General features: G+C 33.3%; 5 protein-coding genes and 1 long non-coding RNA gene across 9 annotated transcripts; 4 read left to right on the top strand and 2 right to left on the bottom strand.

Moving 5' to 3' along the window:
* The first annotated feature begins 368 nt into the window (after positions 1–368).
* On the top strand, positions 369–1,645 carry LOC107926709 (chlorophyll a-b binding protein 4, chloroplastic). Its single transcript, XM_016857612.2, has 3 exons — positions 369–782; positions 872–1,287; positions 1,370–1,645. Exons 1-3 carry the CDS (start codon positions 577–579, stop codon positions 1,504–1,506), a joined length of 759 nt encoding a protein of 252 aa, XP_016713101.1. The 5' UTR covers positions 369–576; the 3' UTR covers positions 1,507–1,645.
* A 71-nt stretch (positions 1,646–1,716) lies between these two features.
* Positions 1,717–7,707, bottom strand: LOC107926708 (agamous-like MADS-box protein AGL65). Of its 3 annotated transcripts, none has more exons than XM_016857608.2 (12): positions 7,474–7,707; positions 6,697–6,882; positions 5,933–5,992; positions 5,822–5,840; positions 5,661–5,725; positions 5,542–5,557; positions 5,383–5,444; positions 4,388–4,484; positions 4,051–4,098; positions 3,848–3,975; positions 3,282–3,666; positions 1,717–2,077 (listed from the first exon to the last, which is right to left on the bottom strand). In XM_016857608.2, the coding sequence occupies exons 2-12, from the start codon at positions 6,879–6,881 to the stop codon at positions 2,045–2,047; spliced, it is 1,098 nt and encodes a 365-aa protein (XP_016713097.1). In that variant the 5' UTR covers position 6,882; positions 7,474–7,707; the 3' UTR covers positions 1,717–2,044. The 3 variants fall into 3 exon arrangements, with proteins under 3 accessions (XP_016713097.1, XP_016713100.1, XP_016713099.1); XM_016857611.2 differs by having other exon boundaries at positions 1,717–2,104; positions 7,474–7,651; XM_016857610.2 differs by having other exon boundaries at positions 1,717–3,666; positions 7,474–7,652.
* An 8,652-nt stretch (positions 7,708–16,359) lies between these two features.
* LOC107926692 (protein EARLY FLOWERING 5) lies at positions 16,360–21,257 on the bottom strand. The gene is made up of 9 exons (XM_016857583.2): positions 20,995–21,257; positions 20,456–20,549; positions 19,481–19,566; positions 19,348–19,397; positions 19,179–19,248; positions 18,981–19,062; positions 18,493–18,863; positions 17,465–17,980; positions 16,360–16,871 (listed from the first exon to the last, which is right to left on the bottom strand). The coding sequence occupies exons 1-9, from the start codon at positions 21,073–21,075 to the stop codon at positions 16,653–16,655; spliced, it is 1,569 nt and encodes a 522-aa protein (XP_016713072.1). The 5' UTR covers positions 21,076–21,257; the 3' UTR covers positions 16,360–16,652.
* A 2,040-nt stretch (positions 21,258–23,297) lies between these two features.
* On the top strand, positions 23,298–24,885 carry LOC121232080 (uncharacterized). Its single transcript, XR_005930297.1, has 4 exons — positions 23,298–23,805; positions 23,992–24,082; positions 24,181–24,430; positions 24,509–24,885. It is a non-coding gene; the product is annotated as an uncharacterized lncRNA (long non-coding RNA).
* Positions 24,886–39,664: 14,779 nt separating this feature from the next.
* On the top strand, positions 39,665–43,733 carry LOC107926727 (LRR receptor-like serine/threonine-protein kinase FEI 1). 2 transcript variants are annotated; one of them, XM_041117502.1, is made up of 13 exons: positions 39,665–40,165; positions 40,355–40,490; positions 40,576–40,647; positions 40,749–40,820; positions 40,908–40,979; positions 41,078–41,149; positions 41,275–41,346; positions 41,656–41,762; positions 41,857–42,030; positions 42,103–42,435; positions 42,527–42,781; positions 43,017–43,150; positions 43,254–43,733. In XM_041117502.1, the coding sequence occupies exons 1-13, from the start codon at positions 40,081–40,083 to the stop codon at positions 43,473–43,475; spliced, it is 1,806 nt and encodes a 601-aa protein (XP_040973436.1). In that variant the 5' UTR covers positions 39,665–40,080; the 3' UTR covers positions 43,476–43,733. The 2 variants fall into 2 exon arrangements, with proteins under 2 accessions (XP_040973436.1, XP_040973435.1); XM_041117501.1 differs by having other exon boundaries at positions 39,691–40,165; positions 41,857–42,435.
* Positions 43,734–47,213: 3,480 nt separating this feature from the next.
* On the top strand, positions 47,214–48,722 carry LOC107926728 ((-)-isopiperitenol/(-)-carveol dehydrogenase, mitochondrial). The gene is made up of 2 exons (XM_041117503.1): positions 47,214–48,124; positions 48,418–48,722. Exons 1-2 carry the CDS (start codon positions 47,346–47,348, stop codon positions 48,419–48,421), a joined length of 783 nt encoding a protein of 260 aa, XP_040973437.1. The 5' UTR covers positions 47,214–47,345; the 3' UTR covers positions 48,422–48,722.
* The last annotated feature ends 1,766 nt before the right edge of the window (positions 48,723–50,488 follow it).

The raw sequence follows: 50,488 nt of genomic DNA, 5'->3' as shown, positions 1-50,488 counted from the left end.
TTCTGATAATTGATATCCAATTGAAAACATCCACAACTAGTTGTAATCTATTTTCTACATTAAGTAAAATAATAAAATCAAAATATTATAAAAATTTCCAAAATTTTAGTACGAAAAAAGAAATTCTAAAATTTGAATCCACAAAATTAGATATCTAAAAAAAAAAAATCTGGATACGCGAGTTCAATTGAATTTTCGTCCTGAAACATGACGTTGCTAAGATGTGATCTGAAAGCCACATGTCATGCAGCTATTGATCAAAAAGGTCCCACGTGGCAGAAAAAATCTTGCTATCTAAAACAAGAATGGGTCCCATGTGATCTTTTCTCAGCCAACAACAATAAAGAAAGAGATTTGTGGATATGGCGTCTAGATAATGTGATAAGCCTTAAATTCACATCAACCGTTGGATCAACAGCATCAAACAAACCAACCATCAGTATTCACCGTCTAATGACAACCACTTGAATCCCCCTCATGAAATTGAAATACAAAGCTTAATTTAAGCCATGCATTAAAAACATCCCACATTCACTTTAACCTTGTACACTACTATTACACTGCCGGAAAAAAATCATGGCCACCGTCACGACGCAAGCCTCTGCCGCTGTTTTCCGGCCATGTGCATCGAAAACACGGTTCCTTACTGGTTCTTCCGGTAAGTTAAACCGAGACGTTTCATTTAAACCAGTGGCTGCTACATCGACTAGCTCATTCAAAGTTGAAGCAAAGAAAGGGGAGTGGTTACCTGGTCTTCCTTCACCAGCTTACCTGAATGGCAGGTATTGATATTTCAAACCTGAACCGAATCCGGAAATTTTTGAATTGTAACATATGATTTTATGAACTAAAGGTGTAAAGAATTTTTCAGTCTTCCAGGTGATAATGGCTTTGATCCTCTTGGATTGGCTGAGGACCCTGAGAACTTAAGATGGTATGTACAAGCTGAGCTCGTGAATGGACGTTGGGCTATGTTGGGTGTTGCAGGGATGCTTCTGCCCGAAGTTTTCACTAAGATTGGGATAATTAACGCTCCTCAATGGTATGATGCCGGTAAAGCCGAATACTTCGCATCGTCCTCGACCTTGTTTGTTATCGAGTTCATTTTGTTCCACTATGTGGAGATCAGAAGGTGGCAAGACATCAAGAACCCTGGTTGTGTGAACCAGGACCCTATCTTCAAGCAATACAGCTTGCCCCCTCATGAGTGTGGTTACCCTGGTAGCATTTTCAACCCCCTCAACTTTGCCCCGACACTTGAAGCCAAGGAAAAGGAGCTTGCCAATGGTATGCATGCACACACACACGCACACACACATGATGTTCATGTAAAGAACGTGGCTTAATTTTTTGGCGTTTGAATGTGCAGGGAGATTGGCAATGTTGGCATTCTTGGGGTTTGTAGTTCAACACAATGTGACTGGGAAGGGGCCATTTGAGAACCTGTTGCAGCATCTATCAGATCCATGGCACAACACCATCATCAACACAATCAGAGGTTACTAATAAATGGGTTTGAAGTTTGGAGGAGATGTAGCTTAATGTTCCTAAATTTTGTAAAGCTTTGAGTGAATGCTTTTTCGAAAGCATATTCAATGTAAAACAAGGAACTTCTAATGTACAGTGGAACTTCAGATTGCATCTATATATATAACTATATTATCATTATTGCTTATAAACAACAAAATAAGCATCTCAGAAGATCATAGATTTGGATTGAAACTAATGACAGTAGAAGTCATGTTTTCATTTTCTATATATAATTTATATACATCTTGAGGGGCAGGGAAGTACTCTCAAAAACCCCATGAAAACTATGTTTAGACAACTAAAAAAGAGGAAAAAAAGAAAAAGAGTTGATATACAGAAGATGTAATCATGTATGAGTTACAAAGTTACACTAAATATACAAGAAACATGTCCAGCAGCAAAAACTGGCTGGGTGAGGGCTTCATGTGCTGTATGTTTCACCTATTCTATCACAAGAAATGACCATGATCCATGAAAACAGTCAGATTTCGACGCATGTCTGTCAGTCCTTCAGCTATAAATCGTGACATTGGCCGGATGAATGTGTCTGATTCATGAAATTAGATCAAGTTTGCTGCGGTAAAGGATGATCATAATAATCAATGACTGTGCAGGCAGATTCAATTCCTTAAGACATGATAAACTAAAACTAGCCTTTGAGAGAACAAAAACTAGAAAGAGTAAACAAAACAAATCGAGCATATGTTGCTTGATGCCATAGAAGCATTATATGAGCATAATCTACTTAAGCAACTGGTTTCATATTCACTATCATGGCATGGATATGTTAATTTTTGTCAAAGAGATTCAACATGTGAATGTCATACAGCAGGATTCAACTCATGTGACAGGAGAACCTAATTGGGACTCAATACAGCTCTTCACTAAAGGGATCAATCTCAGTAACCAAAAGTTTGATAGATTAGTCATCTCATCTGTTATTTAGACATAACAATGAAATTTAGTTCCACAATTACTGTTGCCTTATCAATACATTAGCTTGTAACTTATACACATTTCAGAAGCTAGAGGCTGCATAAACAAGTTTGGCATCTCTACAGGTAGTTGAACTCAAGTGTACAATTACAGCAGTGTAAACGATGAGGACCTGAATTTCGGTCCTCCAACATACAAGTTAATCTCATGGTGTTTGTTTAAGCGGTCGCAAGGGCAAATAATCAGAATGTCAAATCTCGGGCCAATGACACTGTTGGCAGGTATGAAGATTACAATCGAGCCAAAATCTTTTACCATACAAAGTAAAGCCAATAAAAGATAATTGTTGGACACAGATTTAATTGCTTCCAAAGGGTATTCATCATCTAAAACTTTGACATGACTGAACAGTTCAATCAGGTGCTACCAATGTTGCTCCGACTCTACTTTTCTTGAACAATCGAGAAAAAATCTTTTACCATACGAAGTAAAGCCAACAAAAAATAATTGTTGGACACAGATTTAATTGCTTTCAACGGCTATTCATCATCTAAAACTTTGACATGATTGAACAGTTCAATCAGCTGCTACCTATGTTGCTCTGACTCTACTTTTCGTGAAGTATCCGTGTCCAACAGCTATATTCACCATTAAGTATGGTTATATGAATCTCAAAGGATCCTCCAAATACATGGGAAAACTTAGAAAAAAATCAAACATATCGCTGTTAGAAACATACCCATGTCGGACACTCAAACTCAAGTCCAAGTAACCTAGGGCACTACTACATGCATAGAATATTAAATTATCCTCACCTGATGGTAAGAATTCCCATCAAACATTGCAATGCCACAAGGGCCAGAAGACAATACCCAAGCTTGATGCCCATTGTTATACATAGGTCTAGGGATTTCGAAGTTGCTAATAACTTGGTTAACCACAGGATTCCCTTGAAGGTTTACCTCCATCTCAGTCTTCAACTTCTCATCATCCTGGTAATTTGAAGCACTATATGGCTGGTAGAAATATTGCTCACCGGGTTCTAAATTTAAGCAAGCATTACTACCTAACTCATTAAGGGCATTACATTCCTGTACCACATTATCAACTTGTCCTGAACTGCTGATCTCTGTTTGTTTACCGGAGCCAAAGAAACCAGAATAGCCAGCAAGGGAGCAATCCGTAGAGCATTCTGCATCTCTGGAGCAAAAGAAACTAGTCAACCAATGGTAATGAGAAACATGATGAACAGTTAAGCTAAAAACAATCATGTCTACGCAGATAGGCACGAGAGTCTAGGTTATTTCAAAGTATAAACTTATATTGATAAAACTGAATATCTGAAGACTAAAATGAATTGTATTTGAAATATCTCTCTTACCGATGAGGTAGAAAGTTCAGTTCATTATGCAATAACATATGATGATTTTCATTGTTGGGAAGCCACATAACGGGTTGGGCTTCTTGCACCGCACCAATCATTACAGACAAAGGTATCCTATTCTGAAACTGTAAGCCATCATAAGTCGTAAGATATCTCTCCCAAAAACACACACACACAGGGGGAGAGAATATTTTTGCTACCTGGTTACAGCATTCTAGTGACATAAGATGGTGCTTTCCAAAATTTTCCTGCAAAGAAAGTAGAAGGCATAAGTCATTTATTGTTGACATGGATCATATTTTATTGAACTGATAAATCAATTAGCATTCTCTATCAGTATCTATCAAGAGGCTAATGAATCAAAGAAGTTTCAAACAATACTATTTTCCACACCAAGAAAAAATATGCAATATCTTGATTATATATTATATATCAATGCAAGAGGCTAAGCATGTTTATTTATGTGTCATTGACTTTGAAAGATAACGTATAAAAGCAGTGCATAGAGGTCATTATTACTAGAACAAAACAACATACCTTGTGTATACGAACACGCTCAATGGATTCTCTTAGTGAATCTTCCATCTGCCTAAGATGCTCAATGTTGTCAATTTTATCTGGATTACTCCAGTAGCTGAAATCATTGCACAATATTTTACCAGAGTTACACCATGAAAGCAAATAAATCATATTGTTGCTATTAGTTATATGTATTTCTGTTAATGCATGTGTGAATGTCCAAACTATGGAGGTAACCGAGCCAAAATAAAGATTTACAAATGCGGATAAAGTTACAAGCAAATACACATTGATCACCATCATCCACATGATAAGAGGCCAGCTATCATTTGACAACAGTTACAGAAATTGAATTGAGATTGAGGTAAAAACATAAGACTGAATGAGGTTTCCAGAACCAGATGCACAACTATTTTCAGGAAATTTTCAGATAATAAAAAATTTGAAATCATTTTGGGGTGACCTAGCCTTAACCAACAAGAAAAATCCGTTGGACTATAATTTTCCAATTATAATACCCCAATGATAATATATAGCAACATTAAACATATGAATCTAGTTCATACCAGCTCTATCTTAATTCTATTTGTAAGCAAGCCACTAATAATCTTAATTTAGCATTGGTGTTGAATTTTCATGATGGTTTGTGATGCATCTTGTATGTTCTGTCCTTGAGGAACCATTAACCTAAAACACCCAACTATGAGACAAACTTCATTAGGGTCTAAAGTTTTGTTAAACGATGTTATAATGGACAGAGGTTGAAATTATTGCACTGCATTTGTGTTATTATGAGTTGTAAGTATCTAACCATCATATTTCAGGTCCAAAGGCTGGGGAATTAAAATATAGGGAGAAGCTACTTAAGAAATGAAATACAAATATAATTTTCTATAATGGGATAAAAAGAAGAAGAAGAAGTAAGATGTGACTGTCATCTCATGCTGGCATTTTACAAACAAGACCAAAAAGAAAAATCAATACTTTAACAACCAAAAGCTCCAAAGGTGCACCTCAGTCTCTTATGTACTTCAGCAAGCTGAGCTCGAAACCTTGATACTTCTTTTGTCATTTCCTGAAAAATAGCAATGCCCCAGACACATAACAGAATTAACAATAACTTGAAAATCGAAGATAGAAAAGGACACATGTAATGTCAGAAAACTTCTTACCTCAATAGATTGACGGCTGCAAGGGGCCCAAAATAAAATAAATAAAAATTAGATTCTTCTCAAGATCCCTCATAAACAGAAATAATTATCTGGAAGAAATTGAGATAAAGGCGACATACTTTGCACCTAGAAAGTCATGTATGTTTAGATCATGATCCAATTTCATGAAGGTTTTCTTCAGTGCCTATATTCTCAATCACAAGACCCAAAAATTAAAATCTTCACTTGGCAAGGAAGGAAGAAGAACATATTGAAGAATATGAGTTGCAAGTAGTCTTACTTCGAGGCTCTCCAGCTTCCTGTTGCAGACCAACGAAAATCAGTTAGCTATAATGTCATTTCAATATGAACAGACTATTCACTGAAAGACATTAAAATTCAGATTCGACACCTCTTTGCCCTTTCTTGCGGCGTTAATTGTGCAAACTTCACAATAACCTCTTCAATATTGCTGGTAAAAGCAAACAAGCAAAGTGAGCCACATTTGTTACCTTTCAAACAAGTTATCCCTCTAACGGCATCTACTGTATACATAAATAACTAAAGGCATAAATATAACATTATTTAGACAGTTATACCCAGGACTATTTTGAAGTGATTGATATGAAACTGAAACTGTGCGTAACTAAGTAAACAAAGAATCACTGTAACATAGACTCTGATACATATTTGTATACTGTTAAATAAAGAAAACCAAATAAAGCACAAATCCAGAGATCAAAATGGTAACCAATACATCATTAAAATCAGAGTCCACCAAGCTTAGGCTGTGTAATTATCAAAGTTGCTAAGAATAAAAATGTGAGATGACACCTGAAAAAAATTGAATTTTTATCTGCAGTAGGTATAAATCATTCTCGAATTACTATAGCTTCTACTTACGCTATTGTTATACATGATACAGATATAAAATTATTTCACCATCGATACAGAAAGCCAATAGATACCAAAAGGTTTAATATAGCTAGAATCTGCAAACAAAAATGATATTAAATGATTCAAAAGGTGTAACAGGAGGTGCAGTAGAAACAACAATGATGGGAATAAACATCATAAAAAAGTATAATCTATGGCAAAATGAAGAATAAATATATTGAGGAAAGTATGAATTAGACCCTCCAAGAAAATAAAATAACATTCTCATTCTTATGATACCTGCGCTCTCCATGGAATAAGGTAGGCTTTCCTGTTGGAGAAAACATTAGAAGGATAATGTGAATGTCACATAATATTGATAATTCCTTAGCTTTCTTCAAGATTCCAGTTCTGCGTTTCGAATATGTAACTTGTCTGTTGCTATAGCTCTCTAACCTTTTTATTTTTAGTTTAACCCTTCCCATCCTGCAAATTCAAAAGAAAATCCAAATGTTTATTCTAAGGTCACAACTCTCTACATCTACTCAAGTTAATCAAGGAAAAAATATAGTAAAGTTATGCAATATATAGCCATATGAGCTTCGACAGAATTTGAATTTCAATTACAAATTCTCAAAATAGAAAATTTAAGTGAAACTTAATATATAAAAAAGAAATGGCATTTATTGCACCCATGATCATGTTCCCACGTCTAATCAAACAACAAATAAGCTTTTAAGGAAAATATGATAAAACTTCAAAAAACCCAGAAAGAAAATAACCATAGAGTTACAAACAAAGGGAAAGAGAAGAAAATTGGTAGACAAGCAATTAATGGAAAACAAAAGGAAAAGCCTTCGAACAGGCCAAGACATAATTTATTAATTAAAACAAAACCCAATTACAAATATGAAGTAAAACCAGATAAGAAAACCATTAATGAATAAAAAGGAATAAAATGAGTGGTGAAATCAATAAGAGAGAGGGAGAGAGAGAACAAATTCTTACAGTGAAGTTAAAAGGAAAAAAGGAAGAAAAAGTAGAAAAGGAAAGGAAATAGAAATAGAAAAAGCTTACAAAGAAGAAGGAGAAGGGGCCAAGCTGTGATTTCGGTGTATAAAAAGAGCGGGACCAACCAGAAACTATTTCGTTTCTTGAGCGAGAGGTAGACGGTGGAGAGAGCCAAGCAAATCAATGGTGAAATCTTCAAAACACATTTACAAAAAGAATGTGTAGTGTACTATGGGTTAATGTTATTCGGCCTAGTAGCGTTAATGGTTCACAGGTCGGTGGCTTAGAAACGGTATCCATAGTCAAATCGGTTACATCATCATTTTTAATCCATTGTTTGGTGAATTTGTCTGCTTTAATTAAATAAATTATTTAAATATTAAAAATTTAATTCAATTAATTTTTAATTTAATTTAATCGATTCAATCGAAGACGGATGTCTTAATCAATTCTTAATTCTTTTGATTGGTCCAATTTAGTTTTGAAAACAGCATTTATCCCAAGCTATTTCAGCTAATTTGAATTATTCACTTGAGGAGAAAATATATTCTAACTTGATATATTTTTTGTACATTGATAATTTAATCTCTCTAATTTTATTTTAAAAAATTGAGTCTCTACTTATCAAGTTTAAAAACATAAATTTAATTGTTAACACCATTAAAATTTTGGACGAGCAATCAACTGAATTAAGTTGAATCAAGTGAAAAAAATTTCAAGTTGACAAGTATTATTTTATCATCCTAACTCAATTTAAAATTTTTTTCGATTGAGTAAAGTGAAATGAAATTTGAATTAAACAGAACAAATTTGTTCGAGTTAAGTTAAAAAATTAAATCCGTTATATTGAAATCTTGTTGACAATATGACAAAATTTCAAGTTAAGGTAAATGTCATATATATATATTTGAAAACTTTTTTAAAATAAAATAAGAAAAAAATAATTAGTATTATGATTTTATAATTTACTTGTTTAATGCCTCAAATTTATCATTTTGGATTAGTCTTTTTAATTATAAGTTAGCATTTTTTATATATTCTTTAGATTTCTTAAATATTTTTAATTTTTGAAAATTATTTTGAATTATTTTGTAATTTTTTTAGAGGAACCAATTTGCACATTTTCGAAACTATCAAGGACTCAATGGATATTTACATCAATTTTTTTCAAGTTATTCAAATTATTCTAGTTATAAAATTCAAATCAACTCCAACTCAAAAAACTGAATTACTTATTCGAATTGATTAAAAAATTGAAAAACTCAATTCCATTAACCCAAAATTTAAAAAAAATAATTTTTTAATCAAATCTAAATTTATTCACCCATGCTCATTACAAAATCATTATTTTTGTTATATAACTACCAATTGAATTTTTTTTCAAATATCACACTAACAAATTTAATAAAAGAAATTTTGAAACTTGAAAACATGTATTAAATTCCTAAAAATAAAAATAAAGAGATTAAATTTTAAATATACGAAAAGTATAAAAACATAAAACATATATTAACCTTCATTTTTCTATTTAAATAATAAAATATATTTATATATTCATAATTTTGTTATTAAAATTTTAATTGGAGTCCAATTCACCTAAATTGAAAGAAGTAATTTATTCAAAACTGATTTAAATCATGATATCCTTATGTCTAAGCTAACTCATATATTTAAATATATTTTTAATTTGATACTTTTATTTTCGAAAAATTGTAATGTGATTTAAAGGTTAAATTGTTCATTCAATCCCATTTATTTGGTCTACTAAGTAAATTTCAATTTAAACCACAATTTGAATTATTATTTTAAGGTTTAAGGTGGTTTTGACATGTTATTTATTATGATAAGTTAGGGGAAATTATTGTTCCAAATACCTTTTTTCTTTTTAGGATTACTTCAATATTAAAGGATATCAATTTTCATACAAAATTTGCATCACAGAGTAATGATTAAGGTTTTATTGAGTTCACGAGTTTTATTTGAGTAAATGAATTTTTTTTATTGATGTAATTGACCAAGTCAAATACAACAAATATGTCGAACTCAACATCAACTATTGTTGATTTTGCATGTATTCGTGGTTTCGTACTTCATTTTAAATCCTAACCCTATTAAATGTAAGGAACTAAGCTTAACATTAGTTGATGTCGAATTATTCGTAAATTTCACAATTTAAGATAAACCTAACATAATAAATGCTATACTATACTTGACAACACTAGGTGTTGACTTTAGAGGTTTTATGCATTTTAACCGCTTAACTACAACTACCTTGATTGACAATAACATATACCTAAAATTTTAGATTTTCACCTCAAAATCGATCTTTTAAATTATATATTGAGTTTATTTAGGGAAGTGAACCATATAGTTTAAGTAACTATCAATTTTGTAATTTGGTCTTTATTTTTGGTATTTATATTAAAATTTTCAAATTGTTAGTAATAAATATCTTTGTCTGTGTGCTAGGTTAAGAAAAAGAACCTTCGAATTCAAAGGAACTTAGGGTATCTGATGTCAAAAGAAGGGATGCTTAGCTTAGGGCCTGTCTAGTAACAGCGAAGTTTTTAAAAGTCACTGAAATACATCTCATTCCGTTGTGAACACCATTGATCACGACCTTAGTAGAAAGGTGGAGACCAGAGACAGTGACTTTCCACTTCCTATGTGGTGAAATGGCAATCATATTGGAAGATGTACTTTTGATTATGAGCATTTCAATTGAAAGGTTTGTTGTTATCAAGTTCACCGAGTTAGATCTAGAGCCAAAAATAAGAAAATCACTTGACAATTATTCAGACGACAAAAAAGATGTAACAGCCTAATTTTCAGTAGTATCGGGAATAGAGATTTAAGATCACTAAATCCAACGGGTGAGTTGAAAATTTAATAAATTAATACCTATGAGTCAAATATGAATATAAAAGCATTTTTGAATTAGTGAATTTGGTAATTTAAAAGAATTAAATAGGTAAATTGGGTCGAGAATGAGGTATTGAGACCTAGACTTCATAAATCGAGCCATAAATATTTTTAGAAATATTTATGGAGTGTTGGTGAGGTAGTAATAAAATTTAGTCAGAAAATTTTGATGTTTGGGTGGTTAATTAAATAAAAAGGACTAAATTGAAAAGGGTGTAAAAGTTGCTAAAAGGATTAAATAGCTCAATTGTCAAATAAGGAAGGACCTAAAGTGAAAATAAGCCCAAAGGAGATATTTTGGGCGGCAATAGCTGAGAAAAATCAGGAAATGGGTGAAATAAGGGCAAAATTGGAAAATTGCCAAAATTGGCTAAATAAAAATGGGACTAAATTGGAATATCTAGAATTCTCTTCATTTCTCTTCATATTCATCAGCTGAAAAACAGCCATGGATGAGGGTTCAAGCTGGTTTTCATACTCTAGCTTCATGTAAGTTTAATTCTTGCTTTCTCCTTGAAAGTTTTGTGTTTTTGTGACTTTTACAAATAGGTCCACTTGTCGAATTCATTAGTTTTGGATTCTATGAAAGAAATTGAAAGTTTCTATGAATATGTGCTGGAATTATATGATGATTTGGCATGGAATTAGAGCTTTAAATTGTTTATATGCTGATTTTATTGAAAAAATTGAATAGAAAGTGAATGTTTGGGACCTAATTGTAAAAGAGTTTGAAGTTAGAGTTTTATGTGAAAATTATGAATTTCAATAGTTATGAAATAACTTATAATGTCTAGAAAAAATATTAATTGAGAAAATTATCTTAATTGAGTGGTTAATTGAGTAAGGACTGAATTGTATGAATTGAGAAATTTGGGGTAAAATGGAAATCAACATTTTGCACTAAAACTGTTTTGGGCAGCAGCAGTAGTTTAACTTTGAAAAATCACCAAAAATTTTATAAATTGAATTAGAGTATGAATAAAATATGAAATTAAAGCTTATTGAGTCTAGTTTCTTATAAAAGAAATTATGTAAGCAATGGAATTGTAAATCATGAGATACAATAACTTTTGTGAGATAAGGTCAGAATGATTTCGGGTTCCCCTGTTCTGACTTTGTTAAATCATAAAAAATTGGATAAAAATAATTAGGGGATTAAATTTATATGTTTAGAATCCTGAATGAGTATATTTTCAAGAGAAACAAACGAGGATATCATTTGAATTCTGTACGAGAAGATAATTAATTTTTAGTGAAGAAGGGTCGGGATTGTCAGACAGCAGAACAGGGGAGACTTCAATGAATAAACTGTATTAATTGGACCAATAAAAAAGTATGAAAATTTTATGGTAAGAAGACATATGAGTCTAGTTTCTGGGAAAATTTATTTATCTTAATTTGGAGTTCTGTAGCTCAAGATAAAAATAATTTAGTGACTATGACACAGATGGACAGCTTGAATATTCACATAAGTAGATGGTGAAAATTATGGATAATGTTACCTACAAGTGTGTTGTTTATACTAAGGATGTGGATGGAGAGGAGGAGGAGGAAAAATATACATATATATATGAATGACTCGTGTATAAATTGATCACATGCCCGATTATAATCGACAAGTGTTGAATTAGAAATGATATAATGATTTATTTGGAATATTTATTATGAAATTATGATTATCGTTATGATACAAAAATTGAACTTATGAGTTTATATGGCTAAAATTTTAGTGATTATTTGTTAATTTTATAAATTTCATGATGTGTTACTTCATATGTATTGATGATAAAATCGTGAATAATGTAAAAGCATGAAAATTGAATAAATGATCAAATTGAGCATTTCAGTTCAGTGACAAGATGAATTGAAGGAAAAGACCATGGTTGGATCATGGCAACAAGTGATAAGTGATAGCTTCGGCTACACTTATCTGATCAAGGAAAAGTGGAAGTGATAAGTGATAGCTTCGGCTACACTTATCTGATCAATGACAAATGACAAGTGAAAAGTGGTAGCTTCAGCTACCTGATCAGTGAAAAGTGGTAGCTCTGGCTACCTGATCAGTGAAAAGTGGTAGCTTCGGCTACAAGAGACAAGTGACAAGTGATTTCCGTATAAGATCATATCTGGGATATGGCATCGGTGTGATATATGCTACTGTATAAGACCATATCTGGGATATGGCATCAGTGAGATATGTGATTCGTGTAAGACCATAGCTGGGCTATGGCATCGATATATGAATATGTGTAAGACCATAGCTGGGCTATGGCATCATTATGTGAAGATATGTAAGAGCAAAATTGAACTATGGCATCGAGAAAACGAAGTACTCAATTCCGTAAGATGTTCACTAATTTGAAGAAGTTTGGTAAGTATTACATGGAATTATGTGACATAAGGAAATACGAGTTGATGAGACATGAGCATAAAACTTGGTTGATGAATGAGTTCATTTGTGATTATATATTTCTACGCCTTGAGTGTATTATCCGTATGAATTGGTATTCCAAATGAGTTAATGAGAAAACTTCTAGTATGAAATAATCTGAGTTCGAAATGAAATATAATGAAAGCGTACTTGAAATACATTGGTATGTCTTGTATATGCTATTTGAATTCATAAATATGGAAAGTAAATGTATGTGGAAATATAAGATAATGATATCTGTACATGGAATTTATTGATGAATACGTACATCTAAATTTATATGATAGATTTTAGTGAACATTGAAATTGGGCTCAATAAGTGATTTGGCAATTTGAATTGTGATTGGTAGGAATAGTTAATGAATTGCATATTTATGAATTGTTACACGTATTTTTCTGAACTACGAGGAAGTGATGGTAATTGATACATGAAAATATGAACTATGATATATATAAAAACATGGAATATGTTTGATAAATGTGTTCATTCATAATTATGGAATTATGTACCTCATGTGTGCTATTTGCATAAAGATGATATTTCAAATACTTTGGTAAATAAAACTTAAATATGCAATAGTATGAAATCAAGATAAGTTGTTATGAAAATATATTTAGATTACAGAGATATGGCTGATATATGTTGTATGATTACATAACGTGAAATTGTGTATATATATGAGAAATTTAATGAGAATTAAGTCCATACACGTTTCTTGTTATTTATATGAAGTATACGACTGACAAGGGTGATGAAGTTATAAACAGAGAGTTACACGGGTTGAAAACACGAGTGTGTGACTTTCCAAAGTGTGAAAATTTTCTAAGTGTTGCAAAAGTTTCATATGTTTACGGTTTGGTCCCGAACCACCCTGAATGTATGTTTTGGGCCCCGTAGGCCCATATAAGAGACGTTAAACATATGTATGAAAGTTTTTAATTTAGAAGAAATTTTATGGCTGTTTTTTTTACATGATTGATCATATTAAGTTCAGTAATGCCTCGTACCCTATTCTAGGCTCGGAATACGGGCAGGGAGTGTTACAAAAGATCTTAAGGCAATCGAGTGAAATTCACATTGGTGCATTCATTGATCAAGAATCAATTGGATAACAGTGTGAGCAATGAAGATATTTTTCAATAATACTATGCAACATTGACAGTCTACTGATGGCAGATAAGTCAAGGGGTCTTTGCTAGTTGATGTATCTGCAGGACCTTAGTCGTGTACGTAGTTATAGCCGGGGGTTTGTGGTTTTAGCATTCATGTACTGAGCTCTTAATAGTTCAACTAATCAGAAAACAAAGCAATTAAATGGTTTCTACACCTTCTTTCAAATATGGGCATGGATGTGCATGTTGTTTATAACGTCCCCTCTTATGTGTTCTATTTTACGTTAGCAAAAAGATAAAAAGACATTTATATACAATGCATGCGCGATTTTTAGGATTTATTTTTATAATGTTGCTGATAAATTTTAAAAATAATTGTAAATTTAGGTTGAATTTGGATCGCACCACATATTATTAGGAACCGACACAAACCCAGATTGATATTGATAGATATGCAGCTCAAGGGGTTAGTTACTCAACCTGTCAAAAGGATTATAGTTCCAATACGTAATTATCATTCAGTCTTTTGTTAGCTTGCAATTAGAAAATATAGTTCCAAGCGACGTAGTATTTGGCGGAGGATATTCAAGCAGTACTACCAAGGGACACAGCGGAGGAGGCCCAGACATTGGGTAGGGCATAAACTACTGTTATCTGCTTCAACATCATCGAGTCGAACTTAATGATCAGGTGTTGCGGCAGAGGTCGACAGGACACAAATTGAGCTAAAGAACGTCGAGATTGGATCCGTTAGTGGCAATGGCGTCATGTTTTTTTCATCATTGGACAACTGATCCAAGACTATTGTTTCCATATGGATCCACGGTATATGATTTGGTATAGGGCAAGCGGGTTAGGTTTTTTATCCAAAGGACTAGTATCTAGTTATCCGGAGGGCACCCACATCCAACGGGTGATGGATTAGAATTCAGTAAGCTGAAGCACAAGCGCAAATGGTATTTGTCGATGAGGATGTCCCAGAACCAGCTGATCTGATGCCTGACATTGGAAGCAATCGTGGTAGTCGACGTCAACCTCGTCGAGCTGGTAGGGGTCAGCCTGATGTTAATGAGCATACTACCCCTTGGGTTCATTGCCCCCAACCTCTTCAGGTCATCCCTTATCTTGATTCAGAGCTTTTGTATTTCCCCATGCAGCACCTGTCATCATACAAGTTTGGCGTAGACACTTCATAGCTAGTTCCTTCAACTGATTCACCCAGTTTTAACATAGCATAGACAAAGGACATTTCGAATTTCTTTTCAGTAGATTTTAAGCCCAAGTACATCAACTGTAAGAGAAACCAATAGATAATTGGTTCACTCCCCCTCAGCATTACGGGTTTAAGGTTTAGGGAAATTCCGATGTAAATGTTATTGTGGTTAATTTTCTAGTAAGAGTTTACACGCTCTACAAAAAGAAAAATTAATGATTTTCTTGTCATTTCTCATCAACACATAAATTATGTTAATCGCCTGCACTTTTTCCGATGGTTTCCTTCCCCGTTCAATTACTAATTTTATATGGTCAGTTTACCTTAGTGAAACTCTGTAAATTCATTTTGTGCTATTTTTCTTCAACATAAAATAACTAGATTTTTTTACTTCTTACTTTTAGATTTAAAGAGAGATTGTTATTATTCAAAAGACATGAAAAATTAATAATATGAATCTAAAAAATTGATATTGTCACCCCTAAAGAGAATATTGATTTTCTTGCTCAAAGTTTCAATTAGTTTTGTGTTTGTTATTTTGCTTTGGAGCCGACTCTTTGAACATCTGTGAATTCGAGAATAACAAAGAAGGTTACTAGATAGAAAATTAAAATCGATTAAAGTTACAATCGAATTGATCAAAAAATCTGAAGACCTCCCTATAAAATCCTTACTATTTGACCACCTCCCCATGGCATCAGACAGGTTCATACACAAGTACTAAGATTGATGTGTACAATTGTAAAAAAAATCAGAGAAGTTCTTTTTCTAATATAATTTTTTAAATTTCGTCACAAACACTTGCATTTGCAATCTGACACTTTTGATGGTGAAGAAGCTGCTGCTTCTTTTTCTTCTTTTTTGCTTAATGACGTAAAGAATTTATGTATCCGTTGATCCATGGAACTATCTACATCATTGCCGACGCACTGAATGAAGCCTAGTGGCTAAAGATTTACAAATGATCAAAATAGATCTTGGCTTTAAGCGTGACCTCCGGTTTTCGTAATGGTTTATGTAACCTAGATTCTTATGCATTATTGAGTTCATATTTTATTCCTTTTAGTCCTCTTTGATCTCCCTTATTTCTGGCCTTTGTGTCAATCTTGAATAAATGGCTAAAAGAGAATAAGTATAAAAGAAAGGATAAGAACAATCTTGACCTATCTCATCCAGTTTGATTCTACCAAAAATGTTGATTAACAGGAAACCAGTGAATCAATAATATAAATATTATCAGTTTGTGGCTAAAAATCAGAAGATTAAGATACAATTTTCAAACGCAAAATGCATGTAAAATTGATATGATAATCAGAGCAGATACATTTTATCATTCACTTGAGGAAAATTGCCCTCCATTACACCTATCGCATCAACTGAGAAAGTTTGTAAGTTTGCCAACAGAAAAATGTGGCAATCAGTTGATCATAATACATCTATATGGAAAAACTGGACCAAAGAATAACAATTATCCCCAAACCCATACATCCATAAAATTAGCTTATACCTCTGCTTCATTCAGATTGCATGGGAGCCACTTTTCCTTGAAATCTCGCTATGGCAATATCAGCTATCAAGTGCACCAAGTGCCTTCATATCCTCGAGGAATGCTGTGTACGAGTCATCTATACTCTGTCCCTTCGGAGCTGATGATGTGCTAGCTGATTCAGGCTTCACAATGGTAGTAGCTACAGGCTTGGTGGTCGCTGTCATGATTAAGTGTGAAGGCTTTGGTCTTGCTTTTGGGGCAGCAATCTCCCTCCTTACTCGAACAGATGCAGGCACCTAAGACTCGTAATAGCTTAAATCAGGACTGTGATAACATATATGCCGTCATTTTCTAGAGTTTTGGCAATATACCAACACAGCAAATTGGTCTTTAGGAAGTGCTAAGAACGTTCACAAAAATAGTATTTCTTTATCTGGTATAGTTTTCAGGATTAGAAAACAATGTTGGCTAAGATAAGTTATCAACTTAACATAAATGGCACAAAATATAGAAACAGTGCATACTTGACCATATTTGAGAAAAGATTCTTCAAAGTTCTAATCCTTACATGTAGGTTGTTGGCATAGACCTTAAAGATCATCTAAAAGAAAGCTACTAGCCAGAGGGGTAGAAGTGAAACTACTTAACCGTTTCAACATCCCAAATCTAAAGGAATGGGAACTCACTCAATGCTGATGCCCACATCATACCAAAAGGGACATGTTCCAAAAAAAATTATAAAAAAAAGAACATTTTAATCACCAAGCTACAGCAATGTGGCTCAATAAGCTCCAAAACTCTATGTCTCATGCATCCATGAATATGTATCAAATCATATTCATAGTCACAGTAATTATAAACCAACATAATTCTAGCAAAGTGCACTTACCATAGCCGTAAGTTCCGGCTGGTGCTGAGCCAGTGGTCGCTTAACAACAGTAGATGCAGCAGATTTAACATATGATGGTTTCTGTGGTAAGGGTGGTCGGTTTGCAAGATTATAATCATCCAGCGCGGCAGGTGGTGGACCAGGTGGAAGTGGTGGTCTCATCATTGGAGGAGGTCCAGGTGGGGGGCCTAAAGGTGGTTTTGGAATAAGTGGAACCATCATTCCTGGAGGAGCAGCTTGACTAGGAAGTCCACTGGCAGATAGTGCTGCCCGCATGTCTGGAAGCGGCGGCGGAGGGAAACCTGGTATTCCAGGGGGTAAAATATCTGGCTGTAAAGCTGGGACCATGGCAGGTCCAGGCACCGGAGGTTGTCTGGGAGGAGGTGGAGGTGGTGGAACCATTTTAGAAATTGCTGTATGGTTATTGGTATCAGCTTCTGACGGACCACCTTCACCTTGATTAGTAGCCAATTTAGGGGGCATTCCAGGAGGAGGGGGAGGGAGTACAGTTGGCACCTAAGAAGGAGAGCAAGACAGACAAATTAACATTTTTCTCACAGAAAATATTTCTAAAGAATTAGGAAACAATTTCACCGTTCTCAGCTTTTGACCAAGTGTAGATCTTTCTGTGTAAGAAGATCAATGTTGACAAGACATGCGCCTAGACCTTGCACCTTAGGGCTAAACAAAAAATTCACTAGAGACCCTTCCAAGCAAGGCTTTTTGAAGGCCATAGGCAAGAGATCTCTTAAATTTATTTTATTTTTAGCTTTTCTCAATGGATGTACCTTTGTTAGTGAGAAAGGGCACAGTATCAAACTCTCTACTGCTCAATATTTGAGTATTCAACAACAGACATGGGACCTTGAGGAAATCATGTATATTGTCCAACCAAATATTTTGCATGTTTTGTAGATAAACTAAACTCTTTAGATCTTAAGATTACACAAACACTTAAAACATACATATTGTTTATATGCTCAAGCCAGAAAGGTGGCATATCCAGAGAGGATGTTAGAAGAGCTTACCTGAGCAAGATCCTTGGAGGTCAAGTCATCTGGCATGTTCCCACTAGTGCCAGGTGGAGGTGGCTGTGCAGACTGTGGAAGGGGAGGAGGTGGAGGTAGTGGAGGGCGAACAGCAACTTGATCTTTAGGTGGGGGACCAGGAGGTGGTGGAGGCAAAGGAATACCCAAGTTTGCTGTGGCAGGCGTGGACGGCACAGGAGGTGGGGGTGGTAGAGGCAAAGATGAAGGCACAACCGTGCCATCCCCAGAGTTTGAACCAGCATCTAGCAAAGGAGGTGGAGGTGGTACAGCTAGAGGAACATCCTCCGACTCTGTCTGTGAGGATGATGCGGCAGCACTTGATGATGCTGCAGACAAGGGAATTCTAGGTCCTGAAGGCCAAAACAAAAGCAGACTAAAAGCATGAGTGAGAGAAAATAATAAGTAAAAAATGCAGGAGAGAGAACTATGTTTAAGCAGACAACAAATCAATAAGGAAGTTGCCAGACCTATTGACGATTTGTACATAGGTGGCTTTCCAGGTGGTGGAGCCCCAGTGGGATTCAGAGCAGGGTGATAGTAAACAGAGTCCTGCAAAAAAAAAAAACAGCAGCAGAGCAGCAAAGGAAAAGAATTAGGCTCCAAAGCAAATAGAGAGTCCATCAAAAAAATTATTGTACATGTTAGTCATCTGATTCAAATCTTACTTCAGGCTTAGGATGCTTTGCTCTGTCTTCCTCTTCTGCAGTTGTCCTTCTGCGAGGAGGCCCCAAGTGACTGCAGCAGCAGAAGACAAACAATAGTAGGTAAATAAGAATTGGGAGATGATAAGAATGAAGCATTAACAAACATATTAAAACGATAATGTCTATTTACCTGAACATAACAGGGGTCTCACCCTTCTCCTTCATTTTGTCTTCGAATTCCTGACCAAGGGAGTAATGAAAACTGTAGTTATCTCATACAGACAAGTAATTCTAATAAATGTCAGAAAATCATAAATTATTACCTTCCTCTTCTTTAAGACAAGATTAAGTGTGTCTTCGAGTTGTCTCTTCCTGTGTTTTCTTGCTTTGTCTAATGCACCTTCAGCCTCTGCAGTAACTCAACAAAGTTATTGACCAGATTCTAAAATTAAAATCAACAAAAAAATAATCAAATGTATTAGTAGAGAGAATAAGGTGAACAGAGGACACAACATAATGAAGCAATAAACATCCAATAGGAATCAGTGCTACATTGAACAAACCTACTAGTAATACCACTATGATACCCCCTTTCAACCTTTCTTCACATAAGAAGGAAGAAAGAAAGAAGGAATTGGGAAAAGATAACTTATCTAGGTAGTTAATATCTATTTTTCGTTAAGATCGCCATCTTACACTAGGTAGTTAATTTCTTCACATAAGAAGAAAGAAAGAAAGAAAAAAGGAATTGGGAAAAGATAACTTATCTAGGTAGTTAATATCTATTTTTTGTTAAGATTGCCATCTTACACTAGGAAATAGTCAATTCACTTCCATCTTTATGCTGTATTTGATCAAACAAATATTTCACAGGAAGACATATAGCCAAACATCCTGGTATTGACTTAAAAAAATCAAATCATTGCTTAAAGGAAATACTGATTTTCTTCCATTTGATTTAGAAATTATTATGTTTCTCACGCTAGTAAAAACTCAGCTAATGCCATGTTCAAGGAAATGCCCAAACACCACAAAAGATAATAACCAAAACCAACTCCAGATGAAGTAAAAATAAAGCAAAAAAAAATCAATCAGTAACAAAGGCTTGTTCAGTCCCTTCATTAAAAGTACAGCCCTAAAATTTTGACCACTACAGGTAAAAAAGGGTAAAATCCAATGCTATAAAATTTAGCAATTAAAGTATAACCACCACCATAAGCTCTACTCTTATTCGAGTTCAGTAAACAGAGATATTTACTCATTAATCAATCATGAAACATCTAAAAAGAACGACTTACTCATCACTTCTAACTTCTCAATCTGCTCCATGATTGCCTGAGGATCCTTCTTCAAAATCCCCACCTCCCTCACCTTCTTTCTTTCCTTCTTGTTCTGTTATAACATATAAAACACCAACCACGATTTAAACATTCAAATGTACATGAATGCTAAAACCGAGACAAGACTTATATTTATAAAGTCAGCTCCAAAGTAAGCGAAATAAAATTATGCAATCCTCTACTATGTTTTTTTTTTCAATTTTGAATAAATAAAATTCAACAGCTTATTTAAGGCGAATATTAACTTTAAACAAAATAATTTCCCCAGGGTTCTTCGGAAATTCACTTTTTTTTAAGTAAATATTAAAAGAACAGAAAAAAAATCAATTTAGATGACATCTTTTTCCCTTACCCTTTCAAACCGAAACAAAGGAAAAAAAAAGCCAACAGGAAGATCGAATTGAATCCGAAACAATTAAAACCAAGAATTGAGTATCATTGAAGTAAAAAAGAAAGCAGAAAACCCTGAAAAGAAACGGAAAGAAGTAGGATTGTACCCGTTTAAGTTCTTTCTTACGAAGCTCCTTACGGTAGGCATCCGTAGGGTTCATAACTTTGCCCCCTTTCGTTGTCTTCATCTTCTATTTCTCTTTGAAGCTCTGTCTTCTTCACAAATTTTCTTAAACCTTTTAGGGCTTCTTTCTCCTCCTGCTGGTTATTATTCCGATTTCAAATTAGGGGAAAGAAAATCGATCGGCCTACGATGTTTCGGATATACATATTATTTTTACTGTCAAAATTACGGTTTTCTCCTTAGCTTACTGAAGCTTGGGTTGGGCTTAAACTTTTTCAATGGCCGGGCATTTTCATATTTACACCTATCCTTCCTTCAGGCCCAAATAATTATTTTTTGGATTAAATATTAATTTGGCCCCTGAGCTATACCTCATCCAACAATATGATATCTCAGGATTTTTTATCAATTTGGTACCTATACTTAGAGGTGTGCATGGGCCGGGCCACCTGCCCTAGCCCGAAGGCCCGCCCAAAATGTGAGAGGGTTTGGGCAAAAATAGAGGCACAAAAAATGAGCTTAGGCAAAAAAAATGCTCGTTTAAAAAATGTGTCGGGCCTCGAGTAAGGCATTTTTGGTCCGGGCCCGGCCCAAATTCACTACATTACAAAAAATCTTTTTTTTTAATATTATTTTTTTATTGTTTTCTCCTTATTTTGTTACTATTTTACTATTATGTTGCTACTATTTTGTTGTTATTATTTGAATATTGTATAAAACTTATTTTATTGTTAACTTTTTTATTATTTTAAAGACATTTGTTAATTTTGTTATTATTTTAGAAACATTTGCTTGTTAATTTGTATCTATTTTAGTGTTATTTAAGTATACATATTTTTTAAAATTTATCTTCAATTTGTCGAGAAATATTTATTTGATGTTTTTAATATTTTTTATGGTTTATATATATTTTAAAATTATATAAAAATTAATATGGGCAGGCCGGGTTGGGCCCTAGTTTTAACATTTTTATTCGAGTATGGCTTGGGCAAAATTTTAAGCCCATTTTTCGGGTCAGGTTGGGCCGAACTCGGGCCTAACAAATCGACTTAAATTTTTAGTTGAACTCGGCTCGAACTCAACCCGACCCGGCCCATGCACACCTCTACTATACTATTTCGCCATCTAGAAAAGTTGTCCATTTCGTTACTGAATTGACATGGCCAGACTGACCAATAGTTAGTGACACGTGTCCAATTTTTTAGAAATAGAAAAAGCATAAATGACATGAATTTTACACGTCAAATAAATGGAGGAATTTAAAAGAAATAATTGTGGCTTTTATTTTTTTTTCAATTTCCTTTTAGCATATTCATTCAAAATATGAATTCCTTTGACGTTTAAATTACTAATTTGGTATCTGAATTATAGTTAAAATATAATTTAATTTTTTTAAATTTTTCTTAATAATATTCTAAACAAATTTTAAAAATTTAAAATTAAATATAAAATATTAAAAATATATTAAAAATGCTTATATATCAAAAAAACCCTTAAAAAATATAAAAAAAACAATTAAACTCCTGTATGTCACACGATTGTGTGCCACACATGGTTGCATGACATGACCATGTGGCCCATTGGTTTTTTGTGCAAGTTTGTCCACACAATCATAGTGAGATATACGGCCTAGCAACACGGCCGTGTGTCCCTGAATTACACGGGCATAGTTTGATAGATGATTTGACCGCACGGTCATGCCCTTAAGCCACACGGACTAAGCTCTGTCGCACGGCCAGACCACACAGCCGTGTAACTCATATTTTCACTTTTTACCTAATTGTTTTGTAAAAATTTCAGTTTAGTCTAGAACTGTTCCCAATTTATTTTAAATGCTTCGCATGCTCGATTTAAGTCCGAATATGATTGAGTAACATGGAAATGGTTGTAATTGAATTATGAAATAAATTATTTGGTTATCTATGACTGGGTAGTGAACAATGTTAATGTTTTACTGTTGTAATATCTTATAGCTCGGGTCAGGCGACCGAATCAGGAATAGGATCTTAAATTCACACCCAATTAAACCTTGCCGTTAACTAAAATAAGTAATTAAGCTCCTCCATTAATAGTTTTCATCATTGATCATATTGATCGTTAAAATAAATTAATAGACCAATAAAATAGTAACACGTGACAGCTTCAGGTTTAATATAATACTTTTACATTAAAATATTAAAAAATCAGAAAAATTATAAAAAAAAAACATAAATATTATTTTTTTAAAAGGGAAAGTGGGTTATTTTTTATTAATAAAACAATAAAATACATAAGAAACGGTCTACTAACTAAAGCAACAAAGGAAACAAAACAAATAAAGCAAAGTAACTCATCAATGAGTTGGCCCTCATTCAATGACCATCTTATCTTCCCAATTCCATGACCATCTTAGCAGAACATGGAAAAACTCGAACAACACTATCCTCTTCAGCAAAACCTTACGTCGTTCCCCTCCCATTATCCCAAGTCCAGCAACCCAAAAACATCTGAATCTCCAAACCAATAGCACAGCCTTCCCCCAAGAAACCTACCCTTTCACCAATCCCACTCAACCTCAGTCCCCATCCCAGCTCCCCCACCACGAAGACACCCATCATTCAACCGACGCCTAAATACGATCCTACCCCTTCCCACCCTCCAAATTATTCAAGAACCCACTCAAGGGACTTAGCTTAACCTTCGATCAGAACTTTTAGGTGCTACATTCACCATTTCTCCTCCCAACTCCCCCGTGCCGACCATGTCGGTCCATTTCCACCATGGCCCTAACAAAATCAGGCACATTCCCCACCAAGTAAGCACTCCCACCCCTCCTCAACCCCTCTTTTGCTACTATATGAGCAACTGTATTTGCATATCTGGAAACATGTCTATATGAACACCTGCTAAACATCTCTACTTTAATCTTAGCATCATAAATATAGGCCCCTATATCCGAACCATCATTTATGCATGATCTCATTTTTTTAATCATCGACAGAGCATCACTTTCCAGAATCACCTCTCGAAATCCTAAATCAACCCCCAAGCTCAACGCTTGAAGACAAACGAGGGCATTGCAAACCCCGTAGGTATGTGGCAATTAACAATTTCTCTCGAACCCACCACTTGACCCCCTCCATTTCTGACAACAATCCCTGTACATGATTTCATTCCTTTTCCATTGAAGGCAACATCATAATTTATTTTAAGAAAAGGAGAATCCGGGGGCCTCCACCTCTCATACTCAATCTTTCCGACAGGTAACTTATTCTGCATTGCGTCATTTTCATTCATATCATTCTCAACCTTTTTTTAATACATCCTGTGGTAGAAGAATCACCTTGTCAAGGATCAGCCTATTCCTCGCAGACCAAATAAACCAGAGGGTACAAACCACAATTCTGCATATAGTACTTGGGACCATGGAAAAAATATACGTAAGTCATTCTTGTAAAGATGCATTAGCTATATTTTCAGGCCACTCAAATCTAACATTCTCCATATTTCCCCTACAGAAGAACAATCTCTAAATATATGTTCAACAGTCTGCGCCACCTGTACATTTTGGACACATAGTTGAATTTCTCAACCTCTTATTCTACAAATTATGATAGTTAGGAATGTAATTTTTAAAGATGCACTAAACTGTAATCTTTATTTTCTCTGGTAAATTAATTTACCAAAGGTTTTTGTAAAATGCTCTGTAATTATAGTAAGTACCAAGCACCTCAGGTGAAATATCCTCGTGAAGGAAGATATTGTAAGCACTCTGCACTGTAAATTCACCCGATAGTTCATCACCCCAAACCACCATATCGTCTAGTAGATTTCTAGCAAGAGGAATATATCTGACTCTCTTCGCAACCTCATCAGTCAAATGCGTGATGAGTTTCTGTTCAATCCACCGCCGCGTTTGAGGATTAATCAAATTCGATACTAGTCTTACTAACGTATTAATTTCTAGAACTGGTATTCTCTTTTCTGGCAAGCTAGGGACCCACATATCCTCCCAAATCCTTATATTTGTGCCCGACCCCACACGCCAGCACAAACCTAAATTGAGCAATCCTCGCGCAGCCCAAATGCTTTTGTAGGTATATGAAGGGTAAGCACCAAGATTAGCATTCAAAAAATTCATTGACGGATATTATTTTGCTTCGAGTGACATCGTTAAAAGGGAATTCGAAAACTTAATCAAACGCCATCGATGTTTTGCAAGTAAGGCAATATTGAATTTTGCCAAATTACGAAAGCCTAACCCCCATCCTCTTTTAGCTGACACATTTTCATCCACGCGCACCAATGGATACTCTACTCTCTTCCCCCCATGTTTCTGCCACTAAAGTTGACTAATAATTCGTTCTAACTCCAAACAAAATGGCGTAAATGATAAGAAACATGACATAGCAAAGGTAGGAATTGCTTGCAACAAACTAGTAATACGACTTCTTAAACGGTCCTTTAAGACCTGAAAAGCCAATTTTTTATTTCTACCACCATGTTGGGTAAACCCAAATAACACTCTTGATCAGTAAAAGAACAGACCCGTAAACACACAACTAAAGCTTCACTATTCTGCTCATCCACATTAGTGCTAAAGTAGACAACGTATTTGTTGAAAGTAACACATTGACCTGATGAATTCTCATACTCAACCAAAATTTAATTCAAACACTGTAACACCCCTAACTTGTATCTTTTGCCGGAATAGGGTTACAGAGCATTATCGGGGTTTACGGATCAATTAGACAAAAATTTCAAACGTTTCATTACATATCAATACTCATAATAAAATCAATCAAAACATATATATCGACCCTTAAATGAGCCCTCAAGACCCGAAATACGTATTAGAAACAAGTCAAGACAAAATCAGAAACTCAGAGAATTTTTTAAAAACATTTAAAATTTTCAACACTGTAGGGGTCACACGGGCGTGTGGCCAGGCCGTGTGACTCACACAGTCAGGAGACATGCCCGTGCCTAAGGCCGTATGAGAATTCGAAATAGGGACACACGGCCATGTAACTCTCTAACTTAGGTTACACGGCCAAGTCACACACCCGTGTGCTAGGCCGTGTGAGCATACTAACTTGCATTTCTTAAAAAGATACAGGGGACACACAGCCGTGTCACTTAGCCATGTGTCACACATGGCTGAGATACACGCCCATGTCTCTACCCATGTGAACGAAAATAGGTCATTTTTTAAGCCACATTTCTCACCAAAATTGACACCAACCTAGCCTCAACAATTTACACATCAACAAGCCATAACAAGGCATTTAACACAAGTCTTAAACATGTATTATGACTATATACAACCCATATACCCTTAGGTCTCTCAAATGATAACTTAAAAATGTGTCCACCAAATATCCAAACTTACCTAATTAATTTACCTAACCATGTTACCAAAGTTCACTTTAACTCAATTATATACATACATATATCACTATACTAAAATCACAATCATACATTAATTTCATACCGATATGTATGTTGGTTATATAAACAAAATATTATTCTTAATATTTAGATAAGCTAAACTTTGACTAAGATCATACAAAAAACCTATACATGCCATATAAATCATTTTTAAGTTTCAAAAACTACCGAGATAAGCTGGATAGTGTGACTTGAGTGCTGACCCGATCGTCTAACCTTCCGAAAATTTACAAAGGAATTAAACTATACAAATAAGCTTAATGAAGCTTAGTAAGTTCGACGGGTTAAACAAAAATCTTACCGAACCTACTATAACAAGTCAAATAAATAAAATTATTCATGTCAATTCCCTATCATTCACAACTTTAATTAAATAATACATTCGTATTCAAATCAATACGAAAATAAATAACAAGTATTTCAAATTCATTAAATGAATCACTTTATCGAAATCTTTTCATTCGAAGAACTACTTACGGATAAGAGTACATCATCAACAGAAACTTATAAGAGCTAGTAGTCTCGAATACGCCAACAGAAGCTCATAAGAGCTTAATTTTAATCTAAATCCATGTTATTCATCAAAAAAATCTAATATTTGTCAATGGAAACTTCCAAAATTTTTAATAAAATCAAAAACAAAGGTGTGGTTTAGTTGGACTTAATTGTAACATAAAAATTATAAGAAACGGGTAAGAATTGAACTCACATGAAGCAAAAAAATGAAAAAACAGCTTAAGCTCTCTCTCCTATGGCTGTTTTGGCTGAAAATTGAAGAAGAAATGTTTAGAAAACATTTAAATTCAATTTTTTTTATTTTTAATTTCATCAAAATTACCATTTTTACATTAATCAAGCCATTTAATACTAAGTTATTATAATTACCAAGTTTTGTACCTTTTTCAATTTAGTCCTTTTTAATTAATTAACTATCAAAACGTTAAAATCTTTCAATGAAACTTTAATACTACCTTAATGACACTCCGTAAATATTTATAAAAATATTTACGGCTCAGTTTATAGAAACGAGATTTCAATACCTCACTTTCTAAAACCACTTGACCTAATAAATCATTATAAAACACAAATTACAAATTTAAAAATCTTTTTAAAACCATATTTGACTCGTAAATATCATTTACGAACTTTCTCGCTGGATTTGGTGGCTTCAAACCACTGTTTTCGACATCACTGAAAAATTGGGCTATTACAGACATATTGCACTAGTCACAGTTGCTTCCTCAAACAGGACATAATCATCAGCAAACAATAAATGGGATATTTCTGGACCCTCCGACAAATCTTAGCCCCTTTCACCATATTCTCCATAAGTTCTATACGTATAAGGGAAGATAACCCCTCACTACAAATTAGAAACAAATAACGACTAAGCGGATTTCCTTGCCTAAGACCTTTTTCAAGAGAAAACAACATTCTCATTTCACCATTTAAAGACGTAAAATAAGAAATAATACTAATACAATGAATATAAAGTCAACCCAACTTCTTAAGAAACACATTTGCAACATCATTTTCGTTAAAAACTCCCACTCCACCTTGTTATACGATTAGCTCATATCCAGTTTAAGAGTAAAATGACCTTTCTTACCTAACCTCTTACATTTATATGCATTAAAAATTTCGTAAGAAAGTAGAATATTATCCATTATTAACCTACCTAGAATTAAAGCACTTTGCGCCTTATCTACACACAAATGCAACACATTCTAGAACCTATTCACCACTATTTTTGAAATAATCTTATACAAAACAGAACATAAATTGATAAGGCAAAACTGTTGTATACACGTAGGGTCACTGGTTTCCAGAATAAGAATAAGAGTTGTTTTATTTATGTCCGTGATGGACTTACCATCATTTAGCACCTCAAGACAATAATCACCAACCTCTTGCCCCACTATATGTAACAGCCCGTTTTTTTAGGGTTGATCAGAACAGTGATTTCGGGGCCACCAAATCCGAACGAGTAGGTTAGTAAATATTATATTTAATATTTACGAGTTAATTGTTATTTTAAAAATGTTTTTGATATTGTGATCTTTGTTTTATAAGCGATTTATTAAGTTCAAGTGGTATGACCCTAAGGTCAAGTGGGTTTAGAAAATAAGGTATCGGGACCTTGTTTCTATAAATCGAGTCGTAAATATTTTTATAAATATTTACGTAGTGGCAATAAGATGGTATTAAAGTTTCGTTGAAAAATTTTATCGTTTCGATAGTTAATTAAACAAAAAGGACTAAATTGTGTAAAGTGCAAAAGTTGTGTTCTATAACCTAAAGGTATTAAATAGATATAGAACTTAAAAGTAGAAGTCCTTATTTGGTAATTAGCCCATTAAAGAGATAGTGGGATATGATGGCTTGGCATTTGGTGTAATAAATAAAGTGTATAAAGGTTAATATTGTAAATTGGTTAAAAATAATAATAATATGAATATAATAAAAGAATCAAGGTGTCATCTTTTTCATTCTCTTTTTACCAGCCGAATATGAAGGCTTGAGAAGCCATGGAAGAAGCTTCCAACTTTCAGCTAATGCATGGTAGGCATTTCTAGTCCCGTTTTTAATTATTTTTATATTTTTGGGATCGTTGTTGCTTAATCTATCTAATGAGGGGACTATTTTGCAAAACCATTGAATAGTTTGATATTTTCCATTGATGAGTATAATAGGGCTTTGAAGTTTAATGGAAGAATATGAGTCTTTGTTGATAGTTAAACACTTTTTGTTAAGTGAATTTTTGTGAAATTGACAATTAAGGGCTAAATTGATAAATGTGAAAACTTTATGGTTAAAATGTAAAATAAATGAAATGTGTGGGCTGCTAGAGACACTAGTGATATTCGTCTATAGTAGAATTTTACTCAATTTCATGAATTTGCATTTTTATGATATAGGGACTACATTGTAAAGAAGTTGAAATATTAGGGGCAAAATTATAATTTTGCCATAAAGTGAATTATGGACTGTTTTGATACCATGAACATTTGGCTAAGCTTAATTATGGTTAAAAATGGTTAATTTGCATGTTTTGAGCTCAGGGACTAAAATGAATAAAAGTAAAACTTTAGGGGTAATTTTGTAAAAATGACAAAAATGACCAAATTGTATGAAATGAGGTGTTTTAATGTCTAAATTAATATACTGAATGAAATTATTAATTTAGATCAAGATCGGGTGGAAAATCGAGAAAAATAAGAAAATTACCAAAATGCCCCTGAACTTTGGTATCTCTACAATTTAGCCAGGTAAGTTCGTATGCAATAAGCATTGTTAAATTGATGTTTCTAATGCTTTAATATTGTATAAATTGTATATACGTGAATATTTTAATGTCTGACGACATATCGACAAAATGTGGCACTTAGTGTGCGGGGCAATCAAATATGGTACTCAGTGTACGAAATATTGAGAATGGCACTTAGTGTGCGAGATATTGAGAATGACACTTAGTGTGCAAAATATCGAATGATCCAAAGGGAAAGTATAAATTGTGATTGAATGATTAAATAGAGCAAAGTGAACAGGTATACATGCTATATTATATGAATTGTTTATGAGACGACTTTATAATGGTGATATTTGGGCTTTCAGCCTAGCAAGCTTTAAGCTGGTGAATAATATTATCGGGTTTAAAACCTAGTAGGCTAAATGCCGGTGATTTGATAAAAGTCTAAGACTATGAGACCTTGTGTTAAATCGGCAATTGAATTTGTTCAATGCATTAAGTTGGCCAGGTATGTGATATATTCTTATGCATGTTAGATCGATTGGAGTTGAATCATGAGTGTGAAATGAGAAGCATAGGTGAAAATGCCTATGTCATATATGTGAGTAAGGGCAAAACCATCGTAAATTATCGATAAGGGTGGACTATGTGCGGAATCATCTTATAATTGCTAATTTGAACGGTTGTGTGCGAATCATTGAGCATGATGTATTGTATTGAGATTATGCTTGAGTGAAATTATAGATATGTGATGAAATTGATTGGTGATATACATGTTTAAATAATGTGAATGCAAAGAATGTGTGAAAGAGTAAATTTGTAATAAATCTGCTTGAGACAGCAGCAGTAACGTGATTTTGGAAAATCACCATAAATTGTTGGAGTTGAGTTAGAAGCTGAATAAATTATGTAATTAAAGCTTAATGAGTCTAGTTTCTTATAAAAGAAACCGTGTAAGCAAAAGAATTGCTGATAATGAGATATTTGAAGTTGCGTGGGATAGAGTCAAATGACTTTGGGGTCCCCTATTCTGTTTTTAGAAAATCATTATAATTTGTACAAAAATAGTTATAAGATAAAATTTATATGCTTAGACTCCTTAATGAGTCTAGTTTCAAATGAAATCAAATAGAACATATTTTGAATTCTGTACAATGAGAAATTTGATTCGTAGTGAAGAGTGGTCAGATTAGTCAAACAGTGAAACAGGGGAAACTTTAAGAAAAATCTGGTATTGATTGGCCAAACCTAAAATTCTGAAAATTTTATGGATGGAAGATATATGAGTCTATTTTCAGGAAAATTAACGGCAATTGATTTGGAGTTTTGTAGCTCCAGTTATAAATAATTTAGTGACTATTGCTCAGGAAGACAACTTGTAGTGAATTTGTGATTATGTTGTAAACATTAATAAAACTTGTTAATGAGTTGCTTATTGTTTTCTTATGAACTTACTAAGCGTAAAGCTTACTCCCCTTTTCTTTCCCATATTCCCTAGGGTTGCCAGGTTAGATCGGGTTGGAGGCCGTTAAAGATATTATCACATTGTCAAGTCTACACTATCGGCGTAAGTAAATCTTAGTGTTTCGAGTCTATGGCATGTATAGGGTTGTAAAGTTGAGTAAGTAAATGATACAAGACTAAGATATTGGTAAATATTTAATAATGCCTCATGAATATTTTGGGCCTTATAAGCCCGATTAAAGGATAATATACGTGTGTATGAAAAGTTTAAAATTGATCAAAAGTTTTTACGGTCTGGTTTTATATAAATGGATGAGTTTAAATCTGGTAGCACCTCGAACCCTATTCCGGCGAGGGATACGGCGAAGGGTGTTACACTATATGCCAATAATTTTAATAAAACAGAGCAGGAAGACCATCCGACCTAGCCACTTTCATTGGTTCCATAGATTTTAACGCAATAAGAATTTCCTCACTCTGATGTCTAGTATTCAAACACACATTCATCTCCTTAGTAATACAAGGATGCACCCCTTCTAAAATATTATTAGAATTCTCCTCCCCTCGTGATGTAAATAAACGCATAAAATAATCATTCGCAATGTTGAACAAACCATCTCCTTTTGTAACAAAGTGGCCATCTCCTCCCATTAATCCCTTAACCTTGTTAAGTCTCCAACTTTGCGATGCAAAGCAATGGAAAAGCCTGTATTACCATCTCCCAATTTTACCCAATTTGCATGAGCTCATTGTTCATAGTATAGCTTATCCTTATCAATTTCAAGGTTCATTCCCAGCTTTGTTCCTAACAGATTAGAGAGATTCTCTTCATCCCTATCCTCATTATTAAGAGCACTCAACCGATCATGTAACTTCCTAAAGCGCTCCATTTTCTATTTCAAACAATTTTCCCAACGATTGAGTCCCGAACACACCATTAATAACAGTTGAGGAATTCTTCCTACACTATTTATCCTCAAACACCGAATCTCAACTTCACACAACTCTTCCTGTAACACCCCCTACCTATATCCATTGCCGGAATAGGGTACGAGGCATTACCGGAGTTTACTGAACATTTTCAGATAATTCTGAGTCATTTATTATTCATATTTTAAAAATAATCATAACGTCTCTCTATTGGGCCCTCGAAGCCCAAAACATACATTAGAAACTAGCTGGAATAAAATCGAGATCATAGAAAAATTTCGCTAAATCTTAAATTATATTTTCATCTAAGTACTTACCATTTCAATGCTCCTTATAATTAAACATATTACCATTCAATCGATAGCTTGTCACTTGTCTAAGCGTCAAACAACAACATTGTTAGTATACTTGCACATATTTCACATAAATTCAACAATGATATACCTATTTTCTCAACATATCACACTTAAGTTTAATAATAGTCTCAACTTACATAATTTCCTTGTATCAACATATCAAAGATAATTATACATGTACATGTCACAAAATATATTATTCTCTTACTATTTCTTCATAAGCATATATCATTCATTTCGTTACATCAATATTTCATGCACCATCATTTCCTTATATCTTATGTATATTTACTTCGGTAATAGTTCTTATTAAACTTAACATAAATTAAATTCCATGTACCTATACTTATTTCATTTATCTATCTTCTTAATTATTTCATACAACTATTTTGTACATATATTTCCATATGACCAATTCCTGTAAACATTTCACACAACCATTTTGTATAACCAATTCATATAACTATTTGTCATCTGGTACATATTACCTGAATATTAGTTGCTCAACAGATATCTTGGCGTCTCTCTTCCATGATCTTATTTATCTTCGACATGATGTCATAGTGTCTTTCAACTATGGTCTTACTCATTTTCTGTCATGTTGCCATGGTATCTTTCAACCATGGTCTTATTTATTTCATATCAGGTTGCCATGGTATCTTTCAACCATGGTCTTATACATTCAAAATCAGATAGCACACTCCCGCGAACCTCATCCTTATAGTGGGATTACCAGTCCAGGCTAAATCTCCTGTAATATAAACTCATAGAGTATTGTCGGGATTACCAGTCCAGGCTAAATCCCCTGCAACGAAAATTACTCTAATGAGCTTGGATCTAAATTACCAGTCCAGGCTAAATTCAGACCCTAATTTGGATTACCCGTCCGGGTTAAATCCATTTTACACGTATTCTTTGGGAGGGCTATATCAAGATAGGATCACCCGTCCGGGCTAAATCTTTTTTACCGTCTCGAGCTATTTAACGGGGAGCTTATAAAGATCCATATCGAGAAGCTAATCCAGGCTAAAACGGGAAGCTCAATAGAGCCAAAATTAGGTAGTTTACAAAGAACCATATCGGGAAGCTCCGGATAGCCATATATCGGGAAGTTCAAGCGAGCACTATCGGGAAGCTCACAAAGAGCCTATCGGGAAGCTCACGAAGAGCCATATAACGGGACGCTCTTAAGAGCTACGGTGTGTCCACAACACATGCGGATCACAACCTATCGGGACGCTCCAAAAAGCTATAACGGGAAGCTCGCAAGAACCATATAACAGGAAGCTCGAGAGGGCTAATATTGGGACGCTCTTTCAAGCTATGGTGTGTCTGCAACATATGCAGAACTACAATCAATTCGGGAAACTTACATCCATCGATTTTCCTTTGTTTAAAAGATTTATCGTTTTATTGGGCATTATCAAATATATCCATATCAATTTCTTATGCATGACAAAAATACAATTCACAAGTATAATATTTAATTCAAGCTTATAATTATGCATAATTCTGTTACATGAACTTACCTGACTAAATTGCAAAAATACCAAGATTCATGGGCATTTTGATAGTTTTTCCATTTTCCACGGTTTTTCACCCAATCTTAATATAAATTAATAATTTCATTCAATTTATTAACTTAGACAATAAAACAATTCATTTCCTTCAATATGGTCATTTTTTATATTTTTACAGAATTACCCCTAAAGTTTTACTTTTATTCAATTTAGTCCCTGAGCCTAGAACATACAAATTAGCCATGCTAGCTGAATATTCATACATATTATCCTCCTCCTCCTCTCCATTCCACATCCTTAATTTATATAACATGCTACAAGTAAGATTATCAATAATTTCACTATTTACTTATATGTATATTCAAAACTGTCTATTTGCGTCATAGTCACTAAATTATTTATATCTTGAGCTAAAGAACTCTAAATTAAGATCCGCTAATTTTTCATGAAACTAGACTTATGTATATTCTTACCTTAAAATTTTCATAATTTTTGGTTTATCCATTAAGTACAGTTTATTCTTTAAAGTCACCATTATTCTGCTGTCTGACAGTTCTGACTCTTCTTTACTAAAAATTAATTATCTCATTGTACAGGATTCGGATGATGTTCTCGTTTATTTATATTGAAAATAGACTCATTAAGGATTTTAAACATATAACTTTAAGAGCCTATTTATTTTTCTCCAATTTTTTATGATTTTCCAAAGTCAGAACAGGGAGACCCGAAATCATTCTGACATTGTCTCACAAAATTTATTATATCTCATGATTCACAATTCCATTTCCTACACCATTTCTTCTATAAGAAACTAGACTCAATAATATTTAATTCCATATTTGGTTCATCTTCTAATTCGATTTTTATAATTTATGGTGATTTTTCAAAGTTAGTTTACTGCTGCTGTCCAATATTGTTTTAGTGTAAGCTGTTTATTACCATTTTTCCCTTAAGCTTTAATAAATAACAATTTCGTCCCTACTCAATTAGCCTTTCAATTGAGCTGATTTTTCTCAATTAACACTTTATTCTATCACTTTAAACTACTTTATAACTTTTGGAAATCATAATTTCAGGACTAGACTTTAATTCCAAACATTTTCACAATTAGGTCCTAAAATCAATTTCCGTTAATTTTACTTGATAAAATTATCATATATCAAAATTTAAGCTTCAATTCTATGTTTATTCATCATATGCGTCCAGCACTCATCCATAATAACTTTAAAAATTAGCCCTTCAACATAAAACTTATGGATTACTTTACAATTCAATCCTTATTCCATTTCTAACTTGAATTTCTATCAATTTAACCCTTATTTCATTATTTTACTCAACATGAACATTATCTAGAAATCTAATATCTTTCAAAATATCAACTTAATTTCATCAAAATTTTGTTCCAAAACTTCTAAAACATCAAAATTAAGTAAAAATGGCTAAATTAACTTTCCTATTAAACTTCTAAGCTTCACACCTTCAATTTTCCCTTTTCTTCTTTCTTTTCTCTTTTTCTTTCTTTCCTTCCCCTGCTTTCTGTTTCGTTTGCTTTGTTTCTTTATTTCTCTCATTTTTCCTCCTTTTATTTCCGTCCTTTATATATATACACACACACATGTATTTATAAATAATAAGTATTATTTATTTATTCATGTGTATATTATTAGTACATTTGTACCTATTTATAACCAAACATTTGTCATTATTTAATATATTTATCATATAAAATCTTATAATATAATTATTTAATTAATAAATATCTTTTATAAAATAATAAATATCTATTTAATATCTAATACATGTATTACAAATGTATGTATTTTTATCCATACACTTGTATATTTTATTTACTATACATTTGCCTTTATACTAATTTGTTTATCATATAAATATCTTATAATATAATTATAATAAATTAATTTAATATCATAATCTTAGATTTTTACTTTATATGCCGCCTCACTTATGCTAAATAGCATAATTGCCATTTTGGTCCTTTTTATTTTCTTTTAATCTATAATTAAACTTTCACACTTTATTCAATTTAATCATTTTATCCAATTATCCTTAATTAAGCTAAATTCACTTAATTAAACTCTAATTAACCACTCAATTAACTTTTTAAATATTTTTGATAAATATTTACGGATCTATTTTTTTTAGTAACGGAGACTCGAAAATACACTTTTTTGATAACCGTAAAATTCGGATTATTACACTTCCAACATCCAACAAGCTTCAAAACAGAATCCCCCCACTCTTTGACGTGCAACCTCCTGCAAAGTATCTACCAACAACGGACAATGACCAGAGAATGAATGAGACAGATGCCTCAATGAAAAAGTAGAGAACCTCTCCTAGCACACAACGTTAGCAATCATTGGTCCAATCTCTCTCTAATGTTGTTTTTGGCAAATTCCCCCTCTCCCAAGTGAACCAAGGTACCACATAACCCGAATCCTCCAATTGGCAACCACCTAACACATTATGAAATTCTTCCATACATCCCTTATCCCTTGGAATACCCCATTTCATCTCAAAAAAAATAGAAGATCTCATTAAAGTCCCATACCAACCAAGGTAAATGTTGATCTTAATTTAAGAAACCCTATCAATCTCCATTTTTCACTATCTATATCCCCTCGATCTCAACATCACTATGATTTCTCGAAAAACTCCTTAACTTTACCGATACATCTACTTTCCAGCCCAAACTAAGCCCTCCCTTGGTTTCACCCGCCCTCACCTCAATACCATGAACAAAAGCACCCTTCCTACGTACCCTTTTCCATTTTATTTGAATCAAGCTTTGTCTCCATAAAAAAGACGATTTGAGGATTATAAGGTTTCAGCATGTGCAAAGCCTCCTCATAGCTCGTGAGCTCCCTAACCTATGAAGATTCCAACTCATGATCTTCATTGCTGCCGACCGACCAGCCTCTTGGTAGAAATCAATGAATTATTTTGACAAGCCAAAAAAAGCTCATCCATTTTCTCCTCAGAATTCGAAAACTTATAAACCATACCAAAGAAATCTATAGTTCTTTGTCTCTTTTTCCTATCAGAACCCTCAATCGGGTAATCCTCTAAATCATAAATCATAGGATCTTGCCCCGTACTAGTAATAGAGCGCTTCCTGCCTCGTACTAGTAACAGAGCCCTTCTGTCTCTCTTCGTCACCCGAAGAGGCACCTTTTAGATTTATTCCCAAAATAAGATTAATCCTCTACCAATTACCTGATCCTGAGAAATTATTATCATTTCTTCCTCTTGACCAATTAATCAAATTCTCTCCCGAAAAACCCTCTCACCCCATTTTCGTAGCCAAATGCTATCTACTGTAACAACTCTTCATATCGGCGCTTGTAACGAAATGTCCCAGCCCTATCCAATTCATCCACCATTTTCTAAGTCTGACTGGGCAAAGACTATCACTATGACCCAAACATCCACATAGAAAACAAAAAAGTGTGAGTTTATCATATTTAAACTTCACATATATGTGATTTTGGGAGGAAACTTGGATCTTCTTTCTACGTTTCAATAGAGATTTAATATCCAACTGCAACCTAACCCACATAAATTGAGTAAAACCCTCACTGGCATGCTTTGAGTCATTCTCCTAAAAAAAACCCAATAAAATTCCCCAATTGTCTAGAAACAACCTTAGAGAAGAAATCCGACAGCAAACCATGGATTTGAACCCAAAAGTACGTATAAATCAGCGCCATATTCATCGGGTCTTCATTCTCTTTCAAACGATGAAACACCAATAAATGATTATTGAAAATCTAAGGAGCACTCTTCAAAACTTTCTCAATGTCAACCTTGTGGAAAAAAATAACAAAAACCTTTTCTCCCCCAAATTTAAGATTTGAATACCCCCAATAGATACCTGAGATTCACTAAAGTGTTACGCATGGTCGGAAAATGCACAACACTCGCCGTAATAAAACAACCTACCAAACAAAGATAAGACAAACTCTCTTGATTCTCCGAAACCCTCTCAACCCGCAAGACCTCATCATCTTCTTCCCCAATACCCAGATCCGCCATTTCATTTTCCGTGAGAACTAGTCAACACATCCAACTGAAAATCAAAGCAGGGAAAAAACGAACAAAACACCAAGCAAAACGTGAAAACCTAGGCAAAAATAAACCTAAAGAGTCCTAAAATAAAACGAGCTATTCTGCAGACAAAAGGTGCCATTTCGCAGACTAAGATTAACAATGTTTGTGAAATTTAAATGCAAAAAACAAAAATATTGTTAAATGTTAAAAAAATATATAAAAATGATAAATAGTGTAAAAATATAAAAAAATCCAATTATTTCTAATAATTTAAAAAAATAATAAAAATATTTAAAATTTTATAAAAACACTTAAAAAAACAATTCCAAGAAAATGATGGATTGAAGGTCAGATTCCAGTGACGGTTGCAATGAAACTTGCCATATCGATGATGGAAAATCGACAAAAAGTAAGAAAAACCCAATCTTAGGATCAGTATAGTTAAAAGAAATTAAAACATTATCCAAATAAAAAAAAAACCACTCAAAGGAACCATCAAATAAGACAAATAATCTTTAATTTCTCTTCTTACCAGCTCTGGAACCTTGCTTAGGTTTAAGTGTGAAACACCTAACCATCGAAGGCAAGGGGAGAGCACTCATATATTTTGATGGGGAGGGATCCACTTAATAATTTTACACTTTTTAACATTTAAATCTAAATAAAATGAGTTAGAAAGAGAGAATTGAGATGATGAAAAGGAAAAGACCTTAAAAGAACTAGCCATATATTTATTTTAATCATTACTAGCTAAACATAGTAACTGTAGCATCTAAGCACACATTCACCATTTTCACTTTAATTTAATGTTGTTTGAATCTAATTAAACCGAAAATTAATTAAAATATTGATTCAAAACATTGAAATGATTGACCAGAGCACATATTCAATTTAAAAAATATTGACTGTACTACAACAAAATAATTAAGCAGTATTAAACATGTTACCCAATTGAAGAAATAGCTATGGACAAAATGCAATTTTAAAATTACAGCCTTGGCATATACAAAGTTAATAAATTGGTGAATATCATGTTTTATCTGAAGAACATACTAAAAATACCCCATCAACGAAACCTAAAACGATGAACCTCTAGAAATGATGTTTTCTTTACTCGGACAACATCTGAAAAACACCCTACCAATGAAAACAAAAAATCTGATAAAGTTTAAATCTACCAAAATTTTAGTAAAAGATGATTTCTTTGAATGAAGAAAATGTAAAAAAATTCAATTACCCAAAAAAAATCCCATAGACTTATTTAAATAAGAAAGGACATTTTAATAATTTTAATAACTGAGTTTGTGCTTGATTGATAGTAACACTAATTCAATCAATGATTTAAATAATATTATTTTACATTAATTAGATAAAGTAAAATTATATTATAAATAAAATATAGTAAAAACATTTTAATTATAATTTGAAAATTTTTATTATAATATTTGAATTATTAATTAAATTAATATTTAATTTGTTCCTTAAATAAAAAGGTGTTTAAAGTAAATGACAGTAGGTACAGCCTTAACCAAAATTAAGCAAGTTGAACTCAACTCTATTATATTACTATCAAACGCGCTGTATTTCCATAAACAAAGATAAAATTCTCAATCCATAATTAAGAGATAAAAGGTAAATAAGCAGCTTCTATTACATTGCACCTATGGAAACAGAGCCTTGCTACAGAGAAACAGCTCCAGCTCCGTGCATTGTTGGAATTTTATGAGTGAGTCAGACAGGTTTCAGTGCAGTGTCAGGCTTTTTCAAACAATACTTACTTTTAATATGAAATCTGTTTGAATTTTGTTTTTGGGGCACAACAACGGCTACTTCTGCCTGCACCATGTTCTATGAAATCTTTTCTTTTTTAAAAGAAACAGATTGCCTTTAGTTTTTTGTTCCATAAAATATTGGTCTTGCCTGGTAAAAACACACAGCATCTCTCTTCTCTTTCATTGGTTTAATCAAATTTCAAACCTCCCTTTTTATTATACAAAATTTCAAACCTTCCTCCTTTTATAACACTTCCCTGAAGATTGAGCTTGAAAATGAGGGTGTTGTTGAGTTGCCTTTTCTCTTTCATTTTTGCTTCAACCCTTTGGAGCATTGGCTCTTCTGCTCTCACTCTGGATGGTAATAACTAAAATACCCATCACTATTTTAGTGTTTTTTTTTACCTAAAGTTTGAATTTTTTTTTATGGGAAAGTAGAGGGAAAGTGCTAAACTTTCAGCTTAGTGTTTGATCTGAAGTAAAGTTGAACTTTTTTTTGTTTTTGTTTTCTATGAGCTGATATTTCTGTTTTTATATTGGATTTTACAAGGTTTAACATTGTTGGAGATCAAAAGCACATTGAATGACAGTAAAAATTTTCTTGGAAACTGGCAAGCAACTGATGAAAATCCTTGTAATTGGACTGGCATTTCTTGTTATCCTAATGACCATAGAGTCCGTTCAATGTAAGCCTCCCGTTTACTTCTACTTAGTTTTATTTTCTATTACTTATATAATATATATATTCATTCTTACGGGTTGGTTTTACAGCAATCTACCATACATGCAACTAGGAGGCATAATATCTCCCAGCATTGGCAAACTCAAGGGATTACAAAGACTGTGAGTTCAATTCCCATTTTTCAACACTAAATAACGTTAACAAACATTAGGCTGATTTTGATTCTTGTTCTTGTTATGCCCCACCTTTTTTTTTTTTGCAGGGCATTGCACCAGAACAATCTACATGGACAAATTCCTAATGAACTTACCAATTGTACTGAACTGAGAGCCCTGTAAGCAGAATAAATTCATTTTAGGCATTAGTTCATGTTTCACTTGTCTTGTTCTTGTCTCATTTTTGGAATTGATTGTCTGCACAGTTACTTAAGAAATAACTACCTGCAAGGAGGCATACCGTCAAATTTTGGAAACCTTACCTTTCTCACCATACTGTAAGATTCTTGGATATGCTACTGTTTCTTTAGTTGCATGGCATAATTGTTAATTGTGCTTAGCAACGGAATAAATATGTTGGAAAAATGGTTTTTAGGGATTTATCGAGCAATTTGCTAAAGGGTGCTATACCTTCATCCATAGGTCATCTTACAAGATTGCATTACCTGTAAGTTCATGAAGAATTGTTGCTTGCCAATGTTAATTTGGGTTGTTTTAGGATTGAATTAATAATATAATTGTAAACAAGAAAATGAGGTTCCTTAAACTTTCGATGATTGCTATTTGTGGCAGCAATTTGTCTACCAACTTTTTCTCTGGTGAAATCCTGGATATTGGAGTCCTCAGCACTTTTAGGAACAACTCGTGAGTACCCTTCTCATTGCCATGACCATCTTTTTATGTCTATGCTTTGCTATAATATGTGGATGAATACTATGTTGTTTGGGCTCAGGAGTGTTGGATACATATATGTGGCCGACACAGCTATCTGGAGGGCCATATTCCCATAACCATCTTCGGATGTGAGTTGGAAACTAGTATTTCAAGAAAAATGAAGAGTTGCACCAACTCTTAAGTTTAGCATAAGATTGTAGCTTTTTGCATCAATGTATGTGGAAGCGGTAAATAACCTAACCAATGTAGCTTGATCAGGATTTTTTTGCTTATGTTCAGGTTTATTGGCAATTTGGATCTATGTGGCCAACAGGTTAACAAGCCTTGTCAAACTTCACTGGGATTTCCTGCAGTCTTACCTCATGCTGAAAGTGATGAAGTAGCAGGCATGCTTTGTTGTTACGTGCCGCTTTAGTTGTTACATTCTTATAAAGCTTTATGCATGTAATAAGATGCAGCTATCCTTTTTGGCTTTTGCAGTTCCTACGAAACGATCATCTCATTACATAAAAGGTGTGATGATTGGTGCAATGTTGACAATGGTCCTTGTGCTTGTCATGCTCCTTGCATTCCTCTGGATATATCTACTATCAAAGAAGGAAAGGGCTGTTAAAAGATACACGGAAGTTAAAAAGCAACTCAACCACGATACGAGTAAGTTGGTTTATTTATCAAAATTTGGCTTTCGTATAAATACATGCTTGTTAATTATGTTCATTTTTGTAGGTACTAAACTTATAACTTTTCATGGGGATCTACCGTATCCTTCATGTGAGATTATAGAAAAGCTGGAGTCCCTTGATGAAGAAGATGTCGTGGGGTCTGGGGGATTTGGTACGGTATATCGAATGGTCATGAATGATTGTCAAACATTTGCTGTTAAAAGAATAGATCGAAGTCGCGAAGGATCTGATCAAGTGTTTGAGAGAGAGCTAGAGATCTTGGGCAGCATCAAACACATTAATTTAGTTAATATGCGAGGTTATTGCAGGTTCCCGGCATCGAAGCTTCTTATCTATGATTATCTTGCTATGGGCAGCCTGGATGACTTCCTACATGGTAAGCTTCTTAATAGATAAAATGCATTCGTTAACATGATATCGTTCTTTATTTTAATTGTGTGATCTTGTATATCGATCTACTTTTTCAGAATGCAAAGAAGAAGGCAGGCTATTGAACTGGAGTGCTCGTTTAAAAATAGCCCTTGGTTCCGCTAGAGGACTAGCATACTTGCATCATGACTGTTGTCCGAAGATAGTTCATCGAGACATAAAGTCCAGCAATATCCTTCTCGATGAAAACTTGGAGCCCCATGTATCCGACTTTGGTCTTGCCCAGCTTTTGGTGGATGAGGATGCCCATGTCACAACTGTCGTTGCCGGCACTTTTGGCTATTTGGCTCCAGGTTTTTCTTTCTCTATTATAACCCATCATCTAGAATGTTTCGGTCGTCCGTAGTTTTTGTCACTTCACCTTTATTTTACGCACTTTCCTTCCAAAGTTTCACGACAGATCCATAGAGAGTCAACTAGTGGTGCCTCTTGGCATGTGTAAAATCTTGTGATATGCATGTGTAAACCAACATTGTTGTTCCGAGAACATAGAAATTATCCACTTACTGTTATGTTTCTACGGAACAGAATATCTGCAAAGTGGGATAGCGTCAGAAAAGACGGATGTCTACAGCTTTGGAGTTCTCTTACTGGAGCTGGTAACCGGGAAAAGGCCAACTGATCCAACTTTTGCAAAGAGGGGCTTGAATGTTGTCGGCTGGGTAAGGACTTGAACTTGTTCGAGTTCGATGAAAAACTAATAGTTTTTCATTTGTCCGAGAATGTACACATAACCTTTTTTCTGTTTTGCTCGAACATTTGCAGACAAACACTTTATTGAGAGAGAACCGTCTGGAAGACATAGTTGATAAAGGGTGTACTGATGCTATCATGGAAACTGTCGAAGCAATTCTCGAAATAGCAGCGAAGTGTACTGATGCAAATCCAGATGAACGGCCAACAATGTGCCAGGTACTTCAGTTACTGGAACAAGAGGTCATGTCGCCTTACCCAAGTGATTACGAGTCTCATTCAGATTATTGTTGAATGAACATACAAATATTGATTTAACGGTGGTTGTTGCACATAAAATCTGCTGTCATCTCGACTTTCGTAGGATGTTCTTCGATTTTGTCCCACTCTAGGGGGCTTTTGTATATTATCTCGAAATTGATCTATGTGTGCATGGTTTTGAATCCTTGTCACTTGTGCTGTGACAGTGACTTGAAACTGCAGTGCTGAAAACAAATATTGCTTGAGACATTTTTTCACTTTTATTACCAGATGGATCTTCATTCCATTGCATCTTTTTCTTTATGTTCATGCTATTTTGTTGATTCTTTTTTTATGTATTATGAAATTTATAATCTGGATTTTCATGAGCTGGCCGGGCCATGGTGCCTATTGAAATAAAGGAAGGCTACCACCATTTTATTCTTTTTGGTAATAAATAGAAGATGCTAAATAGCATCCTAGTTACAGACGATTGAACTTGTGGCCAACACGATCAACTTCCAGTAAAGATTCAATTCCCTCGGAGGTGAATTCTATCAAATGAGTCCCGTGTTCGTCTGCAATCTAAAATTAGCCATGTAGTCTGCAGATTGATTGGCCTCTCTAAAAACATGTATGAAATTAACACTCCATTCTCTCTTTCAAAGTGCAGATATATGGAACATTACTATTCTCCCCATTAATTAAATCAATGGTTTCCACCATAAGACGTTGAACCAATCTCCCAAGCAAGCAGTGACCCGTCCTGATGATGATACTCCCCGTGGCAACTTTGAACTCTCCTGAAGTGCAATTCTTCCCGTTTCACAGCTTTGTTAAAGACTTCCTCCACGGTGTGCGCAAAAACAATCCTTCTCAAGCAAATAGCTTCTGAGTTTCAGTGTTGCCAAAGCAACCAACCCCCATACCACACACACTTGCATCCTGCATTTTAGAACTAAAATGTGTTTCTAATGGAGATGATAGGATTATATCTGAAATTAAGAGTAGAATAAGCATTTTAGATAATGTGCTCATTTAACTAAACATGGGTGGAGTTTGGTGAAAGATAAACTTTAGTGTTTTGTGTTTGGACAATCATTTTGAAGTGGGGAAAAGGTGATGAAAAAAGTTATGGGTAAAATGATGGTGGTGTATTTGGATCTTTGCTTTGAATTATTGATTAAAATTCAAACCCCGTAACTCTTTTTTGTCTCTAATCCCTTTCATTGAAGGACAGTGAAACATGGCATCCTAAGTTGATAGCCGCAGCTAGCTGTTATTAACCTAGGATGCCAAAAGCTGCAATTATAGTAATATTTACCCTTCAAAGTCATGTTTTCTGTTGTAATTACAGATTAAGACCATTAAAGTCAGCAAAGTTTGTTTAGAAGCAACCGAGAGTTGTTTTCCTTTTCTGGTGATATTGAATATGTTTGAAATGCAGAGGTTGGTCTTTGCTCTTTTAGTTCTTTTTCATAAATTACTTTTCTTTGGGTACAAAGCTTATTATCAACTTATGCAAGGTTAAGGAGGGGTCTCAAATAGCATATATTACCTTTTAAGGATTTGCAAAGAGTATAGGTGTTAGTAGGTTAGCCCAGAATATTCAAACTCGAGTTTATTCTATATTTTAAATGGATTCTAATATTTTTACTTAAATCTTTTCAAACTTAAGTCTAGGCAAATAACTTAACCTATAAATAATTCCAGCTTCGATAATTTCACCGCAGACTATCAGTTATTCCAACAAAACGGAAATGATTGCCTTTGGAATGTAAGACAATATGCAGCGAGAGCGAGACTCTTGTGCAAATATTTGATATATTTTGTGGTTATATCTTTCATTTTTTATTTTATGGTTATATAATCTAGTATTTGATCTTAATTTCTCGTATAGTCTACTGTATATATTTATATTATGATTTTGTTGCTTTATTTACATTATAATATCACAAAAGTAATGTTTTTTGTGATGTTTTTATTCATTTCGTTACTTTTTATTCAAAATATGAGTGTTGTGGAAGGTAATCTTTTTTTAATTATATTGATCTAAAAAGTTCTTCCTACAATATTTTTTCAAATTTGAGGCATGAATTTGATAATTGTTTCCACATTGGGCCTAAACTTTAAAGTTTTTAAAGAAATATCAAGGACTAATTTAGACAAAAAAATTCAAGTCCCAATATGAGAATAACTGCTAAGTTCAATGTCTAAATTGGATAAAAAAAATTCAAACCCCAATGTGAAAACAATTGCCAATTTCAAGACCTAACTTGGTAAAAAAAAAGTTAAACTCTAATATGAGAATAGTTGCTAAATTCAGGTCCTAAAAAGTGATTTAACCCAATGCATTTTCATGCTTTTTACATTACTAAAACTAAAAGGAATAAATATGATATTTATATATGAACTTTGGTCTAATGAGTAATGTTATACATGAATTTTGATTTTGTAAGATTATAAATATGAAACTTGAATCACGGTTAATATGTATACTTGAAACTTTGATTTTGATTCAATTGTATACATTTGAATAAATGAATACAAACATTTATTTTCATATTGGATTAATATAATTGTTTTTGTATGTAATATATCAATGTAAAATGGTGTTAATTCGATAATATTTTTTATAATTTATGAAAATTGAATCAAATCAAATTTTATATAAAATTATACAAAATCAAAATTCATTTATAAAAAAGGATAATTTTGCTTTTATGTCTTTTCCTTTGTTTCTTTTTTCTTTTTTAGTAGGAATCTTATTTCCTATTTAATACTTGCACTTTAAAAAGAAAAAAAATTGTAGGATCCACGTCTATTTTCACTATTTATTTTTAAAAGAGTAATGAAAAATATGAAAATATAAAAAAAATCCTATAAATATTACAAAGGCATCATATAGGTCCCACATAAATCTAATCATGGGTCGGGTTTGGTTCAAGTAGGGCCAATGCAAAACTTTAGGTCCATTTCTTAGGTTCAGGCTTGGCTCGACCCGAAAAATGGACCTGAAATTCTAACCAAACCCAACCCATATTAAAAATATTTTAAACCCAAACCAAACCTAGCCCGCCTGTATTAATTTTTTTAGATTATTTTTTTATATAAAAACAAATTTAAATAATATAAAACATCAAATACATTAAAAACATTAAAATAAATACTTCTCAACAAATTGAAAATATATTAAAGAAAACAATTATACTTAAATAATACTAAGATGCTTGCAACTTAACAAGTTAATGCCTCTAAAATAGTAACAAAAATTAACAATTAAACTAGAGTTATACAATATTCAAATAATAACAACATAATAACTTATAATAGTTCAAGTTCATACTTTTACCTAAACTTTTCTACATTTTGAACAAACCAATCTCCCACATCATTTTCATATATCAGTCTTAGAGTAAAAGGTTTAACTTAAAAAATATTGAGCTAAAAGTTAAAAGCAAATGTGATAATTGTGAGCAATAATGGTTGGGTATAAAATTCGACACGCAACTACATGAGGAAACACAAAATAAAACATAAAGATAAAAGAAATATATAAAAAAAAATTATCTACAAAGTTGGTATGAGATGTATTACACGTGATAACATATTTACGATATTAAATTTTAAAAATAACAAAGAATATTTAACTAAGACTAAAATTTAAAAATTATTATATGGAAACAAGCCATTCCTCAAAAATAAAAAAGCCTTTTTCTCAATAATTAACTTGATACAATTGAAGAAATTAAGATAAGAATCTTCCAACTTCGAACCTTATGTGTATATCAAGCCAAGCATTAGAGTCTTGAGAAAAAAAAGGTGAAAGCGACCATGCTTGTCCTCACATATTTCTAATCCAATAACCATTTGGATTGTTATTCAACTTTAGAATTACCAATTAATTTCATCGTGTTATCTAAGATGACAGACTTAACCAAGAAGAAATTAGCCGGAAAAGTAGCCATAGTCACCGGCGGAGCAAGCGGTATCGGCGAAGCCACAGCGCGTTTGTTCGCCGAGCACGGCGCCCGTATGATCATCATCGCTGATATCCAAGACCAACTCGGCCAACAAGTAGCTACTTCAATCGGTTCCCACAATTGTACTTACAGTCGCTGCGACGTTACCGATGAAAACCAAGTGAAAGCATTGGTCGAATTAAGTATTCAAAAGTATGGTCAACTTGATATAATGTTTAGCAATGCTGGGATTATAAGTAAATCCGATCAGAGCATTCTTGATCTTGATTTCCGACAGTTTGATGGGTTGATGGCGGTCAACCTCCGTGGCATGTCTGCATGCGTTAAGCACGCGGCGCGTGCGATGGTGGAGAAAAAGGTGAGAGGAAGTATTGTATGCACGGCGAGTGTGGCGGCCAGCCATGGAACGAAACGGCGGACGGACTATTGCATGTCGAAGCATGGGGTGTTGGGATTAGTTCGATTGGCGAGTAAACAGCTAGGGATGTATGGTATAAGGGTAAACTGTGTGTCGCCGAATGGGTTGGCGACGCCGATGACATGCGAGGTGCATGAGAAGAGTGTGGAGGAGGTTGAGGAAATCTACGAGGCTGGAAGGGCTCTGAAAGGAGCGGTGTTGAGAGCCGAACACGTGGCGGATGCAGTGCTGTTTCTTGCAAGTGATGAGTCGGAGTTGATTACTGGCCATGACCTCGCCGTCGACGGTGGCTTCCAAGCTTGGTAATTTTTGCTTTTGCTTTCAGTAATTCTTTTTCTTAATCCTATGGTTTTTGCAGAACATTTTGACTTGATTGTATTACTTTGTAATTAATATGCTTTTGTATTTTTATAACTTAATTATTTTCTTCTACTCCACGTACGTAGTGTTAATTCAGTTGTTATCTTATTATTCCAGCAACTAGAAATATGACAGTTTGGAAGGATTATGAATAGAAGTAGAATCTGTATTATATGCAAAAATAATGGCAAAGTATTTATAATTGTGCTGTTCTGTATTCAATACCATATTTTAGGTGATTTTGAGGAACTGCACGTAGCTTCGAATCTAGTGCAAAAAAGGATGGTGCTTAACATGGATAGTATTCAATACCATGTTTTGGGTGATCTTGAAGAACTGCATGTAACTTGGAATCTAGGGCTAAAAAGGGTGGTGCTTAATATGGATAGTACTACAATTATTTATCTTATTCAAGCAATTTCAGTAAAACAACATCATTTAGTTGTATTATGAGTTATTAAAGATCTATTTCAACTATCTTGAATGGTTTGGATTACACATATATTTAGAGAGGGTAATCGGGTAGCCGATGGTTTGATATCAATGGCGTCCTCAAAGCTTCTGGGTAAGTATATTTACATGTAATCGTCGGATAAAGTTCTTCAACTGCTACACGATAATTGCTTTAGAATAGTTTGGCCTTGCCTAGCCTAGCTATGCTTTTTATCCTTCTCCTTGTACCATATAATTGTTAGCATTTTGAATTGATGAAATCTAAAATGCTAGCATTTTAAAAAGGAAAATTATTTGGGACACTGCCAGTGGAGTTTTTTAGACTCCACAAATAAATTAAGAGTTGGACAAATAAACTAAAGGGCGTAGTAAAAAAAATTTCAACCCACTTATAAAATCTAAAAAATTTTACCAACAATGTATCTAATACTTACCCTTTTAAAAATCTCCAAATTTTTAAAATTCTTCAACTAAATACACTTTGAAAGTTTATATAAAAATATTGCAAATTTCTTTTTCACTTCTCTCTCTCTTTTCTTCACAATTTTTTTTTCGTTGTTGTCTTATATCTTTAATTCTGTTTGCTAATGGTCACATTTTGATGAGATAAAAATATGAAATTTGACTTATTAAACTAAATATATTTGAATAAAATGCTTAAAATTACAATTAATATATTCAACATTTAATTACTTCCACGTCCATGAATAATATAAATAAAAACAAAAATTAATAGCTTCTATGCATAATCGGGCCCCACTGTGAGAGTTGTTTTAGAGTACAACCGTCTAGGGTACAAAGTTGAATGAGCTCAATTTTTTTTTCTATTTTTAATGTAGAAAAAAAATTTAAACTAAAATAAATTAATTAAATACTTAGAGCTTTCAATTTTTTTTTATAAATGATTCATCTCCTAAGACCTTAAAAACTTTTCAACTTTATTATATTATATTTTATAATTTTTTTAAAAAAAAAATTTAATTTATTATTTCATTTAAGACCCAAAAAATATCAGGTATGTGCATAATATTAACCATCCATAAATTAGACAAAACTCATGTATAATATACGTGGGTTACTTATATATCCAATATATATTAATAAGAAATGAATTAAACCTATTCCTTTTTAAAACTATTATATATAAAAAATTATTCAGAAATATTAATTTTAAATATATATTTTAATATAACTATATTATTTATTAAGTGTTTTATTAAGTTAGTGTGTCACTCTAAATGGAGCCACAACTCGATTAAAAAAATTATAAAAATATCATTTCATAATTAAAATAAATTATATTATTTGAGTGTATTTTAGTCTTTTATTTTCATAAAAAAATAGTAAAAATAAATATATGGTGGGATTTGAACCCACACCAACTGGATTAATAAAAACTTAAATTTATCACTAAACCAAAGCACCATTTTTAATTAATTATATAATTTTATTTTAATATGCATAATTTATCATCTCTATCAGTTGTCTATCTATACTATTATTTGAGCTCTTTATAGAGTTGATGTCACCCTCAATCTGGTCACCAACTCGGTTAAAAAGTTACTAGAATGCCCTTTCGTAATTAAAATAAGTCATATTATTTGAAGATATTTTATTCTTTTCACTTAAAAAATAAAAATATGCATATTATGATATTTAAACTCACATCAATTGCATGAGTAAATCATTTAATTACCATTAAGCTAAAGTTTTATTTTAATATTTCAATATATTTTAATTTTATTATGCACACTTTATTACCTTCATTAATTGTACATATCCATACTATTATTTAAGCTCCTAATTGAGTTCATGTCACCCTAAATCAAGTCACCAAATTGGTTAGGAAGTTA

This window comes from Gossypium hirsutum, chromosome A07 (genome assembly GCF_007990345.1).
Source record: "Gossypium hirsutum isolate 1008001.06 chromosome A07, Gossypium_hirsutum_v2.1, whole genome shotgun sequence".
In the NCBI taxonomy this organism is placed as follows: domain Eukaryota; kingdom Viridiplantae; phylum Streptophyta; class Magnoliopsida; order Malvales; family Malvaceae; genus Gossypium; species Gossypium hirsutum.
This window is presented reverse-complemented; position numbering and strand designations above follow the sequence as displayed.

Coding starts and splice junctions, on each gene's coding strand:
- LOC107926692 (XM_016857583.2), bottom strand. CDS start 21,075: ATGAAGACAACGAAAGGGGGCAAAGTTATGAACCCTACGGATGCCTAC. Junction 20,550..20,994: donor GTAAGAAAGAACTTAAACGG/GTACAATCCTAC, acceptor ATGTTATAACAG/AACAAGAAGGAAAGAAAGAA. Junction 19,567..20,455: donor TGAGAAGTTAGAAGTGATGA/GTAAGTCGTTCT, acceptor GAGTTACTGCAG/AGGCTGAAGGTGCATTAGAC.
- LOC107926728 (XM_041117503.1), top strand. CDS start 47,346: ATGACAGACTTAACCAAGAAGAAATTAGCCGGAAAAGTAGCCATAGTC.
- LOC107926709 (XM_016857612.2), top strand. CDS start 577: ATGGCCACCGTCACGACGCAAGCCTCTGCCGCTGTTTTCCGGCCATGT. Junction 783..871: donor CCAGCTTACCTGAATGGCAG/GTATTGATATTT, acceptor AGAATTTTTCAG/TCTTCCAGGTGATAATGGCT. Junction 1,288..1,369: donor GGAAAAGGAGCTTGCCAATG/GTATGCATGCAC, acceptor TTGAATGTGCAG/GGAGATTGGCAATGTTGGCA.
- LOC107926708 (XM_016857608.2), bottom strand. CDS start 6,881: ATGGGAAGGGTTAAACTAAAAATAAAAAGGTTAGAGAGCTATAGCAAC. Junction 4,485..5,382: donor GAAGTACATAAGAGACTGAG/GTGCACCTTTGG, acceptor CAATGATTTCAG/CTACTGGAGTAATCCAGATA. Junction 3,976..4,050: donor CACTAGAATGCTGTAACCAG/GTAGCAAAAATA, acceptor GATGGCTTACAG/TTTCAGAATAGGATACCTTT.
- LOC107926727 (XM_041117501.1), top strand. CDS start 40,081: ATGAGGGTGTTGTTGAGTTGCCTTTTCTCTTTCATTTTTGCTTCAACC. Junction 40,648..40,748: donor CTCAAGGGATTACAAAGACT/GTGAGTTCAATT, acceptor TTTTTTTTGCAG/GGCATTGCACCAGAACAATC. Junction 42,782..43,016: donor TTTTGGCTATTTGGCTCCAG/GTTTTTCTTTCT, acceptor TCTACGGAACAG/AATATCTGCAAAGTGGGATA.